The sequence below is a fragment of the Moschus berezovskii genome, chromosome 14, assembly GCF_049115385.1.
Source record: "Moschus berezovskii isolate FMDL1 chromosome 14, NW_MosBer_1.0, whole genome shotgun sequence".
NCBI lineage: Eukaryota > Metazoa > Chordata > Mammalia > Artiodactyla > Moschidae > Moschus > Moschus berezovskii.
In genome coordinates, this window is record NC_142473.1 from 51,980,151 (window position 1) to 52,052,239 (window position 72,089).

A 72,089-nucleotide genomic window follows, 5' to 3' on the forward strand; every position below is an offset into this window, starting at 1 on the left:
ATTGTTGCCTGGAGAATTCCATGGACAGAGGAGTCTGGCAGGCTACAGTCCAAGAAGTCGCAAGAGTCAGACACGACTTAGCAACTAAACCACCACCACCATACAAACACACCTTGTGACAAATATACCAGGAGCTTTTGGCCTATCTCACACGCTCCATCTTTTTTGAACATGCAAATCATAGGAAATAGGCAAAGGTGAAAGGATATGGTCTGCACTCCACTGAGTGATAGCCAACTATACTTACCTCCAACTAAACAACAGTTCAGTTCAGTTCAGTCGCTCAGTCGTGTCCGACTCTCTGCAACCCCATGAATCACAGCACGCCAGGCCTCCCTGTCCATCACCAATTCCCAGAGTTCACTCAAACTCATGTCCATAGAGTCGGCAATGCCATCCAGCCAACTCATTCTGTCATTTCCTTCTCCTCCCGCCCCCAACCTTTCCCAGCATCAGAGTCTTTACCAGTGAGTCAACTCATCGCATGAGGTGGCCAAAGTATTGGAGTTTCAGCTTTAGCATCAGTCCTTCCAATGAACACCCAGGATTGATCTCCTTTAGAATGGACTGGTTGGATCTCCTTGCAGTCCAAGGGACTCTCAAGTATCTTCTCCAGCACCACAGTTCAAAAGCATCAATTCTTCGGCGATCAGCTTTCTTCACAGTCCAACTCTCACATCCATACATGACCACGGGAAAAACCATAGCCTTGACTAGACGGACCTTGGTTGGCAAAGTAATGTCTCTGGTTTTTAATATATTATCTAGGTTGGTCATAACTTTCCTTCCAAGGAGTAAGCGTCTTTGAATTTCCTGGCTGCAATCAGCATCTGCAGTGATTTTGGAGCCCCCCAAAATAAAGTCTGACACTGTTTCCACTGTTTCCCCATCTATTTCCCATGAACTGATGGGACCAGATGCCATGATCTTCGTTTTCTGAATGTTGAGCTTCAAGCCAACCTTTTCACTCTCCTCTTTCACTTTCATCAAGAGGCTTTTGAGTTCCTCTTCACTTTCTGCCATAAGGGTGGCGTCATCTGCATATCTGAGGTTATTGATATTTCTCCCTTCTTCAGTGATCAATGCAAAGAAATAGAGAAAAACAATAGAATAGGAAAAACAAGAGATCTCTTCAAGAAAATTAGAGATTCCAAGGGAACATTTCATGCAAAGATGGGCTCAATAAAGGACAGAAATGGTATGGACCTAACAGAAGCAGAAGATATTAAGAAGAGGTGGCAAGAATACACAGAAGAACTGTACAAAAAAGATCTTCATGACCAAGATAGTCACGATAACATGATCACTGACCTAGAGCCAGACAGAATGTGAAGTCAAGTGGGCCTTAGAAAGCATCACTACGAACAAAGCTAGTGGAGGTGATGGAATTCCAGTTGAGCTATTTCAAATCTTGAAAGATGATGCTGTGAAAGTGCTGCACTCAATATGCCAGCAAATTTGGAAAACTCAGCAGTGGCCACAGGACTGGAAAAGGTCAGTCTTCATTCCAATCCTAAAGAAAGGCAATGCCAAAGAATGCTCAAACTACCGCACAATTGCACTCATCTCACACGCTAGTAAAGTCATGCTCAAAATTCTTCAAGCCAGGCTTCAGCAATATGTGAACTGTGAACTCCCAGATGTTCAAGCAGGTTTTAGAAAAGGCAGAGGCACCAGAGATCAAATTACCAACATCCGCTGGATCATGGAGAAAGCGAGAGTTCCAGAAAAACATCTATTTCTGCTTCATTGACTATGCCAAAGCCTTTGACTGTGTGGATCACAATAAACTGTGGATAATTCTGAAAGAGATGGGAATCCCAGACCACCTGACCTGCCTCTTGAGAAACCTGTATGCAGGTCAGGAAGCAACAGTCAGAACTGTACATGGAACAACTAAACAAAGAGATGCTATTATATGTATTTCGCTTTCAAAGAGAAAATTTAAGTACAGGAAAGAAATCAGTATTCATGTCTGATAAACCTGTTAAAATATTGATACTTGACCTTGAAATGATGAGCTTATCATAAATTATGAATGAGAAGTGAAACATATAATAACACAACACAAGGTAAATATATAGATCACTGCAATAAAGGAAGCTCCTGGAACACTTCCAGCACATAGTAACAGGTACTTAAGATTTTCATAGTAGGTTGTACAGGCAGATATCCATGATTGTTAAAGGCCTTGATCACAACTTACACTTAGACTCCATCTTTTATGTGGGGAGTAGCCATTAGATGTCATGAAGCAAGTAGTATACAACAATTATTCTAGTTTAGAATGATTCCCTGTGAAAGTTTATTAATACTTGACTGAAGAGTCTGGTGCTAAAAGATTATTCATATTCCAGAAGTAGAATGGATCTAAATATAATAAAGTCACAAAAAATCACTGATATTTATTAAGCATTGTTTTATACCAGGGATTGTAGTATGCAGGTTACATGTTATATATTCTTTATGTAGGGAGTAGAAATCCACTCTAGGAAGGGGATGTTATCTCTGTTTCACACCTAAGAAAAGTGAGACTGAGACTATGAATCACCTGTCAAATTTCACAAGCAACAATTGATAGAAATGAATTTAAAATCTTCTGACTTCACTACCTACAGTTTGCTTACTTGTAAGGGAGCCATGAAAGTTTTAAGGGGTTACATAGACAGGGTTTCCATGGCAGAGATGAAGCACCCCTGATGTTCCCACCTTAAAGGGCTAAAGTTAGAAATAAATGAAACTGGAAAAAGAAAGAATTTATTGCTGGAGGGCAGGAAGTTGCAGTAGTTGGATTCTTCAGTTGATAGAAATGAACATATGATTTCTTCAATCACTTCTTACTAAACACTTTTCTTCATTCGTGAGCTTAATCATTCAACAAGTACATTTTCAGCAGTGACTATATATCAGGCATCGTACCAGGTGCCTGAGTCCTATTTGGACAGATGATTTGAGAGAATGATGGATATGTAAGCAGATGAATTTTGTAAAATGTTCCAGGTGTAATGGACCCAGATGATACTTCTGAGACGACAGCCATGGCAAGCCACCTTTCACAGAATGAAGAGAAATGGAACCAAACAATGAATACCCTCTTCTTGGGGTTTCTGAGAATATTTAAGGGATATCTTAAAATATCTAGCTCAGTGGCTAAGGTATATTTTATGCTCATTATTTCTTCCACTCCAGCTCCTCCTCTTGGTGCCCCTGATTTATCATTCTAGGGAGGAAAATTGGCTCCTAGTTCTCATATCTTTCAAGATTCCCTGACTGTTTCCTCAAAGCTCCTTAAAATGTCTGGTACAGGGTAGGTGACCACAGTCTCCTGCCATTCTCAGGGCTCCTTTCATAGTTTTCCAAGAGGAGACTATAGTCTAAGTAAATATGTTTTCCGTTTTCTCACCTCTCATCTAATTATTAGGATATTTGTCATTTATTGAATTGTTTCTTATTATTTACCACACTTCAGTATCCTTCATCTAGCCCCTACGTGCTGTCAACATCCCTTTCCAGATTCCATTCCCCACATCTGCTACAACCAATCAGATCTGCACCTCTGGCCTTCACCATTCCTTGTCCACTTATATCAATAGTCTCCAAGAGTCCTGTCCCTGATGGCCTGTCTGGGACATGACACTGGCCCAGTGCTTATCTGGGTCTTCCCTGGTGGCTCAAATGGTAAAGAATCTGCTGCAATTCAGGAGACCTGTGTTTAATCCCCGTGTCAGGAAGATCTCCCGGAAGGGAATGGCAACCCACTCCAGTATTCTTGCCTGAAGAATTCCATGGACAGAGAAGCCTGGTGAGCTAGTCCATGGGCTCTCAGAGTTGGACATGATAGAGCAAGTAACACATACACACACAGTCCTTCCTTGATTCTGGAAAACAAACCACTCAACAGATGTTGAATTCACTCACCAGCCTTTGGCTGAGACTATAGAATCAGACAGACAGGAGATCTGTTATGTGACGGGTCAGGAGTAGGGCTGTTTATCTTCCTTTGTGGAGCCCTTGAGGAAAGCACATCAGGACTCCAGGGACAGAGTTGTCTCAACCAGCCTCACGCTCTTCCCAAGTGGGCTAAATCTCTATAACCATTGCCTATCTGCCACTTTTTCTTATACTTCTCTTCGTTTTTGCTTTTCTCAGGTTGTTCTGATATAAAAGCCTTTTCCACCTAATCTAGCCTTGCTACAGGCTCATTTTAATTAATATGAAATCTATTTTCAACAGGATAAATAGCTGTAATTTGAAGGCCCCAATGATTTTTAAAGTTTTGTTAATCATGAAAAGGATTCCATTGAAGTTATAAAGTATTCATCCCGAGTGTTTATAAGTTTCAAATTTGAGTCATGAATTATGTTTAACTATTACCTGAGGCAACATAAAAGTGCATGCTTAACAATTCATAGAAAAGTCATGAGTCTTTATTAACTTGGACATTTATATTTTGTTTCCCTGCCTCCTTTAATTGCATTGATTATTTTCAATTTATGTTAATTTTTAACTTGATTGTGATGTATCCAGATGTAGCATTCCTTGTTTTTTATACTCTGAAATTTTTTGAGATTTTTGAACATGTAAATTTATGATTTTTACCTAATCTGCCAGATTTCAGTAATAATTACTTCCAGAATTTTGTCTCATTCTCTCATTAAACTTTGGGATCCCAGCTACATGTGATCTCGTGACATGGTTGCATTATTATCAAAGAATCTTTTTTTCACTTTTTCTTTCTTCTTTAGTTGGGTTATTCTATTAATAAACCTTAAGGTTAATTATTAGAAACACAGTTACCTTGGTCAAACAATAACTGCATTTGTATACTAGTTTTATTAGATATTGAAAATTCCCTCATAGTGATTGCACCATTTTTGATTGTTACTAGCTAAGGGTCGGACACGACTGAGCGACTTCACTTTCACTTTTCACTTTCACACATTGGAGAAGGAAATGGCAACCCACTCCAGTGTTCTTGCCTGGAAAATCCCAGGGACGGGAGAGCCTGGTGGGCTTCCGTCTATGGGGTCACACAGAGTCGGACACGACTGAAGTGACTTAGCAGAAGCAGCAGCAGCAGCAATGTATATGGAGAAGGAAATGGCAACCTACTCCAGTGTTCTTGCCTGGAGAATCCCAGGGACAGGGGAGCCTGGTGGGCTGCCGTCTATGGGGTCGCTAAGAGTCGGACATGACTGAAGTGACTTAGCAGCAGCAGCAGCAATGTATAGGGGCTTCCTTAATGGCTCAGTGATAAAAGAATCTACTTGTAATGAGGAAGATGTGGGTTCAATCCGAGTCAGGAAGAGCCCTTGCAGAAGAAAATGGCAACCTACTCCAGTAAGAGTCTTTTTTCTCATAATCTTTCCAGCAGAGTGTATTGTCAAGCTTTTGAACATTTATCAACCTGCTACTTCACCAAATGTGGTTGACCATGTACAAAAATGGCTGTCAATCATTGTTCCATCTGCTGTACACACATGCCACTCCCCTATACATGAGCAGCAGCCTACTCTCCAACCCCCTGAATTAGAGATGGCCTTGTAAGTCGCTTTGATCAACAGAATAAGTTTGAAGTGAAGTGTGAATTCCAGGGCATATGGACCTTGCAGCTTTCATTTGCCTTCTTGGAACTCAGTAGCCATTCAGAAAGCTTAGAATAGATGAATAAAAGACCATGTGGACAGAGATCACAAGGAGGTCAATCAAGGCACAACAGCACATGTGACTGCAAAAGATAATAGAATAGTGAAAGCAAATTTGCAAAAGAACAAAAGATAGAAAACTCAATACTAACTTATTTCAAGATATATTATGAAACCACAATAACCAATACATACAATACTGATATCAAGATAGATAAGTAGATAAATGGTTCCAAATAGGAAAAGGAGTACGTCAAGGTTGTATATTGTCACCCTGCTTATTTAACTTATATGCAGAGTACATCATGAGGAACGCTGGGCTGGAGGAAGCACAAGCTGGAATCAAGATTGCCGGGAAAAATATCAATAACCTCAGATATGCAGATGACACCACCCTTATGGCAGAAAGTGAAGAGGAACTCAAAAGTCTCTTGATGAAAGTGAAAGAGGAGGGTGAAAAGGTTGGCTTGAAGCTCAACATTCAGAAAACGAAGAACATGGCATCTGGTCCCATCACTTCATGGCAAATAGATGGGGAAACAGGGGAAACAGTGTCAGACTTTATTTTTGGGGGCTCCAAAATCACTGCGGATGCTGATTGCAGCCATGAAATTAAAAGACACTTACTCCTTGGAAGGAAGGTTATGACCAACCTGGATAGTGTGTTAAAAAGCAGAGACATTACTTTGCCAACCAAGGTCCGTCTAGTCAAGGCAATGGTTTTTCCCGTGGTCATGTATGGATGTGAGAGTTGGACTGTGAAGAAAGCTGATCGCTGAAGAATTGATGCTTTGGAACTGTGGTGCTGGAGAAGACTCTTGAGAGTCCCTTGGACTGCAAGGAGATCCATCCAGTCCATTCTAAGGGAGATCAATCCTGGGTGTTCATTGGAAGGACTGATGCTAAAGCTGAAACTCCAATACTTTGGCCACCTCATGCGACGAGTTGACTCACTGGAAAAGACTCTGATGCTGGGAGGGATTGGGGGCGGGAGGAGAAGGAGATGACAAAGAATGAGATGGCTGGATGGCATCACCGACTCTATGGACAGGAGTTTGAGTGAACTCCAGGAGTTGGTGATGGACAGGGAGGCCTGGCGTGCTGTGATTCATGGGGTCGCAAAGAGTCAGACACGACTGAGCAACTTAACTGAACTGAAGTAGATAAATGGGAAAGGATAGAATCTAGAAAAATATTCACATATATATGATCAGTTGAGACATGATGAAGCTACAAAGCCAATTCAATGGAAAAGGATGTCTTTCTCACAAATAGTGCTTGGAATGATTGGATCCACATACAAACACAAGGATTTTGACACATACCTTGCACTATTTTCTTTTTTAAATCTCAAAGCTGTTCACAGACTTAGCATAAAATCTAAACTTCTAGAAAACTAAAGAAAAATTCTTTGCGACCTTTTCTTAAAGAAAGGATGGGGGAGCCTGGTGGGCTTCCGTCTATGGGGTCACAGAGAGTCGGACATGACTGAAGTGACTTAGCAGCAGCAGCAGCAGGCATTAGAGAAATTCAGATTAAAGTCACAATGAGATACTTCGCTACATACATCTATTAAAACACTTAAAGGCAAATAAAATCAAGTTATAGCAAGGATGTAGAATAACTTTTACAATGATAAAACAGATGTTAAATGGTATAATTACTTTGGAAAATAGTTTGGAAGTTAAAAAAAAAAAATTAACCATTTACTACCTACCATACAACTGAACTACTTCTCTACTGTGAATGAGCGCGTCGGTGTTAAGTTGCTGCAGACATGTCTGACTCTGCGACCCCATGGACTGTATAGCCGGCCAGGCTCCTCTGTCCACGGGATTCTCCAGGTAAGAATATTAAGAGCGGAGAGCCATTTCCTTCTCCAGGGAATCTTCCTGACCGAGGGATCAAACCCAGGTCATTTGCATGGCAGGCAGATTCTTCACCTCTTGAGCCACTTGGGAAGCCCATTATCATTGTTATCTATAATGTTAAAGATATTAAGATATTTAACAATATTTTTTGAACTGTCTTCAAAATCTTAGTGTGCAATTTATATGCATGATACATCTCAACTCAGACAAGTGTTCAAGAGTCACCAGAACCTCTTGGCTACCATAATGGACAGCCAAGCTCTTGATATTCAACTCCTTGATATTTGTTTCCATCTTCACAGCCACCTCATCATAATTTTATAGTTGGCTCAAAAAGCATACAACACCTATCTACCAAAGGTACTTATTTACAAGCTGTTTATGAACATAAAGAAAAGGAGGTGTGGAGAAACTAGAAGAGATCATTCTCTTCCTAAAAGTGCTTTATATTGACTATTTTCTCTTTACATTTTCCCCACATTCTGGCAGAAAAAAATCTGTATTGGATTGGTCATTTTCCTCCTCACCCCTGTTTTTATTTCAATGCATTTAGAATATTTTATTTTTAATTTTTCAATTAGTCCCTTCAGTTCAGTCACTCAGTCGTGTCCGACTCTTTGCAACCCCATGAATCACAGCATGCCAGGCCTCCCTGTCCATCACCAACTCCCGGAGTTCACTCAAACTCATGTCCATCAAGTCAGTGATACCATCCAGCCATCTCATTCTCTGTCGTCCTCTTCTCATCCTGCCCCCAATCCTTCCCAGCATCAGAGTTTTTTCCAGTGAGTCAACTCATCACATAGATTTTTAAAATCCACGAAGTTTGTAGTGAAAATTGAAGTTAGAACCTTTCTTTAATTGAATTTAAAACCACCAAAATTAACGTTTTAGTACTCAATCTTATATACTTACACACACAAAAAAACACTCAATGGATTTTAGCACTCAATTCTATATATACTTACACAAGAAACCCAGCAATTTATTTGCTCATATATTGTATTTTATTAAAGCTGACAACAATGTTACAGGAATATAAAGTTACAGGCCAATTTATTTCATAAACGGAATGAAAACAAAACCTAAACAACGTATGAGCAAAAACAAATCCAGTATTGCCTATGAATAATAATAGTGGTTTATTCCAGAAATTTGTGTTGGTTTTAAAAATGAAAACAAATCAATATACTCAGTAACAGAATAAAAATGATATGTAATTATCTCAATAATTATAGACACAATATATGTTGAAACTAAATTTTCCATTCAGTACATAAACTGACATCAGATAGAACAGTATTTCCTAACACTGCATCAACAAAGAAAAATCTTCCCCAAATGGTCAACAGGAAAGAAAGGATAAACTGAGACGCAGGAGAGACTTGGAGTACAGGGTATAAACTCAGAATGTTTAGGAGCTTGGGCGACGCAGAGTCATCGGGAACACACAGTTGCAAGGATTAAAATATGGACAAAGGGTTGTAGGAAAGTAATACTTAGAGAAGGTGTAGATGGGGAAGCCATGGTTGGTGACATTGTAAAAGGAGACTGTGCCGGCATCATAGTCTAAGAACACCCCAACTCGGCGAGGGGGCACTGTCATGGATAACAGCAGGGAAGTGGACGATTCCTCGTAGGCTCTGTATTCATGCTTGTGATGCAATCCAATCACCCAGTACCCACTTTGAGGCTGGTATCGGGAGTAAATGTGCCGACTGTTTGCAAACTGGTTGAAAGAGAAAGCAGGGCCCACTGAATCACTGCACACCCCTAGGATCCAGTCAGTCTTCTTGGCCACATCTACCTCCCAGTAATGCTTCCCTGAGGAGAAGTGCCGAGAGCCCAGGACACCACAGCCATAATGCTCTTCCAGATGAGACCCGGACAGCTGAGCGCCCACAAATCGCACCTGCCTCCGGTTCTTAGACAGGACAAGATTTAAATTAGCTGTGTGTGGATTCAGGGTCACGTCCACTGTGGGAGAAAAGTACAGCATCAGCAGAGGATGGGTACATGGTCTTATGACTCTGAGAAGAGGAATCACAGGTTAGGAGTGGGAAGAAATGGAGCTGGGTGGTGGGGGGAATAGCGACACCTCATATCTGAGAGTGTGCGTGGCTATGAGTGGGGAGGAAATGCACACATCAGCTTAAAGAGGCCACAGTTTCTACTTACCCCAGTAGCTCTGGACATCTGTCAGCTCTGTAACGACAAAGAGTCAATCACACCAGCAGTCTCAGGTCTGCTGTCTCTCCCTTACCTGGGTGAGGGGAGTGTCAGGGAATTCTCTATGGCTATGAACTGGCCACTCCATTCCCCTTTTAAGTATGAACCACACCTTCCTCAGCATATCATTGCTCCCTCTGCCACTGTTCCCAAATACCAACCACGCCCTCCATTCTTTTCATTTCCTACTACTACCATGATCCCCCATCCAAACTCTGTTCGCTGAAACTCCTCACCTCTAAACACTCGCAGCATCTTTTTCAGATCTGGAGCTCGAAACATACTCTTCAGCTTGGTTGGGAGAGCCTCTGGCTTCTTCAGGGTCCAGAACTCACTCCTAGAGAGAAAAGACATTACAAAACTCCAACATTGCTAAACTTGGGTGCCTCTAACTTCTGTGTCCTAGGCCCACTGATGAACTTCAACATTCTTTCCTGAAGAAAATCAGCATCATTCTGTAAAGAGCTTTGGCTAGTAGGGTATAGGAATCTTTTGTCAACCCAAGGGAACCACCTCACCTCACGTTCTACACATACCTTTTCGCAACATCACTCACATCCTAGAAAAGAAAGAGAAAGGTTAAGACAAGGAGAAACAGATCTTGTCTACTACAGCCATATCCATGTCTATCATCCCACCCTCACCACCCCATGATATGCTGGGGATAGAGATGATCCAATATGCAGGCCACAAAGTAGAGGTAAGAACTCAAAGCAGACTCTCCCTGAGGCCCTATACAGGCATATCAGGAAATGATTCGACTCATGCCGTAGTGCATTTATTTTTATAACTGTGTGTGTATGTGTGTGATATTACATATATATATATGTACATCATCTATTATTTGCCAGGCACTGTGCCTGGTCCTAGATGCTCTTACATGACTAACTCCTAATTTCTGTGATCTAGATGCTTACATTTTGGTTGCTGAGGATATAAGACCTTAAATGCTGCTGTTTCTCAAATCCCACCCCACCAACCCTCTATGTTGCTTCGCTAATTTTGTATTTTTCTTGATTTCAACACACACAGCTGTTGATGATGCTCACATTTCTTTTATATACCCCAGTACAAGAGCCACAGGCTTCCCTAGAGACTCAGTGGTAAAGAATCTACCTGCCAATGCAGGAGATGTGGGTTCAATCCCCCGGGTTAGGAAGACTCCCTGGGGAAGGATATGGCAACCCATTCCAGTATTCCAGCCTGGGAAATCCCATGGACAGAGAAGCCAGGCAGGCTATAGTCCATGGGGTCACAAAGAGTCGGACACGACTTAGTGACTGAAACAACAACATAAGCCACAGGAATCACAATTTCAAGATATCTGAAAGAAAACTTACTTTTTCTGCAACCATAAAGTCTCCTCTGTTACTTTCAGTCTTTTTCAATGACATCAGCATTCAGTCACCAAAGGCAAAGTACTATCCTAAAAACTGATATTCACCCCACCATCCCATCTTAGACCAAAGTAGTCCATTTCATACCCTTAACTTCTTTTAGCCACTGGTCTTTACTAACATCACTAACACTGCCTGATTCATTTGAGTAGAATTATCTCATGGCCTCTTAATTAATCTTCCGAACTTCTGCTCTATACACTTCAATTCAGTAGAAGAAAAGGCCAATGGTTTGATTTGTGCAATACAAGAATAACTATTATTATAGTTCAGTTTAGTTCAGTCGCTCAGTCATGTCCGACTCTCTGTGATTCCATGAATCACAGCACACCAGGCCTCCCTGTCCATCACCAACTCCCGGAGTTCATTCAAACTCATGTCCATCGAGTTGGTGATGCCATCCAGGATCTCATTCTCTGTCATCTCCTTCTCCTCCTGCCCCCAATCCCTCCCAGCATCAGAGTCTTTTCCAGTGAGTCAATTCTTCACATGAGGTGGCCAAAGTATTGGAGTTTCAGCTTTAGCATCAGTCCTTCCAATGAACACCCAGGATTGACCTCCTTTAGAACGGACTGGTTGGATCTCCTTGCAGTCCAAGGGACTCTCAAGAGTCTTCTCCAGCACCACAGTTCAAAAGCATCAGTTCTTTGGTGCTCAGCTTTCTTTATAGTCCAACTCTCACATCCATACATGACCACGGGAAAAACCATAGCCTTGACTAGACAGACCTTGGTTGGCAAAGTAATATCTCTGCTTTTTAATATACTATCTAGGTTGGTCATAACTTTCGTTCGAAGGAGCAAGTGTCTTTTAATTTCATGGCTGCAATCAGCATCTGCAGTGATTTTGGAGCCCCCAAAAATAAAGTCTGACACTGTTTCCACTGTTTCCCCATCTATTTCCCATGAAGTGATGGGACCAGATGCCATGATCTTTGTTTTCTGAATGTTGAGCTTCAAACCAACTTTTTCACTCTCCTCTTTCACTTTCATCAAGAGCCTTTTGAGTTCCTCTTCATCTGCCATAAGGGTGGTGTCGTCTGCATATCTGAGGTTATTGATATTTCTCCCGGCAATCTTGATTCCAGCTTGTACTTCTTCCAGCCCAGCGTTCCTCGTGATGTACTCTACATATAAGTTAAATAAGCAGGGTGACAATATACAGCCTTGACGTACTCCTTTTCCTATTTGGAACCAGTCTGTTGTTCCATGTCCAGTTCTAACTGTTGCTTCCTGACCTGCCTACAGATTTCTCAAGAGGCAGGTCAGGTGGTCTGGTATTCCCATCTCTTTCAGATTTTTCCACAGTTTGTTGTGGTCCACAGAGTCAAAGGCTTTGGCATAGTCAATAAAGCAGAAATAGATGTTTTTCTGGAACTCTTGCTTTTTTCATGATCCAGCAAATGCTGGCAATTTGATCTCTGGTTCCTCTGCCTTTTCTAAAACCTGCTTGAACATCTAGAAGTTCACGGTTCACGTATTGCTGAAGCCTGGCTTGGAGAATTTTGAGCATTATTTTACTAGCGTGTGAGATGAGTGCAACTGTGCGGTAGTTTGAGCATTCTTTGGCATTGTCTTTCTTTGGGATTGGAATGAATACTGACCTTTTCCAGTGCTGTGGCCACTGCTGAGTTTTCCAAATTTGCTGGTATATTGAGTGCAGCACTTTCACAGCATCATCTTTCAGGATTTGAAATAGCTCAACTGGAATTCCATCACCTCCATTAGCTTTTTTCATAGTGATACTTTCTAAGGCCCACTTGACTTCACATTCCAAGATGTCTGGCTCTAGGTGAGTGATCACACCATCGTGATTATCTTGGTTGTGAAGATCTTTTTGTGAAGACAGTTCTTCTGTGTATTCTTGCCACCTCTTCTTAATATCTTCTGCTTCTGTTAGGTCCATACCATTTCTGTCCTTTATTGAGTCCATCTTGGTTGTATCTTGGAAAAACACAACTCAAACTGGCTTGAATATTTAAAGTGGCAGATGTAGATTCAGGTTTGTAACAATTTTTTTTTTTTTGGCCATATCACACTGCATGTGGGATCTTAAGTCTCTTGACCAAGGATTGAACCTGCACCCCTTACAGTGGAAGCACAGAGTCTTAACCACTGGACTAACAGGGGAGTCCCAGGGCTGTATTAATCTTAAGGCATACTTATAATAAGACACTCAAATGATCAAGTCAGTGTGACACTTCATGCCTCTTCCTCTTAGCTTAGCTTTATTCTCAGGGTTCACATTTTGAAACTTGAAAGCTGCAGGTATGTGTCCAGCTGTCAAATCTTCATGGGCAACAATGTTAAACAGATATGGAAAAGAGAAGGAGGAAGTGTCTGTGATGGGCAAGTTCTGCGAAAACTGACTAAGATAACACTCTAGTTAAAATGACCATTGGGTGTTCTGGGTAGAAGAGTCGAGCAGTGGCCTCAACTAACTATTAAACAAACTGATTATTCATTTGTACTTATGAAGCAATGTTTCCAGTTTGAGGACACTTGTAAAGCGGTTAGAATAAGTGGGGTTACAGAGGGAGGATAAAGGGAGGAGGGAGGTGGGAGGGTGGTTCAGGAGGGGGAACTTATGTAAACCCGGGGCAAATTCATATCAATGTATGGCAAAACCAACCAATATAATATTGTAAAATAATTTGCCTCCAATAAAAAATAAATCAATTACCTAAAAAAAAAAAAGAATAAGTGGGGTTAGAAGGAAACATTAGGGGAACCCAACATCAAAGATGAAGAAAAAAGCAAGAAGAATAAGCTAAAGACATGAAACCAGAAGCAGTGAATGAGGGAAAGCTCTAAGAGGTGGAAAATAACTACCTAACGACCCCATGACCCCAATACAAAAAACCCAATGATCCCAATACAAACAGGTAGTGGAGGTGATGGAATTCCAGCTGACTTATTTCAAATCCTAAAAGATGATGCTGTGAAAGTGCTACACTCAATATGCCAGAAAATTTGGAAAACTCAGCAGTGGCCACAGGACTGGAAAAGGTCAGTTTTCATTCCAATCCCAAAGAAAGACAACGCCAAAGAATGTTCACACTACCACACATTTGTACTCATCTCACATGCTAGTAAAGTCATACTCAAACTTCTCCAAGCCAGGCTTCAACAGTATGTGACCATGAACTTCCAGATGTTCAAGCTGGATTTAGAATAGGCAGAGGAACCAGAGAGCAAACTGCCAACATTGGTTGGATCATCAAAAAGCAAGAGTGTTCCAGAAGAACATCTACTTCTGTTTTATTGACTATGCCAAAGCCTTTGACTCTGTGGACCACAACAAACTGTGGAAAAATCTGAAAGAGATGGGAATACCAGACCACCTGACCTGCCTCTTGAGAAATCTGTAGGCAGGTCAGGAAGCAACAGTTAGAACTGGACATGGAACAACAGACTGGTTCCAAATAGGAAAAGGAGTACGTCAAGGCTGTATATTGTCACCCTGCTTATTTAACTTATATGTAGAGTACATCACGAGGAACGCTGGGCTGGAAGAAGTACAAGCTGGAATCAAGATTGCCGGGAGAAATATCAATAACCTCAGATATGCAGACGACACCACCCTTATGGCAGATGAAGAGGAACTCAAAAGGCTCTTGATGAAAGTGAAAGAGGAGAGTGAAAAAGTTGGTTTGAAGCTCAACATTCAGAAAACAAAGATCATGGCATCTGGTCCCATCACTTCATGGGAAATAGATGGGGAAACAGTGGAAACAGTGTCAGACTTAATTTTGGGGGGCTCCAAAATCACTGCAGATGCTGATTGCAGCCATGAAATTAAAAGACGCTTGCTCCTTGGAAGAAAAGTTATGACCAACCTAGATAGTATATTAAAAAGCAGAGACATTACTAAGCTAACAAAGGTCCGTCTAGTCAAAGCTATGGTTTTTCCCGTGGTCATGTATGGATGTGAGAGTTGGACTATAAAGAAAGCTGAGCGCTGAAGAACTGATGCTTTTGAACTGTGGTGCTGGAGAAGACTCTTGAGAGTCCCTTGGACTGCAAGGAGATCCAACCAGTCCATCCTAAATGAAATCAGTCCTAAATATTCACTGGAAGGACTGATGCTGAAGCTGAAACTCCAATACTTTGGCCACCTGATGTGAAGGACTGATTGATTTGAAAAAAGACCCTGATCCCTGATGCTGGGAAAGATTGAAGACAGAAGGAGAAGGGGATGACAAAGGATGACATGGTTGGATGGCATCACCGACTCAGTGGACGTGAGTTTGAGTAAACTCTGGAAACCGGCAATGCACAGGGAGGCCTGGCATGCTGGGACTGCAAAGAGTTGGACACGACTGAGCAACTGAACTGAACTGAACTGACCCCAATACTAGGGCCCGAGAATAAATAAAGAAATGATTATTCCACTAGGAAAGACAGCAAGAGAAAAGCAAGAAACCAAACAGAAAATAAGGAATAGCCTGAAGGTTTCAGAATGTCTCAAGGTACATCCTGCTTCAACTTAACAGTCACACTATTCACTCTATGAAGAAATAGCCACTCAGATTTCCACCTCAGTTCAAATCTGTCAGATTTTAGGATTTGACAGCTTGTACCCTCTTAGTCTATATACACACAGAGGCCAGAGTTCTTTCTTTGTTCCTCAAAAGCTGTTTGAACTTCTATTATAACATGTTCAATGATTCTGTCCTACAGAAGACAGTCCAGCAAAGAAGGGCTGGTGATTACATAAAAAAATGTCTGAAGTACTTGAGTTTGGTTGTATATGCCTGTGACTAATCTGGGTGAAAGGAACAGGACCAATCCCAACACAGCATCAGAGGTCAATAGGACCAAGACTGAGAAACGATGCTATAAAATATCACTCACTATACAACATCTTTGACATAGTATTAAATGAACTTTTGGACTATCTTTATACATAAGAAATAAAAATGAGAAAATCCCTTAGCATTTGTACTTTTAATTATTGTGCGCTTTATCCATGGATAAATCTTGAACTGTCTAATAGCAAAGAGGCACTATATGATCAAAGGAAATTTTTTCCTTCCTCCACCAGGATAGGAGTCTCACATCAGAAGGGAAGGAGAGTTATTTTCTCTTGGCCTTGACTCTCAGATCGCAGGCCCCTTTCCCCTTCTTACCTGTAGGAGGTCTGTTACTGACCCCTGACAACGGCGCTCCAGGTCTGAGATGAGCTCTCTCAGGGACTGGCTCTGCTGGACCAGCTCAACCTCAGCTTCTGCTATGATGTTCAGCCCCTTCCTCTCCTCCTCCTCCAGCTTCTTCAGCTGTCGCTGCTGCTCTTTGTCCAGGATGCTCCTCAACTGATCAAACTGTTTCTGAATCCTGTGTCTCTCAGGTTCCATCTGATTCTTAAGGAACAAGGAAAAGAAAGAGGCTGCTAGTTTGCTGAGCTGAGGGTCTCCTGTATAAGGGGCAGAGGGGTGGGGGAAGAAGGCTCCGCACTACTTTCTTGGAAGGTCTCATTGGGTTGGAGGAGCAAATGAGGGAGTAGGCCCTGCAGAACCTGCTCTTTCCTCCTGTTCTCCCTTCAGCTCTTCTCAGACCATGGCCCCAGGCTACCTTATCTAGGCTTCTAAGAAAGAGACTTTGATTCCTGGGGGTGGTTCAGATTCTAAACACCCTCCCTGGCCTGTCAGGACTAGGCATCAGCCTCCTCTTCCAGTTTTCAATATTGATACAAGAATGACTGGCCTGTGCCTGACCTATTTTTCCAACTTTTGAAACTACAGAACAAGGTCCAGAATCCTTAATTAAGGGCTGCCAATGACTATGGTTATTTTCCCATGATTATCTTCAGAAACCTAGATTCCCTTTGATAAGTTCATTTCTATTCCCCTTTCTCTCCCCCTTACCCTGCACCAAGAACAATATGCTTGTTTGGAAGGCTTGCAGTAAAGAACTGGGCAAAGGGACGCTTATCTGGTCAAACTGGGGAACAGATAAAACTGGGTCTCCTTTGCCCTCAGCTCCCATGCCCTGGCTTGATTTCTGCTCCAGGACACCTTCAGAAGAATCTCTTACCTTCCAGGATGTCCTCTTCTCTCTGATAATAGCTGTTAATTTCTCAGCTTCCTGCTGCTCTTGCCTCAGTTTCTTCAGAGACTCCTGGAACTTCTCCTGGAAGAAACACATCAAGTTAAGTAGGGTCAAGTGTCAAACTAAGTGCCAAGACATGGAATGAATGGGGGAGAGATTATGCTGACCTCAGGAGATGCCAGCCTTGGAATGAAAAACTGAGAAGGTCAAATTTACCTTTTACAGACAAGGGATGGAAACCAGTGAGAATAGGCACATTCTCTTTTCTGCGGGGGAACCACCTGACCATGAATCACTTTAAGTTCTTTACTCTCACTGCCAATATATGCCCTGCACTCAACCTGTCTAGCCCCCTGCTGGCCTTCAGTAGCAGTCTCGACTCATGCAGAGTCAATCGTGGTAAGCAAGAAAGAGATGGAGCCGATCGTGGTAAGCAAGAAAGAGACGGTCTCTGCTTTTGGTCAGAGGGGCTTTTTCTACGTTCACCCTCTAGGTAAATGGGAGGACTACAAAAAAATTAGATCAGAGCATAAAGAAAAGTTAAAATATACAAAGCAGTCTGTTCCTGCCTGTCTTCCCTCCACCTGGGCACCCACCTGGTACTCCTGGGCTATCTCCTCCATAAGGAACGTGTGGTGACCACGGTGCTCCTGAGACCGCTCGCAAAGCCAGCAAATGAGCTTCCCATCCTCCTCACAGAAAAGCTGGAGTTTCTCTCCATGGTGCGCACAAAGAATCACCTTCAGCTGCTTCCCTGAGCCCAACACCACCTCCCTGAGCCTCTCGGCTATGTTGGCCAGGTGCCGATTGGGCCGCAGGTTCTCAAGCCAGTAGCTGGTCTGGCACACAGGACACCTGCTCTGCCCCTCTTGGCCAGGGACGGAGTCCTTGCTGTTTGCAGTGATGCAGGCTTGGCAGAAGCTGTGTCCACAGTCTATGCTCAGGGGTTCGGTCAGGAGCTCCAGGCAGATGGGGCAGGTCACTTCATCTTGGATGTCCACCAGGACTGCTGAAGTCATTGTAGCCACTTTCCTGGCCTCTGCCTGCCCAGCCCTGACTTCTAAGGTGTTTCTTGTGTTTGGAATCCTGGGTAGATGGGCAAACAAAAAAGGGTTCGGGGTAAGACATGAGGGAGACAAAGGGAGGCTGACTGTTCTGGATAAAGAGGTCAAGCACTGGGGTAATGGGAACTTCTCATTCTAACTTCAAACATGTTCTTTGCCCCTGCCTCACATTAGACATCAATTTGCACCCTCATTATAGCACTGAGGTCCTCATTATAGCAATAAAACAATTTCCTTTTACTCACTGGATAAAGGAACAATGAGACACTGGAGAGAAGTGGCTTTGGGTGAGTCACAATCTGTTTAACCTTTTCTCAGCCCAAAAACACACATCCTCAATGTTCAAAGCACCAGAACATGCTGCTCCCTCAGGATGTTTGCACTTGCTGTTCCTACTGCAAAGAAGCCCCTTCACCCTGGTATCCACAAGACTCTCTGACTTCCTTCAACTTTCTCCCTACATGTTTCCTTACCAGAAGGGTTTTCTCTGTCAAGCCTAGCTAAGGCACCTAGCTAAGGCACAGCCACCCACACCATCACTCTCCACATACTCAACTGCTTGATTTTTCGTTTTATCACCACCTAATACATTTCTTTTGGGGGGCTTCCCTGGTGGCTCAGTGGTAAAGAACCTGCCTGCCAATGCAGGAGATGCAAGTTCGATCCCTGGGTCAGGAAGATCCCTTGGAGAAGGAAATGGCAACCCCCTTCAGTGTTCTTGCCTGGAAATCCCATGGACAGAGGAGTCTGGTGGGTTACAGTTCATAGGGTCACAAAGAATCAGACATGACTAAGCAACTAAGCAACAATGCGCACCTTTAATTGTCTGAATCCTCCCACTGGAATATAAGCTCCAAGAGATCAAGACTGTTTCGCTTATTACTGAATGAGGTCAGTGCCTGACACACAGGTCCTCAACTTTTTATGAAGAAAACTAGAACCTCCTCATCTCTCCACAGATGATCAGATCTTTCTCATCAGCTTCTTCATCTCTCTTTGCCATCATGCTGGCACAGCTCTCCAGGATCTAATCTCCAAATTCAAAGGTTATCATTTATTGGGAAGACACAACCACCTTCTAACAGAGCTTTACAAAGAGCCCTTTCATCTCTCACAGTCACTTTCCCAGAAAAACCCAAAGAAATGACAATGATCACAATAAGATGATGTCATATCTTTACAACCAACACTTTTATAATCACTTTGTGATTTCAAAACCACATTCCCCTGCTTTATCCCTCATAGGAAAACTATGAATAAATTATTTTTGGCTTTTTGATAAACAGAGAAACTAAGTGACTTTATAAAAATCACACAGCTTATAAATCACAGAGCTGGCAACAGTTCTCATGTCCAGAGTCCTAGTTCAAAGCTCCATCCTCAATCTTGTAACTTTAACCCCAAATATGGTGTGTGTGTGTTAGCGCTTAGTTATGTCCAACTCTTTGCGACTCCATGGACTGTAGCCAGCCAGGCTCTTTTGTCCATGGAATTTTCCAGGCAAGAATACTGGAGTGGACTGACACTTCCTTCTCCAGGAAAGATGGTGTTCAGTTCAGTTCAGTCGCTCAGTCATGTCCAACTCTTTGTGACCCCATGGACTGAAAAGATGGTCTTAAGGGTGCTCAAAGTCCGGCGTTGACCTGGTGCTTTGTGGATAAGACTTTACCAGGCCTGTCCAAAACTTTAGCAGGAGGTTTACGGGGCCCATGTGAATGGGAGAGGAAGAGACAGTTGAGGTGGGCAGTTGAGGTGGGCAGTTGAGGTCATATATGGTCTAGGGATAGGATAATTCACTGAGAGCAGACCTAGGCAGAAGTATGCAGGAGGGGTGTTTGGGACAAAGAGGTCTTACAGCATTTGGGCAAAGTATTTCAGAATCACTAATGGGAGAAAAGGATAAAAATGGAGGAAAAAGAGGAATGAAGAGTTGATGCCTTTAATAACATGGCATGAAAACATGCTAAGTGATTAAAACCAGATATAAAAGATTACATATTATATAACTCCTTTTATAAGCAATGTCTAGGACTTCCTTGGTGGCACAATAGATAAGAATCCACCTGACAATGCAGGAGACACAGGTTCGATCCCTGGTCCAGGAAGATTATACATGCAGCAGAGCAAAGTCCATGTGCCAAAACTGCTGAGCCCATGACCTAGAGATCACATGCCACAACTGAGCTCGTATGCTGCAACTACTAAAGCCCATGCACCTAAGAACCTGTGCTCTGCAACAAGAGAAGTCACCACAATGAGAAGCCCGCACCCCAAAATGAAGAGTAACCCTCACTTGCTACAACTAGAGAAAGCCCACACAAAAGCAGTGAAGACCCAGTGCAGCATAAAAAAATAAAATTTAAAAATAATCTGGAGTAGGTAAATTCACAGACACACAAAGTAGATTAGTGGCTGCCAAGAGTTGGTGGGACGGGGAATAGAGAATGACCACTAATGCATTTGGAGTCACTTTGGGGGGTGATGACAATATTCTGGAATTAAGACAGTGGTGCTAGCGAACACCTTTGTGATTAAAAAAAAACCACCTTATTTGTATACCCTGAAAGGGTGAATTTTATGGTATATGAACTGTATCTCAATTTAAAAAAATTATATGACAGGAAAAAAAAGAGGGAGAGGCTATCTTGTGACTTCTGGTTCAGAGCTCTCCCAACTCCACAGCTTTTACACAAGGCAGCTATGGGAAAAGACCTAAGGGTCAAGCACAGTGCTGTAGTTGATATGGGGAAATAGGGATTGTTGAAATAAGTCCCGTACAAGGAAGTGTACCACTCAGACTTTGAGCAGGAAACACATCCTCTCTTGAACACATAGCAAAGACAATCATTATTAATGCAAGCAAGTATGTACGCATGAAGTTATTTGTTGCAAGAAACAGTGGAAAACAAAAAATAATCATAGAGTTCATTTTCTGATTGCTTTTTATGTGAGAGGCAATGGCTGAACTTTTTACAGGCATTATGTAATCTAATCCTGTAATAACTCAATCAGATAAATGTAATAACAATGTAATTTTTTTTACAAATGTGAAAAGTGAACTTCTTAAAAAGATATTCAATTACCAAAGGTCTTGGAATAACTGATAAAGCAAAGGTTATAATCTGGTTTTATGCAAATCCAAACCTCAGTTGTTGTCTGGTCCTTAAAAGAAGAGGATGTTTCCTTTCTGCACCCCCTACCGCCCACACTACCTGCAAAGGCACTCAGATCACAAAGTGGCTCAGCTTGTTTCTACCCACTCCTGACTGGCGCTTGTCTCATTTTTCAGCTGTACTGATTCAGCATGATAGCTCCCTTCTTCTGATGTTTGAAAGCATCCTACAGCACTTCCTATGCTATCTGCAGGCTCCTTCTCCAGCCCTGCTCTGCTTCATTCCTCCCGGCACATCCCTGGGACTCCATTCTTCCCTTTCCCTGACAGCGTGAGATGAGAAGAGAAGGCATTGCCAACTGGGGTAACACAGATGCAGATCTGAATCCTGAATTTGTCTGTCTCTGGTTCTGGAACACTGGGGTAATTCCTGATCTGAGATGTGGTTTTGTGAATTGCTTTTGACAAGTTCTCCCTTATAGCACACTTGTCATAAATTACCTGAGCCTGTGTAGAAGAGTCTCAGTAAAAACTGGATGTCACTACATTTATCCACCATTGCTTGCCAATCCTTTAGTACTCTGCCCTATTACCATGATGAAAAGAGCCTCTTTGATATTTTTACCAGGAACAGGGATACAGCAAAATCTGATGAATGGATAGCTCTATATAAATATTTGTTATAAAGATGAATGCATCACTTTCTCACCCCTTTCATATCTTCTTCCCACTTTTGGACCTAGGAGGAAAAATCCACTATTCCAAGTCATTACAAGATTTAATAAGATGGCATTTAAGGACAAGGTGAGAAAGCTGGACATGGCCCAGTCTTTTTTCCATGCCTCACATAAGGGTTAGTCAGGGAAGCCAGTAGCATCTCTGATAAGACAATTCAAGATATTGGAACTGACCCTAACTTTATTTTTTGTATGTGCTTAATTAATATAGATGTCCTCATTGAAAATATCTTCTCATTCTTGAAAGTTTTCAGTCATTAAATTATATTACTGTTGTCTTAAATCACATTTTAAAGAAATTTAAAAGCATTTATTTACAGTATTCCAGCAGTGAATCACTCATTGGAAACCACATGTTCCACTTGCCTATATAGGAATGGGCCTAGGAGTCTAGTTTGGGTCACCAAAGAAGAGACAGCTGACAAAGGCACTGCCTACTTGAAGGTACACTACCTCTGATTCCAGCTGTGACCCTCATGTACAAGGCAGACCATAGCAGGACTGAGAGCAGATATAATTCCATGTTTCTTGACTGGCTCCCAGCAAAGGTGGATGTACACTGTGTACAACATGCTCAGTGTGGGCAAAATTTAAGAAAACAAAATCTGTTAGCTAGGCAGCAGCAGGGAACTGAAGGAGTTAAACCAAGGTATGCATTGTTTTGAGGAAACTAACCATTGCAAAAAGATGCAAAAAGTTCCAAATACCAGATGTTTCACAAAGGTTACAGTGCATTCCAATCAACAAGATAACCACAGTGTGAGCAACAACCAAGCACATATTTGCTCACCATTTTTGGCAAGCTACAGAAACCCATACTACATGGAAGATCAAGCCTGCCATTTCATGAATAGCCATGCACCCCACACACAAAATTTCCCTAATCCTGCTGTTCTGAAAGACAGTTTTTGAGAGCTTCTCCCTGTCTCCTTGTCACAAGTAAGAAACACTTCTACTTTAATCAGTAGTTGATGATCCACTGGTTATACACTCCAAGTGATGGACACATTGAATCTGGTGACAGGTCCTGTAAATGACATCAATTTTCCCCTCTTGAGGGTGTAATAGGATTAAAAAAATATCAAGTTGCCTGCCAGTAACAAGCCCTTACAGAAGAGCCTGAGAAAGTGCCCCAGACCAAGGAAACAATCTGTGAAATAAGTAAGGTGAGTACAAGGCATTTCTAGGGATCTAGTGAGCTGAAACCATGACCTCAGTGCATATTACCAAACAATAAAATGGATGTACTGATATATACAACAAAATAAATCTCAAAAGAATTATGCAAAATGAAAGAAACTAGACAGCAAGGATAAGGTGCTGTATGATTTCATTTATATGAAATTCTAAAAACAACAAACTATTTGAGAACAGACTAGTGGATACCAAGGGCCGGGGCTGTCAGAAGGGGATGAATTACAAAGGGACACAAAAAAATTTGGAGGATGATGGAAATCCCCTATATATATCATGACTGTGTTGTTTGGACAACTATATATGGTCAAACCTGACAGAATTGTAGGCTTAAAATTGCTAACTTATTAAATGTAAATGAAAACTCAGTAGAGCTAACAAAAAATAGAAGAAATGCAATGAGAAAAACTGAGGCTTAATTTTCTGATCTTCTGAACACAAGTTAGAAATATGTTGTCAAGCACGGTAGCCACATGTGGCTACTAAGCACTTGAGATGTGGCTAATTGGAAATGAGATGCTTTAAGTATAAAATACACACTGAAGATTTGGTAAGAAAAAATAATCTAAAACATTTCATTAATGGATTTTTAAATATTGATTATACTGTCTAAATATATTTGGGGAGCATGAAGTTAAATATATTAAAATCAGTTTCTTCTAATGTTTTAATGAGGCCGATAGAAAAATTTAAATTATATATGTGGCCCCATAATTCTAACTTTTCCATCTAATGATCTACTTGAGATATTCAACGCAGAGTAAGATTCTTGAACAGAAAAGATTATGTAAGAGTTGATGTCTCTTGTCATGAAGTTGAACCTGGGGAAAGGAAGAAAACAGACTCAGCTAACACTCAGTTATAAAGGGTTTGAGTGAGCCCTGCCCACATCCCATTAGGACCTTCACCAATGGCTACTGCTCAGTGCAGCCCAAATAACACAAGAAAAGCCAAAAGAGTTCCCTGTCTCAAGAGCAGTGTGGGTGGCACAAAAATGAGTCCCGCTGTGTGAGAGCAGATACCAGAGCCTAAGGGGAAGAGCTCTGAAGATCAAATTAGCACATGAAAGTCCTACAGTCCGGTCAAACTCTTTAGGACCCCATGAACTGTAGCTTGCCAGCCTCCTCTGTCCCTGAGAATTCTCCAGGCAAAATAATAGAGTGGACTGCCATGCCCTCCACCAGGGGATCTTCCCGACCCAGGGATCGAACCTGCATCTCTTACGTCTCTCCAGCATTGACAGGCGAATTCTTCACCACTAGCAACACCTGGGAAGTCCAAATTAGCAAATGAAAGTAGCCAAATCCAGGACCTGGTGGGACCAGTTACATCAGAAGCAGCCTCCAGAAAATGGTCAAGTGGTCTGCTAACTTGCCTCACTGGAATCCAGAATTTCTGGGCCTCAGAGAGACCAATGCAGTATCCGTTTTTATAAGCTCTCAGGCGATTCGTATGCACATTAAGTCCTCAGAAGCTCTGCCTCTTCCCAGTAAAATGCAATTTTGGGTGCAAAATAGAAAGGGGTGAAGGTGGCTGCGGAAGAGCAGAGAATGAACTGATACTTAGATCTGAAACATCTTCTGGAACGAAAGCTCACAACTGGATATTAAAACGGCTTTCAGAGTAAAAGTCAGTAAATGGGTATTCTTTGCAAAATTTCGATTTCGTACTTTTCTAAGGTAGGCATTGAGTTTGATTAATATTTTGAGTATTTACGATTTTTTTCAGGCGCTCTCCTGTGTTCAAACTTCTGCCTCGCTTAAACCTCACCAAAACTCTAGAATGTAAATACGACGCCGTCCATTATATACATGGAGGAAGCTCAAGCAACAGGTAGGGGGCACACAGTCTGGCTAAGTGTTTGAGGCTGACGCTGAGCCCAGGCACACTGGCCGCAGCTCCTATGCTCCTAACCACACATTTCTGTCTTCATTGACAGATTAAACGTTGTCTCTAATCTCGCTGAGCTCATTCGCAGTGAGGATGAGAAAGAAATAAAGACAAATTATCTGTATCATGAGCCGCATAAGGGAAGGGACCCCATTTCTTCTACCGCCCTGTCACTTCAAGTGACAGTAAGTGGGCCAGCCACTTAGGGCAGACATCTCCGGCTGAAGGGCACGTAGAGGCTTCAGAAAGTCAAGACAAACGAAGGCTTTTAAAACAGTCTCTGAAGAACACCCAACGCTCACTAAAAGCTCTGTGCCTGAGCGCACCTGGGAGCCTGCGGCCCTCGGCGGCCGCAGGCGGCCCGCGTGCGTCCGGAAGGCTCGCCTCCCGCGCCCTCTGGGCGGAGTCAGGGCCGCAGGGCTGGGGCGCGGTGGGGCCGGATAAACGGCGCTCACTTCCTGGAGCAGGAAAGTTGGAGAAGGGGGAGGGGCTGCTGACCTCGGGATCCAAGCCAGTCCCCAGGTCGGCCGTTATTCCCTAACGTCACCCCCCAACTGGACTTTCAGAGGTGACTCCCCGACATCCTTTAGCTTCCAGAATCAGGGTTTCATCATCACCACCTTGACACCGGCCACTCCCAGCTCCAAAGGTGTCTCTTCCTCACTCCCTTCCTGAACTTGAGTCATCTCCAAACTGCAGAGGTCTCCCTCACTCGGCCTCCACCCGCGAACACCTCCAACCAACCTGTAGGACCGGTCAAACTCTGAACACTAGTGGGGACAGCGGCGGCCGGCCAGAAGTGGATTCGCTCACCAACCTGCAATCTGTGACTTGGATCAGAGCCGAGGACTTACAGCTGCCGCCGCCGCCACCGAGGCAGAAAGGCTCAGGGGGAAAGGGGCGGGGGCGGGGCCGGGGGAGGAGATGCCGCTGATTTGTCCGGCGCCGCGTTGGGTCCTGCTCTCCAGGGCCGCATCCCGCTTCAGGAAGGCGGTTCCGCTTACCGGTGAACCGCAAATGGTGAGGCCTCGGCCAACACATGAAGGCCAGGGATGGTACTTGTAGATTCCTTCCAGTTTGGCTTTCCGACCTCATGTCAGTGTTAGTAACACTGAGTATACCTGTACCCCATATTACAATATCAAGTAAAATGTCTGAATAAAAGTGTAAAGTTATACGGATAAGGAAAGATAACAATTTGGCGTTGTAATGACATCCTTTGCAAAAAGATCATTAAAGTTTATCAATTTAAAATTACGAATATAATTGGAACTTGTATTACAGATATAACTTTGCATCTAATTTTAATCGATGTAGCTGACAGACTGTCATGTTTCTACTTAGGTCCTTAGGAATACAAGCAAGCTTTATGAAGCTTCAGGAACTTCAACTGTGGGGTTTAATAGCACAGCAATTCTGAGAAGAAAAGAAAGCCTGAACTTTCTGCCCCAAGGAAACTGACTTGGTCTGGGAAGGCAGTTAGGGAAGGAGGGCCTGGACGTACAAGGGTGTCCAGATAAAAGAGCAGAGGGCTCTGTGATTCAACATAATGTTTTCTAGGTTCATCCGTGTTGTATCTTGTATGAGTATTTTGTTCCTTTGATGCCTGAGTAATACTCTATTGGATGGGTTTTTCACATTTTGTTCGTCAGTTTTTAGACATTTGGATTGTTTTTACTTTTTGTCTGTTGTGAATAATGTGTCTATGAATTTTCTTATACGATTTTTTTTTTAAATATAAAGGTAGGCTTTTTATTTCTCTTGGGTATATACCTAAGAATAGAATTGTTGGATCCTGTATTTACTTTTGTGAAGAAATTCCAGGCTGTTTCCCAAAGTGATTGCAATATTTTGCATTCCCACCAGCTTGTAAGAAGGGTTCCAGTTTCTCCACATCTTTACCTGTACTTGTTATTATGTGTTTTGTTTTCTATTATAATAACTTTGTGTGAAGTGCTATCTCAGCATTATTTTAATTTGCATTTCCCTAAGTCAGAACTGTACATGGAACAACAGACTGGTTCCAAATAGGAAAAGGAGTACGTCAAGGCTGTATATTGTCACCTTGCTTATTTAACTTATATGCAGAGTACATCATGAGGAACACTGGACTGGAAGAAGCACAAGCTGGAATCAAGATTGTCGGGAGAAATATCAATAACCTCAGATATGCAGATGACACCACCCTTATGGCAGAAGGTGAAGAGGAACTCTAGAGCCTCTTGATGAAAGAGGAGAGTGAAAAGGTTGGCTTGAAGCTCAACATTCAGAAAACAAAGATCATGGCATCTGGTCCCATCACTTCATGGGAAATAGACCATCTACTGTGGAAACAGTGTCAGACTTTGTTTTTTTGGGCTCCAAAATCACTGCAGATGATGATTGCAGCCATGAAATTAAAAGACGCTTACTCCTTGGAAGGAAAGTTATGACCAACCTAGATAGTATATTAAAAAGAAGAGACATTACTTTGCCAACCAAGGCCCGTCTAGTCAAGGCTATGGTTTTTCCCGTGGTCATGTATGGATGTGAGAGTTGGACTGTGAAGAAAGCTGATCGCCGAAGAATTGATGCTTTTGAACTGTGGTGGAGAAGACTCTTGAGAGTCCCTTGGACTGCAAGGAGATCCAACCAGTCCATTCTAAAGGAGATCAATCCTGGGTGTTCATTGGAAGGACTGATGCTAAAGCTCAAACTGCAATACTCTGGCCACCTCATGCGACGAGTTGACTCACTGGAAAAGACTCTGATGCTAGGAAAGGTTGGGGGCGGGAGGAGACGGGGACGACAGAGAATGAGATGGCTGGATGGCATCACCGACTCTGTGGACATGAGTTTGAGTGTACTCCGGGAGTTGGTGATGGACAGGGAGGCGTGGCGTGCTGTGATTCATGGGGTCGCAGAGAGTCGGACACGACTGAGCAACTGAACTGAACTGAACTGAAGGACTAATAGTATTTATCATCGTTTCATACACTTTACTATCTGTGTACGTTTTTTTAGAAATGTCTGTTCATGTCCTTTATCCTTTTTTTATTTGGGTTATTTGTCTTTTTCTGAGATTTCATATATTCTAAATATAAGTCCTTTATGAGTTCTGAGATTTGCAAATATCTTCTACCATTCTAAGGGTAGTCTTTTCATTTTCTTGATTGCATCCTTTGAAGATTAGATTTTTAATTTTGATGAAATCCATTTTTTTTGTCACTTCTATTTTTGATGTCATGTCTATGAAGCTTTTGCCTAACCCAAAGTTGTGAAGACTTTCTCCTATATTTTTTTTATAATTTAATTCTCACACTTAGAGCTGTGATCTATTTTAAGTTCATTTTTACTGTGTGAGATAGAGGTTCTGTTTTATTCGTTTGAATGTGGATAGCCTGTTGTCTCAGGAACACATTCTTTCCACACTGAATTGTCTTGACATTGTTGGGAAGTCATTAAGGAGTTTTGTGTGTGTGTGAAAGAGAGAGAGATGGTAGGGTGTAGTTGGGAATGAAATATTCTGAATGTCTAAATGTTATGTAAGAAAAGATCACCTGGCAGCACTGATCAGGTTGAAGAGGTCTGGAGGTGACAGACAATGCCTAAATCCAGGGAAAATAAATGTCTAATTATTGCTTTAATTTGGAGGAAAATTGCTTAACTAGCTTCTATTGAGTATAGATAGAAGACAATTAATTTGTTAATAATTGATTTTCTCTTCCTGAAATTGATGACAAAGTGTAGGTGGAAATTAAGGATATGTAAATCACGATGTATAGCCAGATCTTTTACTCTCACATCTTAATGAAGTCTATTAGGAAGAAAAGGTAAAATTAAGAGATGAAAAATACAAGTAAGAAGAGAAATGTGAGCTGATATTCAAAGGAGCCCACTGAAGAAACCTATTTTCTGGGAACTACCTTGAAGGAACAGAGCAAAAAGCCAAAAAGATAGTTCAAGAGAGCCTTGATATTAAAGAAGACCAGTATCTAGCAAGGAATAGATTCAAAGATGATATCTAGCTCAGGAATTAGCTCAAAATTCATTTCATCAAAAGCTCTTTTTAAAAGTAAGGATTAATAAACCAAAGAGTTTATAACATTCCATTCAATACAACTTGCGTTTTCTTTTTCTGAATTTTTTTCCTTTTGAGAATGGCTACCCAGATTTTCAAGGTGGAAGTTAGACACTGCTGCTTTTAGAATGTCTTATCTTTCAAGTTCTCCTAACAAGTTTTCCTTGATCTTTCTTATTTCCTTCACCCTATTCCACATTTTTGAACCCCTACTTTATTCAAGCCCAATCCACTCACCCCTACCCCTTAAAAAGATATCTTCATGTGACTTTATAGATTTGATTTTTGCACTGAAACTCAATTTATCACGGAGAAGTTAGTGAAAGCTGAAATATCTGCTTTACAAAGAAACTCTGAGACCCTCAATTTACATTTGTTTGCCTAAAATCAACTGGCAGATCAGGTAATGAATAGCTGTTTCCTGTAATGTGTCTGCTCATATATTTCCGTCTGTGTGTGTGTGTGTGTGTGTGTGTGCCCGCGCGCTAAGTCCCTTCAGTTGTGTCCGACATTTTGCAACCCTATGTAGGGACTGTAGCCTATGAGGCTCCTCTGTCCATGGGATTCTCCAGGCAAGAATACTGGAGTGGGTTGCCATGCTCTCCTCCAGGGGATCTTCCCAACCCAGGGATCAAACCCTCCTCTCTTATGTCTCCTGAATTGGCAGGCAGATTCTTTACCACTAGCGCCACCTGGGAAGCCCAATTAATCTGTTCCATGGGGTTTGATTTTATTCTCTCAAAGGCAATGGAAAATGCAGTTATTTGTATTTTGGATAGGTCCGAGGGTGGCTGGATAGCTGGGGACTTGGAAATGCCCAATGCTGAAATCAAGGGGATCAATGACTATTGAAACAGTCCAGATGAAACTAAACTAAAGCAGTAGAGTGAAAAAATGAAGGAACTGATGAAACAAGTTGCTAAGATGGAATGATTAGGCCCAGTGACAGCTGCAGCATATTGGAAAAAGGAGGAATATGAAATTGATTTTTTCTATTTAAAATTTTTGTTGAAATATAGTTGATTTCCAATGTTGTGTTTCAGATGTACAGCAAAGTGTTTCAGCCATATATATATATTATATATAATATATATATGCTGTGCTTAGTTTTCGATCATGTCCAACTCTTTGCAACCCCATAGACTGTAGCCCACTAGGCTCCTATGTCCATGAGGATTCTCCAGGAAAGAATACTGGAGAGGGTTGCCATGCCCTTCTCCAGGGGATCTTCCCAACCCAGGGATCGAACCCAGCTCTCCTGCATTGAAGGCGGATTCTTTACCGTCTGAGCCACCAGGGAAGCCCATATATATAAATACACACACACACACACACATATATATGTTTTATATAAATATTCTTTTTTTACATGCCCTTCCATTATAGGTTATTACAAGATATTTAATGTGGTTCCCTGTCGGTCCTTGTTGGTTACCTATTCTATATAGAGTAGTGTGTATATTTTAATCCCAAATTTCTAAGATTGATTTTTGTATTAAGCTATTGGATAGACAGTGAAGCTGTTCACAAAGTGAGGAATTACAAAGATGAAGCAATTTTCTGGGGAAAAAGTGCACATTTCTTGTTGCTGTTTTTAAACCAAACTAGCATATCTTGAATATCATTCAGATCATATTAAAAAACTGAGTTCCAAGTAAAGTGTAGCCACTAGATTTTACTATAGATTTGTGAGTCAACACACTGTACAAGTGTTCAAGCCACAGACTGCAATTATGTCCCTAAACAGTTATGTATGGAATGATAGGAAAAAAGAGGCTGAAGAATAACATACTGAACTCTGCAAGGCCAGGGATCATTTCTGTATTCATATGTGTATATCTACAGTGTGGAATAATGTACTAATTATTCAGAATTAGCTTGTGGAAGGAAGTACATGACTTCCTTTTCAAGGATCAGATCACGGAAAGAAAATAATATAGACTCCTCTTTGTCTCCTACAAGTCTGTCAGGCTCTGCAACCTGGAGTTATTATTTTTTTATCTTCTCATGACCCCTGTTGGTTCACTAGAATAATCTGCCTGGAGCCTGATCTTGCTTTTATGACTGCAATACTAAACCTATCTGAAAGGGGGCAATGTTCTGTGATTTCTGGATTGAACCTGTTTTTCTTTTCACCCACAGGACGGAAAAGTGTCCCAGAAAGGAATATATGGATAGGGTTGGGGGGAAATAGTCAGCCACTTTCAGTTCAGTTCAATTGAGTTCAGTCGCTCAGTCGTGTCCAACTCAGTTTGGCATGTTCTCAAAGCAGTGGGGAAGGTGGAGTAAAAAAAGTCTTAGGATTGGTGATTCTTTTTCTGTGTCCTCATGTTTTATTACTGAAAACTTGGTTATTGGGCTACAGAAATTGCAGTCTGAGCCGTTAAATTCTGCCTGTTGATTTCATCGTTGGGACGCTTTGACTCACATGCCTTTTCAAATTCTGAACCAGTCTGTGGTGGTGGTTTAGTAGCTAAGTTATGTCAGACTCTTGTGATCCCATGGCCTGTAGCCTGCTAGGCTCCTCTGTCCATGTGATTCTCCAGGCAACAATACTGAAATGAGTTGCCATTTCCTTCTCCAGGGGATCTTCACGAGCCAGGAATCAAACCCAGGTGCCCTGCATTGCAGGCAGATTCTTTACCGACTGAGCTATGAGGGAAGCCCTATTCTGAGGGAAACATTCTGGGAGTTGTAGTATTATATTATGACCCAAGCTTTCCATCAACTGTCGAAAGAAGTCAAGTCTTGCCCTCAGGCCATATGAGATCCATACCCTAGATCATGGAATTTCTAGAGTTTTTCCATACTTAGTCAATCCAGAGACTTCAAGAAGTTAAACCAGGACAGATTGATATCTGAGACAATGGTGTGGTATATCAGTTATCTCCTGAGTCAGACCTAGGAGACAGTAGGAAAAAAGGTATCTCTTTTTAGGTAGTGTATGGTATATAAATTATATTTCAATAAAGTGCTAATTTAAATTTTAAAAAAAGAAAAGAAACTGGACTCGTGCAGTAGAAAGAGAAAGAAATGTGAGCTGCTGGCCTCTCAGTCTCCTCTTATCTCATGACTAAATTCCTTTATTCAAGGAATTAATGCCTTAATCCAGGAAGCTGCCTCTCCCATCCCATTTAGCTTCCTGGGCCAGGGTCTGGTGGACAATGGCCTTTACACAACCACTTCAAGGCCAGAGATCAGCTTTTCTATGCTTTCTCTGAAAACCTGGGTTACATTTTAAACCTGCAAAATTCTCTGCACAGCTCTGTCCAACTACTGAAGTCTGGTGGAGGCGGCAAAACCCTTTGAAGGGAGGATGAAGGCCTCCTGGCTTCACTCGCTTATACCTGCATGTGCAGAAGAGAACAGAAAGGAAGAAAAGCTTCTGGGGCTGGGGAAGTGGCTGGAGAAGCCAGAAAAACCTCCTATAACATCAATTCAAATACATTCAGTCATTCCAAGTCTAGAATGCTGCTCCACGAATCAGAAAGTGGGAAGCAAGAAAGAACTGTATCAGGATTTTAAAGAACAGTGCATGCATGCGTGCTAAGTTGCTTCAGTCATGTCTGACTCTTTGCCATCCTGTGGACTGTAGCCTGCCAGGCTCCTCTGTCCATGGGATTCTCTAGGAAAGAATACTGGAGTGGGTTGCCATGCCATCCTCCAGGGGATCTTCCCCACCCAGGGATCAAACCCACATTTCTTATGTCTCCTGTACAGACAGGCAAGTTCTTTACCACTAGCACTACCTGGTAAGCCCCATTAAGCTATACATTCATCGTTTATTATTTGTATGATATTGATCATGTTATTTAACTTTGTTATTAAGTTGAGATTCACAAAATATAAGATTCACCACTTTACAGTGGGCAATTTAGTGGGTTTTAGTATACGTGGGAAGCCCTTAAAGATTAGTAAGTTTCAATAATTCAAAAGGGGTATTTTATTATATAAAATATATTAATAAAGTAAAAAAAAAACAGGCCAATAGATAGTGATATTGAGGTCTCAGCCTCAGTGATCTTTACTTTTCCATCACAATTTAAAGCAAAAACATGCTTACTCACCAATTAAAAATAATTAGTACAATTGAACTGAAACATAACTGAGGTGTATTTAATAATAAGTTGAGCTTCCCTGTTGGTTCAGTGGTAAAGAATCCACCTGCCAGTGCAGGAGCCACAGAAGACATGGGTTCAGTCCCTGAAGCAGGAAATAGCAACCCACTTAAGTATTCTTGCTGCGATAATCCCATGGACAGAGGAGTCTTACAGTTCATGGAGTCACAAAGAGTCAGACACAACTGAACACTCATGCTTTTGCTGTGGAGCATGGCCTCTAGAGCAGGTGGGCTTCAGTAATTGTGGCACATGGGCTTAGTTGCCTACAGCATGTCCCGATCTTCCCAGACTAGGGATTGAACCAGAGCCTGAAGCATTGCAAAGCAGATTGTTAACCACTGAAGCACCAGGAAAGCCCTCAGAGATATTTTAATGTGTTTAATTTTGATATTTCAAAATTATATTTGTTTGAAATAAACTATTATAAACATTAGGTTAAAACATTAAACTAAAATTTTTTGCTTCTTGTTTTCTTCTTTTTTCTCATTAGAAAAATGAAATTGGAGTTTATTGCATAAAATATATATATATAATCAGTTCAGTTCAGTCGCTCAGTCCTGTCTGACTCTTTGTAACCCCATGGACTGCAGCACCACAGGCTTCCCTGTCCATCAACCAGTTCCCAGAGCTTACTCAAACTCGTGTCTAATAACTCGGTGATGACATCCAACCATCTCATCCTCTGTCGTCCCCTTCTCCTCCTGCCTTCAATCTTTCCCAGCATCAGGATCTTTTCAAATGAGTCAGTTCTTCACGTCAGGTGGCCAAAGTATTGGAGTTTCAGCTTCAGCATCAGTCTTACCAGTCAGGACTGGTTTCCTTTAGGATGGACTGGTTGGATCTCCTTGCAGTCCAAGGGACTCTCAAGAGTCTTCTCCAACACCACAGTTCAAAAGCATCAATTCTAATCAATACAACCTTATATTAATTATGAGATGATGAGCTATTGAATTGGATGAATTATTAAAGCAACAATACAAGTAAAGCTATTTTGTAAAACATTTATTATATGCCAAGTACTATTAAATGATATATATGTGAATATATACATATATGTATATCTCATATACATACTATATAATATATATTTCTAATCAAATAATTAGGAGAAAAGTACTATTAGTATTTTCTTTTAAATATGAGAAAGTTGAGATATAGAGAGGTGAAGTAACTTGCCCAAAGTCAAAAAAATAATATACAGAAGATTCAGAATTCTAACGAAGATCCAGAACCCAAAACTACTCCTGTTTTCTTCTCCACATGATAAATGCTAATAATTTCTTTCTATAACTCTCATCATATTGTCTTCAGGATACAGGAAGCATTGTGGAAAGAATGAACTGAACATTCATTGAATGCTTACTATAATATATTTTCTAGTAGTCATGTATGGTTGTGAGAGTTGGACTGTGAAGAAAGCTGAGTGCCAAAGAATTGATGCTTTTGGACTGTGGTGCTGGAGAAGACTCTTGAGAATCCCTTGGACTGCACAGAGATCAAACCAGTCAATTCTAAAGGAAATCAGTCCTGAACATTCATTGGAAGGACTGATGCAGAAGCTGAAACTTCAATACTTTGGCCACCTGATGCAAAGAACTGACCCCTTAGAAAAGACCCTGATGCTGGGAAAGATTGAAGGAAGGAGGAAAAGGGGATGACAGGATGAAATGGTTGAATGGCATCACCAGCTCGATGGCCATGAGTTTGAGCTAGCTCTGGGATTTGGTGATGGACAGGGAAGCCTGGCATGCTGCAGTCCATGGGGTCACAAAGTCAGACATGACTGAGCAATTGAACTGAACTGTTTATGTCATCTTCATCTTCTTTACAGATGAATAGAAAATGAAGTTCACTGGGACTATGCAACATCTAGAATTCATTGAATAAGTAGTAGATCCTGGCTTTAACTCACTTTCCTGGCACCTAGCACAGTTCTTTCTTCTACTTGACACTGAATCCCAGAGCTGAGAAGAGCTCACTCAAAGAAGAATAAATGTTGAGCATAAATGTGATGTTAAAAAGTCTTTAAAATACAAATTTTATGCACATACATACATAATACATAATTGCTATGTATAGGTGCTTATGTTTGGATCACTAGTGATAGAACCCTTCAAAATAACCTCTTTACTCAAGGAATGCATTCTAGGCAGGGTATAAAGTCACCAACATTAAAAAGAAAAACTCTAATAAACAAGAAATATTCTCAGGACCCAACAAAATAGATGAAGAATAAAGAGTCGGCCTGCCAAAACAGGAGACGCAAAAAATCCAAGTTTGATGCTTGGGTCGGGAAGATCCCCTGGAGGAGGAAATGGCAACCCACTCCAGTGTTCTGGCCGGGAAAATCCCATGGACAGAGGAGCCTGGTGGGCTACAGTACATGGGGTTGCAAAGAGTAGGATACCGCTGAGCACAAGACATATAACGAGTTATTAAAGAATATGTAAGTGCCTGTCTATTATATGAGTAGGTATTTGACTTATTTTTAATTGTGAGTTTAATTTTCAAATATAAAACATATTCAGATGGAAAAGTCTACTCTGTTCCTATACAATTATCTACATTTTGAGGAAGGCTTTGTCTGGAACAGGTAAAAGTGGCCCAGGCTTATTTGATAAAAGTTTTTGAAATGGTATTTTTGTATTTGAAGTGAAGTGAAGTGAAAGTCACTCAGTCATGTCCAACCCTTTGCGACCCCATGGACTATACAGTCCATGGAATTCTCTAGGCCAGAATACTGGTGTGGGAACCTTTCCCTTCTCCAGGGCATCTTTCCAACCCAGAAATCGAAGCCAGGTCTCCTGCATTGCAGGCGGATTCTTTACCAGCTGAGCCACACTTAGTTGGTGGTAAATGGATGTGTTTACTTCACCTACTGTGATGCTGTGTTAACATCTCTGAACTTGGATATTTAAACATGTGTAATTATGAACATGTATAGCTGATAATAAAAATAAATATCTGAAGGGACTGTGAATTTATAAGCATGACAGTTCTCAGGGGTTCCCGTTGTGAGAAAGATGTTGAACTGGAAAATCTAAATGAAAAAATTATGTGTGTAATTAATTATCACATCAAGGAGAAAATGAAAGTAGATACAAAGAAAAGTCCTATTTATGTGGTAGATTTCAGGTAAGTTAGAGCATTTCCCCTAATTAGATTTTCCTTGAGTTAGAGGGCAATCAGGAGGTATTTGAATAATAGATGGAAGAAAGGGGGTTGGGTATTACTATAGATTTCCAAGTCAAATGTGGATTTGAGTAGAACACGTATTTACATTATTGGAATATGGATGATAATAACACAGGGATAAATGGAAGATGTAGAGATGAGGAGACGGTGAATATAGAATAATTAATATGTATAGAAAGGAATTAAGTTGAGGTCAAGTCAGGAGCATTTATTTAGATTCTTTGACAAGATTTGAAAACATCTGTTTAGCTCCTTCCAAAATCTGCTTGGTCCTCACTCCATAAATAATGGGGTTGAGCATAGGTGGGATGACCACATAGAGGTTGGCCAGGAGGATATGGACATAGCGTGGGATGTGTCTCCCACCAAACCTATAGGCAAAGACAGAAAAGAGGGCAGGGATGTAGAAGAGTAGGATGACACAGATGTGGGAGCCACAAGTGCTCAGGGCTTTGGACCGGGCATCTTGAGAAGAGAGGTGGAAGACAGCTCGGAGGATGTGACTGTAGGAAACAGAAATAAGGATGATGCCCAGGCCAGTGGAGAGTAGAGCAGCTGCCAACCCATACCAGACGTTGATGGAGATATCAGAACAGGACAGACGGGCAATGCCCATGTGCTCACAAAATGTGTGCGCAATGATATTGACCCGGCAGTAGTGCAGGCGCTTGAGGAGAAAGATAGATGGAAACATGATGATGAAGCTGCGGGCCAGTGTGGCAGCCACGATCTTCCCAATGGCTGTGCTGGTGAGGATTGTAGCATATCTCAAAGGGGAGCAGATGGCCACATAGCGGTCAAAGGCCATGGCCAGGAGGACTGCAGACTCAGCCACAAAAAGGAAGTGGATGAAGAACATCTGGGTTAGGCAGCCATCAAAGGAAATGTGTGTAGAACTTAGCCAGAAGTTGGCCAGGGCTTTGGGCATGGTGGATGTGGAGAGTAAGACATCAGTACTCGCCAACATGGACAGGAATATGTACATGGGCTCATGCAGGCTTCGCTGGGAGAGGATGACACAAATTAAAATGCCATTGCCTGCCAGGGCAGCTACATACATGGTGCAGAAGGGGATGGAGAGCCAGATGTGTAGATGCTCCAGCCCAGGGATGCCAAGAAGGAAGCAGCCTGCCAGGCGAGTATCAGAGTTGTTCACAGCAGCTGTGTTGTTAGCAGACAAAAAGACCATAATTTTCTGCAGAGATCTCACCTGTGCCATAGGGGAAAAATAGCTTCAGACTTTGTATTTATTAGCAGAGTGCACATAAAGGTTTGCAATCAGCCACAAGGTCTGCAAACACTCACAGATCCTACAACCATGATGGCTTCTGCACACATGTATATTCTCTATAGAAAATCACACCCAATGTCTGTGAAAAGCACATAGTTCTAGACCCTGTCCACAGACAGTCTCAGTATCATCTAGGTGCCATCTATCATCATCTAGGTGCCAGACCCTCTACCCCATTTGGCTGTAAGACTTTCAGGCATCTTCAGAGTCTGAAAACATTGTGGCTCTGAAGTGTGGTGCTATCATCTAGAATATGAAGGAAGGTATGGAGCTGTGGAGCAATGCTTCTCAAAGTGCCATTCCCAGGCCAGCATCGTCAGCATCACCAGGGAACTTGCAGGTTCTTGGACCCTACCACACACCTAATGAATCAGAAACTGGAGCAGCAGTCTCTATTTTAGCAAGATCACAAGCTAACGTTTATGAACCAATGTTATAAGAATGTCTTTACTTTCTTCCCTCTCTAGTCTAGATGTCTATCTCACAGGACTGATAACTTCTCAATCCCAATTAGTTTCTGCTGCATTCTCTGCGAAAATACTCAAACTTCAACTAAATCTAACTGGTGCTTCCCTCAACTCACATAGTCAGTTCAGTTGTTTAGGCGTGTCTGACTCTTTGCAACATCATAGACTGCACTACACCAGGCCTCCCTGTCCAACATCAGCTCCCGGAGCTTACTCAAACTCATGTCCATTGAGTCGGTGATACCATCCAACCATCTTATCCTGTCATCCCCTTCTCCTCCCACCTTCAATTATTCCCAGCATCAGAGTCTTTCCAAATGAGTCAGTTCTTCATATCAGATGGCCAAAGTATTGGAGTTTCAGCTTCAGCATCAGTCCTTCAAATGAACATTCAGGACTGATCTCCTTTAGGATGGACTGGTTGGATCTCCTTGCTGTCCAAGGGTCTCTCAAGAGTCTTCTCCAGCAACACAGTTCAAAAGCATCAGCTCTTTGGTGCTCAGCTTTCTTTATAGTCTAACTCTCACATCCATACATGACTACTGGAAAAACCAAAGCTTTAACTAGTCAGGATGTGAAGAAAATGACACAATCATATCAGTGGTCTTTAACATATTAGATCATTTGCCCCCCTCAGTCCTATTAAATTATTCTCATGACTATAAAGCTTTTAACTGCTGCCCAAATTCCTCCCTCTCAGCTGAATGTCCTTCCTACCTAACTGAAACTGAAAGACTGTCAGGAGCCAACTCCTCATCTTATTATTCCACTCCTGTAAATTTGTCTTATTTCTGTAAGCGTCCATGTCTCCTTTCCTCCACTCTCAGAGGAAGCAGTGATGATGTCTCTTTTGCATTTCAATGTCTCCTCTCTTAGTGCTATATTTTACTTTACCTAGGCATGAGAAAGTTCCCTTATCTATATATTTATTTATTTAGAGAGTACAAAGACAATATAAATCTATTATATTGTTATACTAGCAGCAAACAACTATAAGACTCAATTGAAAATTTCCTTTTTATATTTGACTCAAATTTTCAAAGCCTCTGCACTAAGAATTGCAAAATATTACTAGAAGAATTTTGTTTTTTTAATGTAAATAAACGGAGAAGTATAGGGTTGCCCTGGTTGCTCAGCTGGTAAAGAATCTGCCTGTAACGCAGGAGACCCTGGTTTGATTCCTGGGTCAGAAAGATCCCCTGGCAGAGGAATAGGCTATCCACTCCAATATTCTTGGGCTTTCCTGGTGGCTCAGACAGTAAAGAATCTGCCGAAATGCGTGAGACCTGCGTTCAATCCCCGGGTTGGGAAGATCTCCTGGAGGAGGGTATGGAAACCCACTCCAGTATTCTTGCCTGGAGAATCCCCGTGGATAGAGGAGCCTGGCAGGCTGCAGCTCATGAGATCACAAAGAGTCAGACATGACTGAGAAGTGTACCATGTAAACAGAATGGAAAATCCAATTGATTGTTAAAACATCAATTTTCTCAAAATAAATATATAGCTTTAAAATGTAATTTTCCAGTTTTATTGAGGTATAATCAACAAATAAAAATGGTGTATGTTTAAAGTACACGACATGATAACATACGTATACAATATGAAATGATTGCTACAACCAAGTCAGTTAACATACCCATTACCTCACACAGTTGCCATTTTAATTTTGTGCCTTATCTCAAGTGATTTTTGAAACAAGCTGGATACACATACATACCAAAAAACCCACAAAACCCCCATAAATATATGCATATGTGGGGCCTCCCTGGTGGCTCAGATGGTAAAGAACCTGCCTTCAAGGCAAGAAACACATGTTTGATTCCTGGGTAGGGAAAATCCCCTGGAGGAGGAAATGACTGCCCAGTCCAGCATTCTTGCTTGGAGAATTCTATGGACAGAGGAACCTGGCGGGTTGCAGTCCAATCGGTCACAAAGAGTCAGACATGACTGAAGTGACTTAGTGTGTGGATATGCATATGCACACTTGCATGCATGCTAAGTCACTTCAATCATGTCTGACTCTTTGTGACTCTATGGACTGTAACCCGCGAGGCTCCTCTGTTCATGGGATTCTCCAGGCAAGAATACTGGAGTGGGTTGCCATGCTCTCTTCCAGGGGATCTTACTGACCCAGGGATCGAACCTGAGTCTCTTATATTTCCAGCATTGGCAGGCAAGCAGGCAGGTTCTTTACCACTAGTGCCACCTGGGAGGCCCATATAAATATGTGTGTGTATGTATGTATATATATAAATATATATATATATGTAAAGTATGTATGAGTATTTTCAAGAATAATTTCCCTACCTAATCTCTGAATCAACCTTCTTTCCTACCTTCTGAGGGATTTTGTTCCATCAGTTATCCCTTCTCTTATTTATCAGTTCAGTTCAGTTCAGTCGCTCAGTCGTGTCCGACTCTCCGCGACCCCATGAATCACAGCACGCCAGGCCTCCCTGTCCATCACCAACTCCTGGAGTACACTCAAACTCATGTCCAAAGAGTCGGTGATGCCATCCAACCATCTCATTCTCTGTTGTCCCCTTCTCCTCCCACCCCCAACCTTTCCCAGCATCAGAGTCTTTTCCAGTGAGTCAACTCATCGCACAAGGTGGCCAAAGTATTGCAGTTTCAGCTTTAGCTTCAGTCCTTCCAGTGAACACCCAGGATTGATCTCCCTTAGAATGGACTGGTTGGATCTCCTTGCAGTCCAAGGGACTCTCAAGAGTCTTCTCCAACACCACAGTTCAAAAGCATCAATTCTTCGGCGATCAGCTTTCTTCACAGTCCAACTCTCACATCCATACATGACCACGGGAAAAACCATAGCCTTGACTAGACGGACCTTTGTTGGCAAAGTAATGTCTCTGCTTTTTAATATACTATCAAGGTTGGTCATAACTTTCCTTCCAAGGAGTAAACGTCTTTTAATTTCATGGCTGCAATCAGCATCCACAGTGATTTTGGGGCCCAAAAATATAAAGTCAGTAGTTACTCCTAATTTCCTGAATCAGTATTATTTATGAACATTCATATATTTTTAGTCTTAAAATCAAACAAGAAACAACAGCTACAGTAAAATTTCTATTCACCTAGCCTGTCTCACTACTTTCTGTTCTGTCTCTCTTCTTTTCTTCAAAATCACGCTTTTCATTAGATGCTTCTTTTGGCTTTGATGTCTTTACCCTCCACCAGTTCTTCTCTTGCCCTTGACCTTTCTTTCTAGTCCTTATGAAGGGCTCCTCTGTCCCTGAAGGAGGGTTTGGTGTTGGTACTTTCTATGGTTGTCTCTATGTTCCCCTTACTCTTCAATCTACCTGGCCAATTTTGTCACCTGCCTTAGGTTCATTTTCTCTGCTTGTGATAAGACATCCCAAATCTATAGCTGCCATTTATATTGCTTTCCAAGCTCCAGATCTAATTATTCGAAGACCTCCCAACTGGTATCCTAGCCTTTAGTCCTTCTAGTCGCTAAACCAGTCTCCATAAATAAATTATATTTCCTAAAGATAATTTTGAGTACTCTGCTTACTTGATCACTGATAATAATTTCCCATTGCCTAACAGAATCATGGTCTATGCTTTCCCCACTGATACTGGTCAAGATGCATGTCTCCGGAGTGCCTCTTCTTTCTTGGTGATCTTTTATACATTCCACTCCCTCTATCTCCATCCTCCCCTTTAATCTATCCAGTTTAAATATCTCATTCAAGAAGACTTTTCTCATTTCCCAAGACTGTGTTATGTACTTCCTCTGTACTCCTGTATTCCCCGGTAGTTATGTATTTCATTCTCTAGGATTTATCACACTGAAACATTTTCAGCCTCAATATATTATCAGGTCCCTAACGGTCAGGGCTGTATCTTATTCACTGATGTCTGGGACAGACTTGACATGTAGCGAATGTTAAAGGAAAACAAGAGAATATGTGAGTTTCCACCCACTCAGCCATGGAAATTCACACTGTGAAGGACACACGCAAATATTGTAAACATCACGGATTTATAATCATAGATCTTGTGTGCTCATGTCCTGTCCTTGCCTATAGTGTGCATTACTCATTGTGCTCGTTGTTTCTGCAGCATCATTCCACATGCTCACCCTCCAATACATGTACCCACCTTTGTCAGTCACATCAGCGCCTGCACAACATTTTCTTCTCTCATTTCAGTTCCCCTTCTAACAGGCAGACTCTGTTCACATTATCTCTCTATCACTCATTTATGTGATTTCTGTTTCCTTCCAATTCAGGTACCTATTGCTGTTGCCACATCCACAAACCGAGCAACCAAGCAAACCAGAGCAACTCCAAGCATTCTGCTTGAAGTTGTCTCTCTCGCAACCTCCGTTTTCAGAACTTTCACTTTTAAAACAGCTGATTTCCATTTCCTTGCCCACTGATTCCTGCTTCTGTCATCTTTGTCAAAATTACAAGAAAAAGTATCCCTTATATATCAATGAATTTTTCCCCACCTGTTTTTGAATCCTTTATCTGACTGCTCTGTCCAGGAAATTTGTCCTTTTTAGGTGATCCCCCAAATGCAGCAAAATAAATTTTTGTTTTTCCTTAATGTCTGAGGATAGAACCTCTATATCATTTATGATTCTTACATCATCCTCAGGAACCAAGGATCACGTAGTCATCTACCTCTCTATCCTTACCTAGAAAGTGACCTTCCAAACTGCCCTTCTCTCTTCTGTCTTCCCAGGAAAACACAATTCACTCCCGCTACTCTAGACATCTTTTTCCCATCAGCCCTCTACTCCTCCTTGAACACTGCCACAGAACTTTCCACTTACCTGGTTCCTATTGTGCATCCATTCCTTCATATTAATAGCCTTCTCTCCATCCTGAAATATCTAATCCAAACTTACCTTCCCAATGCCACCTTCTCAGACTCACAGTTGCTTCAATATTTCATATACAAGTTGGGCTTCTTTAATACATAGAATTGAAGCTCACACTTTATTCCCTCGTCTCCTTTGGGAGCACAGATTCTCCTCCCTCTGTGTCATTCCTTTCCCCAGCTCCAATTTCCTCCTGTAAACCATTTGGGCCAATATGCCTCTGTTCAACGTGAGGATATGAGGCATATAGGAATATGGTATAGAGCCAGATGGAAGAGAGCCGTTGACAGATAATCTGGGCATCTAAGAGGAGGTGGTCAGCACCAGCTCTGAGGCTCTTAGCCTGAATGTTTCATTGAACTTGTTTTTGTATTACCCATTCCAATACTAGATCTCTTTCACACTTTTAATCCTACCCCTCCTCTCTCTCTTTCCATTGTGCTTCCTAAAGCATTTTCTCTTAGGCTTCTTTTATTCATCACCTTTTTGTTTTCAAATCCATGTTTGTACTTCACCTTAGTGCTTTCTCATCACTCCTTCACTGTCTCTAAAAATCTGGTATATTCATATGTCGTCCTAAATGAAAGGGTATGTAGTGATTGCTCGCTCAAAAATCTGACAAAGGGGAATTACCTGGCAATCCAGTGGTTGAGACGCTGTGCTTCCACTTCAGGGGACCTGGTGTGTTTGCTCCCTGGTCAGGGAACTAGAATGTGGCCAAAGTTAAAATTTTTTTTAGATGTATATTGTGCGATTTTTAAAAAAAAATCTGACAAGGCTTGACCCTTTCTTTGAGTTAGCATTTTAAGTCAAGAGAGGAAGGAATCGTGCCCTCTTACCATGAGAAGCTATCAGTAATTACAATAAAACAGTGGGTACACCATGCTGTGGGAGTCAGAGGCTAAAAGAATAATCCTGCCTGGTATTTCTAAGAGAGGCTTCACAGAGTGTCAGATTGCAGTTTGAACTGTAAAGGATGAGTATGTGTATACACTTGTGTGTGGGGGGCATGTGTATGAGGTTATTGTGGGTGCTGCTTGAGACAATGAAGGTGAAAAGACTTTCCAAATGAAATAGTGACTGGTGAATTCGGACAGAATGGTAAGAGTGGAATTAGAATACTAGAAATAAAACAGAGATAGCAGAGACTATCATTCAGGAGATAGGAAACAGTATTAATCTGTGTTAGGATCTTCCAAATTTACAATGACTCCTCTTTTGGAGCCAAGATTTACTTAATTTTATTTGTCAATTGAGATAAAATTCACCTTTTTAAAATATACAATTCAGTGGCTTTTAGTATATTCACTAGGTTTCTTGAATCATGGCCCCTATCCCCAGAACATTTCCTATACTGAGAGTAGTCACAGCTCAGACCTTATTCCTGTCAGTTCCTGGAAATGCTAATTTGTTTTGATAAGTTTACCTATTCCGGACATTTTATAGAACAAAGAGTCCTGTAATTTAAGATAAAGATATTATTAATATCTTAGGTTAGTATGACGTATTTGTTATAATCAAACAGCCAATATTGATTCATTAGTATTAATTAAGGTAAATATATGGTGAGAGTGAAAGTTGCTCAGCCATGTCCAACTCTTTGCGGCCCCATGGAGTATACAGTCCATGGAATTTTCCAGACCAGAATACTGGAGTCAGTAGCCTTTCCCTTCTCCAGGGGATCTTCTCAACTAAGGGGTTGAATTCAGGTCTTCCGCATTACAGACCGGAGAAGGCAATGGCAAGCCACTCTAGTACTATTGCCTAGAAAATCCCATGGATGGAGGAGCCTGGTAGGCTGCAGTCCGTGGGGTCGCTAAGGGTCAGACACGACTGAGCGACTTCACTTTCACTTTTCACTTTCACACATTGGAGAAGGAAATAGCAACCCACTCCAGTGTTCTTGCCTGGAGAATCCCAGGGATGGGTGAGCCTGGTGGACTTCCGTCTATGGGGTCACACAGAGTCGGACACGACTGAAGTGACTTAGCAGCAGCAGCAGCAGCATGACAGGCTGATTCTTTACCAGTTAGGCCACCAGGGAAGCCCTTAAAAGTATGTTCCGTTCCGTTCCGTCGCTCAGTCGTGTCCGACTCTTTGCGACCCCGTGGACTATAGCCTACCAGGCTTCTCCGTCCATGGGATTCTCCAGGCAAGAATACTGGAGTGGGTTACCGTTTCCTCCTCCAAAAAGTATGTTAACCAAAGTCAATTTCTGATACACTTTGTATCAGAAGTATATATTCTGTTTATAGTATATTTGCAGTAGAAATATTGGTATGTAATTCTTTAAGATTATTTATATAGATAAATTTATAGATAATTTCAATAACTAGACTATATAATATATGCATTCATATATATCTTTGTTTATATACAACAGCTAACAGTAATTGACATCTTTTGAGCATTTAATATATGTTTTGTAAGTTCAGGAAATAACTCATGTTTTTTGGGAAGAGCTGCATCTTAATATTACTTATTTTGATATAGCATTCTAGAATGGTATATATCTGCTGCATTTACAACAATCACTTTATAATTAAGAATATTTGTTCCAAAGAATTATAATCTTGTTGGTTTAATAGAGAAGACAGTCAATAGTAAATATAGTTTCTATTTTTGTGACTCACTGTTTCTTAGGGACATCTTGTCAAATAGTCTCTGTCAAGATCTGTAAGTGTTTGAAATTGTACTCTACTTACAAGACAGCAAGTTAGTCTGTCACAGTTTCATGAGGCTGGTAAAAAACACAAAACTTCTGGGTCAGAGACAGGACACTTTAGCCCATACAGAAATGACACATTTCTTTAGTTTTTACCTAATGTTCTTTTTTTGTTGTTGCTCCAGAATTTCACCCAGGAAACCTCATTACATTTAATTCCATGTCTCCTCAGACTCTTTTGGATGCAACAGGTTAGTTCATAAATGTTTTCGGTCTTTTACTATTTTAATTTCATTTTAAAAAATAGCTCTTTTGTGTATACGTTATATGCTTTTATTTTAAAATGTTATATTTTTTACATTGTTAAAATGGATGAATTTGTTGTTACTGTGTACTCAGTTTGACTTTTTGCCATGAGATATGAACTGTGACATGCTGAAATGAGAGAAAGACAGTTTCATGAAAGGAACTGAGAGATCTTCATGAACTCACACAGCCACAGTCAAAAGAACAGGTATTTTTTAGGGAAGCAGAATTTTATTTTAGCCTTTTAAAAAAAAATCTATCTTAATTGATCCACCAAGCTAACAAGCATATAGCCACTCTCTTCTGTTTCTCCTTGTAATATTCTGGACTTGATATTTATACCTTTGCATTTACAGTAAAATGCAAAGAATAGTTAGCAATACAAAACTACAATGTATTTCAGCCCTTTCTGCAATATGTAAAGTGTGGTCTGCCTTATATATCCATTACACTGTTATAAAATACAATTCAAGTATGAAAGATCTCTGTATGACACTGGGATCTATGATAGTTCTTTCTCTCTTTTTTTTTTTTTGGAAAACATTAACGTAATCAATAAAATGAAAGTATGGTAAGTGAGAAAGTAGGATGTCAAGAGTGTTTAGGTTTCTACCATAAGTAGCTGGATGTTAATAATACATCTCCAGCTATGAGGAAGGCATATAATGAACAGACAATGATCTAAGGGAGTGGTTTGTGTAATAAAAGTTTACCTCATCTTGCTCAGAAATATCTCATTACAGTAACATGTAGAGACCAGAAAGTCTTATTCAGTGAAATAGAAGATGATGCAATGATCCAGAAAGACCCTCACTGGATGGAGGAGTTGGGGCTGAGAAACCAAATGAATCAGAATTTGGAGGACTTTGAAAGACTGATAGTCACATCTGCCCTGCAACCATATCTTCTGGAACTAACTAGCATCCCTAACCAATCAACTGTCTTTTCTCCAACAGTTCCTAAAAGCATCTTCTGGGACCTAGAATTTGCAATGTCATCATCACATTGTTCTTCTGATTCAGATCCAGGTGCCTACCTACTTTAACTCTGTTCTTTCCAAAAGTGTTTTTTGATTGTCTATAAATGGCTAGTCTACACAAGCCGTACCCTGAAGAATCCTAGCACTTTTTGGTTTCTCGCTTCTGTCTAAAACTCAGAGGGTGGGACAAATTGAGAGAGTAGTACTGAACATATGCATTACTATAGGTATTTCAGACAGCTAGTGGGAAGTTGCTGTATAACATAGGGAGCTCAATCCAGTGCTCTGTGGCAACCTATCGGGTAGGATGAGGGGTAAGGGGGAGAGGGATTCAAGAGGGAGGGGATATATGTATACTTATGGCTGATTAGGCTTCCCTTGTAGCTCAGTCGGTAAAGAATCTGCCTGCAGTGCAGGAGACCTGGGTTCAATCTCTGGGTTGGGAAGATCCCCTGGAGAGGGAAATGGCAACCCTCTTCAGTATCCTTGCCTGGAAAATCTCATGGACACAGGAGCCTGGTGGGCTACAGTTCATGGGGTTTCAAAGAGTCAGGCATGACTGAGCGACTAACACTTCACACTTATGGCTGATTCACATTGTTGTATAGCAGAAATCAACATAACATTGTGAAGCAATTATCTTCCAATTAAAAATAAACTTAAAACCTAGAATCATATCCTATGAGTGTATGCTATCATTTATAGACTACGAAAATGATAGACAATTAGATACTAATAGTACTGACTTGGAACTGAAGTCCCAGGAATCCCCCTAGTTTTAGAGCCCTCATTTTTCAGAGTCCCCCCATGCCCTGAGAAAACCACCATGAGGTAAAAGTTATGCCAACCACATGTATTTGTCTTTCCTGGCTGGAATTAAATTTGTTTCTCCCCATGCTTCATCTTCTGACCTGGGTACCCTTCCTTTCTTTCTTTTTATATGTCCTCCTCAATTGTTCTATGTTCCTTCCTGCATCTTGTGGTTCTTATCCTTGGAGCTCTCCGTGACAACCTCTCTCCTGACTTTCTAACCCAGCACTAACCTCAAAATTAGGGGCCTGTGAGTGTTATCTGAGTGTGGTAATGGTGGTACAAGTCTTGGGGAGGTAGATTGGGAAAGATCCAGATGGTATAAAAAGTCCTGTGGTAGACAGAGTAGTGGATGGCCCCTCTAAGATATGCACATTCTAACTCCTGGAAACTGTGCATATATTATTTACAAGTCAAAGAAGTTTTATGCTTGATAATCAAGTGACTTTAAAATGGGGGGATTATTCTGGATTATCTAATGCAATGCAATTTCAATGGTTTTTATAAATGGAGAGGGAGATAGAAAAGTCTATAATCAGAGAGAAATATGTGACTACAAAGGTCAGAAGTCAGAATAGTGACTTCTATGTAAAAGACTAAATCCTCTCTGTGTGTATATACACACACCCCTTTTGGTCCAAGTGAAATGTTTCATGTAAAAAAGTCAGACAAAAATAAGTAAACAATGGCAGACTTAAAATATCAATTTTACTACTGAGACTGTATGAATGGTTATTCTATGTGAAACCTTACCTCCTCCCAGTCTGAATAGGCACATGCAGACAGAAAATGTGTCCTTAAGAAAAGTTTTCCATCATTAATGAAGGATGGCTACATATCTAGGAAAGATGATCTAGGAAAATAAATAAGAAAATAATGCATAGATTTAACTACCTTATTGTTTGGTAAAATGATTAATAGCTGTGATTATACAAGAAGGGAAGTAGACTGTATGGTTCAGCTATATTAGAGAAGGTTTCTTGGAATCATCGGCACTTCTAAGGATCAGGAGCAATAAACAGACAAGATTGCATTTCTGGAAAACATAGAAATATATGTGATTAAATGTAGGGAAAATATGGAGGGGCCTATATGAATACCTTTTAAGGAGTAGTGTCTTGAAATTTTCATATTTTCAGACGAGAAATTTGACAGCATAAGGGGATGAAGGGACTTGCAAGACATTGGGAGAATTGGAATTCTTATTCTATGGTTCTAATTAGTGATGAAGATGACTTGAGAGGGAGGAACAGAAATGGAATAGTCAGACCAAACATGAATTTCAAAAAAGGATCGTATGAGCCAGCAAATGAGATATAGAGACTGAAGGAGAATGAAGAGTCAGAGCCAATCCTCAGATTACTGTGTTCCAGCAGTTGGGGAATGATATGATTTTAAAGTGCAGTAGCTGGTCAGGAATTGGCAGAAAATAATGAGTCTTGGAGAACTGATGAGTTGACAGGATATTTAAATGAATATTTTCTTCTAGCTATTGAAGCGGTTGGAGTAACTAGGAAGTAAAAGATTGGCTCATCAAAAACCTAATGATACATTGGCACTACAAAAGTAGATTTGCTAATTCATACATAGTTCCTGTTATTTCTTTGGATGCAAACTTCAGAGAAGATATTACTTAGACTCATGGAGGTAAGACATTTGATATTTACATCCTTGAGATATCTCAGACTGGTTTACTTTGTGAGAGCAAGCTAATCTTGAAATTTTAGTTATCATCCAAGGGCCAATATGCTCCTATGTCATAGGTCTATTGGGGCATTTTTCCACTACAGCAACAATGCAATTGTGGTAATGTCCATAGATGGGGGATCATTGGTTTAATTGGGATCTCATGACATTTTAGTAAATGCTCTAGTGGTTGTAACAAGAAGTAGGTTACATTTTCCCTAGTGCTTGTTAGATGATAGGAAAGGAGGGAGCCTAGTTGTAGAAAAGACTTGAAAGGAATTCATTTTATTGACAGTTGGTCCCAGGAATCCAATGTGATATTTTGTTCTCAGAAAATGACAATCCACATGATGGCCACTATGAATTTGATCAGTTTTAATCCAGACTCCTTCATTTTGATGGGGATCCCAGGACTGGAGCAGTTTCACGTCTCGATTGGGATTCCTTTCTTCTCCATCTACCTCGTGGCCCTTGTAGGCAATGGCATTCTTCTCTACCTCATCACTATAGACCATAGTCTCCATGAACCCATGTTCTTCTTCCTCTCAATGATGGCCTCTGGAGACCTCATATTATTTACTATAAGTATCCCCAAAACACTTGGCATATTCTGCTTAAAAGCTCAGGAAATCACATTTTCTGGCTTCCTCACTCAGTTGTCCTTTCTTCACTTTAGCTTTTTTCTGAACTCAGTCATCTTGTTTGGCATGGCTTTTGATTATTCCATGGCCATTTGATAGCCTTTTTGATACGCTAGTGTCTTGACACCCAAGACGATTGTTAAGATCATGGTGGGAATTATGAGTTGAAGCTTTACTGTTATTTTGCCTGTTGTTTTTCTGGTGATGTGTTTGCCATTCTGCAGGACACATATCAACCCTCACACATACTGTGAGCATATAGGGGTGGCCAACTTGCCTGTGCTGACATTTCCATCAATATCTGGTATGGCTTTGCTGTGCCTATAATGACTGTCATCTCAGACATGATCCTCATTGGCATCTCCTACACTCTCATTCTTCATGCTGTTTTCCACCTTCCATCCAGAGATGCCCTCCAGAAAGCCCTCTGTACTTGTGGTTCTCATGTCGGCGTCATCCTAATGTTCTACACAACAGCCATGTTCTCTGGCCTCACTCATCTCTTTGGCCACAGCATCTCTCACACATTTCACATCATGTTTGCCAGTCTCTATGTAGTAATTCCACATGCACTCAAACCCATATTCAAAACAAAGCAGATCAGGGACAAGGTCATCCTTCTATTCTACCCTAAAGGGATGCAGTGACCTGGGGATAAGAACATGGAAAGAAAAATTGTGAGAAATCAAGTAATCATATTGATTTAAGAGAACTTTCTTTTGTAAATAAATACCTGGAAGCCTTCAATAATGGATCCAATTCCTATGAATTTCAGGGCCTCAATTCTGCTAGAAAAAAATTATTGGTAGAGTTAGAGAGGGAGAGGGGATTTTTCAAACCCCAAGAAAATGAGAGACATCAGATTAAACTATCCTAATTTTTTACAATGAAAAACATCAAAACACAAAATCTTGCTCTTGCTTAGGTCCTTTGATCCTGTTTCAATTTCCTCTTTCTAAAATAACAGAAAAATAGTACTTAAGTTGTAGGCTTTTTGTAAGGTTAAATTTGTTTAGCATGAAATAAGCTTATGAATTCAATAACCATCTATTTGCTGATAATTCTCAAGTTCAAAGTTCAAATTCTTTCTGTCCCATGTAGTCAGCTCTCTGTCTGATAACTCCTCTTGGCTATTTCACTGAACCTTCAAAATCAAAATGAACCAGAATAATTTCCATCTTCTCTTCCTTTCCTTACGATCAACACAATCTCCTGAATTCTCTGTCTTATTAAGTTATATAGAATTCAGTTTCTGATGTCAAAGTCTTTTCTCTTTTCGTCATTCACTTAAAAGATTGTTTGAAGTGAAAGTTGTTCAGTCGTGTCCACCGCTTTGTGACCCCATGGACTATACAGTCCGTGGAATTCTCTAGGCCAGAACACTGGAGTGGGTAACTGTTCCCTTCTTCAGGGGATCTTCCGAACCAAAAGATCAAACCCAGGTCTCCCGAATTGCAGGTGGATTCTTTATCAGCTGAGCCACCAGGAAAGTCTAGGAATACTGGAGTGGGGTAGGGGAATTCTTGGACGTCCAAGAATACTGGATAGGGGTGGCCTATCCCTTTTCCAGCAGATCTTCTCGACCCAGGAATCAAACCAGAGTCTCCTATACTGCAGGAGGATTCTTTACCAGCTGAGCTACCACGGGAAAAATTATTTTAAAAAATATTTACTATTTATTATGTCTTCTGAATATCTTCAGTTTATTCATGTTTCACATTAAAAATAGTCATAATGTTCTCTTTGCCCTGGATTTTTCAGCAGATTTTTTTAGAAGTTTGCTACCTTTATTTATTTATTTTTCTCTCCCATTTATGTTTTATTCAGAAACAATATTGGTCTTACTAAACTTCCACTAGATCATGTCAGTCCTGTAGTTAATAATCATTTATCGGTTATTCATTTTCATTGGAAGAAAACCTCAAAGCATATGAAGCATAACTTGAAAGCATTTTATGGCATCATTGGTACTAACCAGTTATTGCTTGGTGTCCAGTTCTCCCCTTTCCTGTCACTCCTTCTCTCACATGCCCTTTTTTACTTCTTTTGGTGTTTCAGACTCTCTTCTCTTGTCCTTCTGGAACTTCACACATGCTATTCCCTCTCGAATCCAAATCTTAGCTTGAACTTGGGAATGAGAATGAAGGGAAATGACTTTTCAATTCCTTTTTGTTGTTCTATTTCATGCCCACTAGGATAGCCATATGGAAAAGGCAATGGCACCCCACTCCAGTACTCTTGCCTGGAAAATCCCATGGACAGAGAAGCCTGGTAGGCTGCAGTCCATGGGGTCGCTAAGAGTCTGCCACGACTGAGCGACTTCACTTTCACTTTTCACTTTCATGCACTGGGGAAGGAAATGGCAACCCACTCCAGTATTCTTGCCTGGAGAATCCCAGGGATGGGGGAGCCTGGTGGGCTGCCTTCTATGGGGTCGCATAGAGTCGGTCACGACTGAAGCAACTTAGCAGCAGCAGCAGGATAGCCACATATATATATATATAATATAAGATATAACATACAGTATACATACTTTTTTAAATTGGGAGGTAACAAGTGTTGGTGAGGATGTGAAGAAACTGGAACCTTGATATATTACTAGCTGAAATTTAAAATGATGCAGCCTCTATGTCAAAAACTTTGGTGATTCCTCAAAGAGTTAAATATAGACTTATCAAATGACCCAGAAATCTTACTCCTAGGAATATATGAAAAAGATTGAAAACAGGCACTCAAACCAAAACTGGTAAATGAATATTTATCATAGCATTATTTATAACAGCTGAAAAAGTGAAAACAGCTTACTTGTATCAACTGGTAAATGGACAAAACAAATGTGTTAAATCTAAACAATGAAATACTTTTCTGCCATAACAATGTGTTAGGTTCTGATACGTAATGCAACATGGATGAACTTTGAAAACACTGTACTAAGTGAAAGAAGTCAGAAACAAAAGACTGACAAATTATATAAGTTAATTTATGTCAAAAGTCCAGAATAGGCATGTCAAAAAAGACAGAAAGTCAATTAGTAGATGCCAGGTATTTGTGGAAAGGTGAAATAGAGAGTGACAGTTTAGTTCATAGGGGGTTTCTTGAGGGGATGAAAATGTCCTGGAATTAGATTACATTGCACAGCACTGTAAATGTACTAAAAACCACTAAGTTGCACACTATAAAGTGGTGAATCTTATGTTTTTTGAATCTCAACTTCATAAAGTTAAATATCATATAACTAATAAATGATGAGTGTATAGCTTAATGGGGCTTCCCAGGTGGTGCTAGTGGTAAACCTGGATGCCAATGCAGGAGACGTGGGTTTAACTCCTGGGTAAGGAAGCTCCCCTGGAGAAGGGCATGGAAACCCACTGCAGTATTCTTGCCTGGAGAATCCCATGGACAGGGGAGCCTGGAGGGCTATGGTCCATAGGGTCTCAAAGAGTTGGACACAACTGAAGCAGCTTAGCATGCTGGCACACACACATGTATAGCCTGATATGTCTATCTGATTCCCAGTGTTTATTCTTACTCATGCACTATCCTACTTCTCAGTGAGACAGGATTTCTCTAGCACAAAGAAATCCTCACATCTTTTCTGAATTAAACCAAAACTACATTTGTCATTCTAATCTCGGTGTGTCAGATCTAATAAGAACTACAATTAGTTGTGTGCTGGATACTATTTATACTGGCTTATGAGATGGCTGGATGGCATCACCGACTCTGTGGACATGAGTTTGAGTGATGGACAGGGAGGCCTGGCGTGCTGTGATTCATGGGGTCGCGGAGAGTCGGACACGACTGAGCAACTGAACTGAACTGAGCTGAACTGATGGGAGTCAAGTGTTAACTTTTTCAGGAATTCAGCCAGCAGGTCAATATCATATTGGCAGCTTGAAATCAGTCCTAGTAGGAGTATCTGTAACTCCTGAATCATCAAATCTACAGATCAAAATCCCCAAAATCAGGTGTTGACTATTCACCAGGACACCACTGGCTACCATCCTCCTGAGTGTGGTTCAGGCCATGACTTCAGACCTTCCATGGCTGCACTTGACTTTCATCCTCTCTGCTGGGCTCTTTTAGGTAAATGGACTTGTGTGGCTACAGGGAATAGAGGGGGAAGGAGGCTCAGGGATAGCAGCTACTGAAGACTTATATGTTTGAGTATCATGGAAGTAGAAGCCCATTTGCACTGGAAGTTTGTAACCAGCATGTGTTGGGTTTTACATGTTTATGTTACTAACGCACACACAAAGTTTTCTGCATCAGAAACAGATTATTATTCACTTAAAATAAAAATTATAACTCAGTGGTTCCCCACACTTTATTCTTACCCCTAGGGCTATACAGTGAAGGTCAGGCCAAGTAACATATGCATATGAAGTCGGGGAATGAAGAAATACATATTTTCTCTGATTATAACAGCCAGAGACTATATCTCCTCCCCTTATATTCGCTCCATCTGAGAACGTTTCCTTACAGATGGGTGGGAAATATAAATTTCTCCAGGGGGAAAGTAAGACCATTGATTTCAGCTCTAGAACCCAGCCCTGTCTTCATATTTCTGGAGTTAGGTAAATCTCTAAATGTTAAGTAAATCTCTCTGGGGTTCTCTCACTATCTGTAGTTACTTTACTAACTTCAATTGTACATTCATTTCCCAAGAATTCCTCTTAGCCCAGTATTTCAAGACTTTGGCAAAATTTATTCAGAAAACCCAGCTTAGGAAAAATACAAAAATATTTTCTCTATACCTCACAATATGCCAGGGATCTGAGCAGACAGCTGAAAAGAAGGAAGGAATAATTTCCTTGAAATTTCCATTAGGGTTTCTGAAGGATGGGCTGCACAAGACTGGCCCACACTGCCTGGAATATGGACAGTGAGGACAGAGCACTGGAGTAATGTCTGCGGTCACATCCTCCATCCAAAGTGGATGGTACATGTGCATCTGTTGGGGAAAAGCTGTAGGGAGGGTACTTCACTGCAGCTAGATGAACCCAGACGGGAAAAGAAGGGAAGAGGATGAGAAGATTTAGCTATAGACAAAATACTGGGTTTTTGCTTTGTTTTGTTTTTAACCTTTGACCAAGGAAGGTGAAACCTCATACCAGGGAACATAATGACATTAATGACAGTGATGTAACATATTTGCATAGAACGGGCTCAGATGATAAAGCATCTGCCTACAATGCAGGAGACCTGGGTTCAATCCCTGGGTTGGAAAGATCTCCTGGAGAAGGAAATGACAACCCACTCCAGTATTCCTGCCTGGAAAATCCCATGGACGGAGGGGCCTGGTAGGCTACCGTCCATGTGATAGCAAAGAGTCGCATGACTGAGCGACTTCACTTTCACTTTACCATTTCTAAAGTGCTTTAGTATCTGCTTTCTCATTGCATCCTCATGCAACGATGCTGTAAGATAGATGGTGAGAAGCCTCAAAAGAGGGTTGCTTGACTGCAAACTGGGGGGACATCTAGCATCCAAAGCAGTTTATATCTCCAAACACTTTACTTAATAATTTTGTCCTTTTTTCTTTTCAGAATTTCCAAAATCATGTACATAAAGGTCATTTCATTTGTGTGGATCATACTACTAAAATTTAGTGTCAGCAGCTATTTTCATCTGTACTACAAGATTGTTAAGATCTTGGGGCTTCCCTGGTGGCTCAGTGGTAAAAGTCTGCCCTGCAGTCCTGGAGATGTGGGTTCAATCCTGATCTGGGAAGATCCCATACGCTGTGGAACACCTAAGCCCGTGTGCCACAACTGCTGAGCCTGTGCTCTAGAGCTCCAGAGTCACAACTACTGAACCCACGTGCTGCAACTATTGAAGCCTGCTGGCCATAGATCCCGTGCTCCACAAGAGAAGCCACCACAACGGGAAGCCTGCCCACCCCAGTTAGAGAGTAGCCCCCGATCGCTGCAACTACAGAAAAGCCCATAAAGCAATGAAGATCCAGCATAGCCAAAAATAGAGAACTAATTTTTTTTTAAAGAGTTAAGATTTGTGTGTGTGTGTGAATACAGTGAGGTAGAAGAGTGAGTCTCCACCTTTCCCCTATTTGTGTATAATTTTGGTGTTCACTTTTTCTAATTTGTATTGATTATAGCTCTTGGCAGTGTCCCAGATGGCACTCATGGTAAAAAATTCACCTGCTAATGTAGGAGATGCAAGAGAAGGGGTTTGATCCCTGGGTCAGGAAAATCCCCTGGAGGAGGAAATGGCAATCCACTCCAGTATCCTTGCCAGTAAAAATTACATGGACAGAGGAGCCTGGCATGTTACAGACCTTGGGATCCCATAGGGTTGAACATGACTGAACAGACATGATAGTGGTGGTATTGGTGTAGCTCTTGGGGAAGACATGTAGAGACCTAAATTATACCTATGGCTGATTCATGTTGATGTTTGGCAGAAACTAACACAATTCTGTAAAGCTATTGTCCATCAACTGAAAGAATAAATTTAAAATTAAAAAAAAAATAGATGAAGGAAGACTGGTCCAGAGGTTAAGAATCTACCTGCCAATGCAGGGGACATGGGTTCGATTTCTGGTCTGGGAAGATTCCACATGCCGCAGGGCAACCAAGCCCTTGCACCACAACTACTGGGCCAGCTCTCTAGAGCCTGGGAGTCACAACTACTGAGTCTGTGTGCCACACACAACTGCTGAAGCCCATGCACCTAGAGCCCATGCTCCACAATGAGAAGCCCACACACCACAACTCGAAGCCCACGCACCACAACTAGAGAGTACCCTGCACTTGACGCCACTGCCGCCACACAGATCAGGATGCCATTCCCTGACACAGCTGCCAGGCACATCAGGCAGAAGGTAGTGGAGATCCATGCGTGTAGCTCCTTCAGGCCAGGGACACCAATGAGGATAAACATATATCATAATTGACAGTGGAAGAGCTGGGAGCTGCCATGCCTGAATTATGGTATGGAACTTTCATCACTTATCTAGAAGGAGAAAAAGAGTTAACTTGTCACAACCAACTAACATATATTTAGTAACCCTCAACAAGCTTAAATATCTGTCGTGTAAAATGTCAGTTAATGAGTTCCCACATACTCAGAGTATTAATTATGGATTTACAAGGGTGCAGTATTCTGCTTTGAAGAGAAAGATGCTGAAGATACAAAGTAGGATCACATAATTTTTAAAAGATGCTTTCAAAGGAAATACTGAGGCTCATACTATTTTCTTATATACGTGTATGCTTGTGCATGCTAAGTCAATTCATTCCTGTCTGACTCTTTGCAACCCCATGAACTGTAACCCACCAGGTTCCTCTGTCCATGGGATTCCCTTAGCAAGAATACTGGAGTGGGTTGTCATACCCTCCTCCAGGGGATCTTCCTGACCCAAGGATTGAACCTGAGGTTTCTGATGTCTCTTGCATTGGCAGGCGGGGTTTTTTGTTTTTATCACTATTGCCACCTGGGAAGCCCCATTTTCTTATATAATTGACATAAATTTAAAATAATGGTCATATAAAATGTCTAAATAACAATCAATTTCATTCTTTAATTTAAGACAGGAAAGAAAATTGAATTTTTATAAAGAATAAAATAAAGAAATAGACCTTGTTAATCACAACTGCGACCCTATGGACTGTAGCTCACCAGGCTCCTCTGTCCATGGAATTCTCCAGGCAAGAATACTGGAGGGGGTTGCCATGCCCTCCTCCAAGGGATCTTCCTGACCCAGGAATTGAACCTGTGTCTCCTGCGACTCCTGCATTGCAGGAGAATTCTTTACAGCTGAGCCACCATGGGAGCCCTTATACCCCAACACAAAATAGTTTAAAATAAAAAAGAATATAATAAAAGAATAGAAACTATTTTTAAAATTGCATTAAATAACAATTCTGTTTTCCAGCACACATATTTACCTAATAAACTTTGCTCTATAGAACACATAAGCATCTATTTATCACCATCAGTGTGGAGATGGAAATGGCAACAGACTCCAGTATTTTTGCCTGGGAGATCCTGCGGACAGAGGAGCCTGGCAGGCTATAGTCCACGGTGTCCCAAGGGTCAGACAGGACTTAATGGCTAAACCATCACCACAACCATCACCTCCAGTGTATACAGACATATCAAATGGAAAAAGGAGTCTAAAATCTATAAAATGAAATTCTCTCCATAGGGTTATAATCCACGTGATTCTTTGTTTACAAGGACTGAATTTGAATAAAACTAGTAAACAAGGAAATGCTGTCCTTTAGGCACATTCCTCAAATCTCCCCTCTCAGGAACTTTTGTGAACCCCTCAACATGCTAAATGAGTTTCAACAATGAAAAGGGAATATATAATGAAATATACTATACTCTTTAAAGATCAAAATAAAAATTCCAATTCTGCAATCATTTTAAATATGCTAAAAATTAATGAATAATCATTATTAAAAATGACATTAATTTTCTTAACACAGAGAATCTTTGTTATTCTGTATCAAGAAAAATTGACTTATACACAAAAGTAGTTTAATTATTTTTATCTTAAAAATGTCATTTAATACTTACCGCCTGTTAAATTTTTAAAAAGTGTTTATAAAAATGCTTATGGTATCATTGTTGAACAGTAGCATACTACATAAACATATATTTAGGATATTTGATAGATAAAACATGGAAATATTAACTATCATATCTAGGTAGTGAACTAATAGATGATTTTATTTTATTTTTGGTTTTATCTGTTTTTATCTGATAGTTTCTATGTTTCTATTATGATATTATTTACCATTGTTAAGTATATGACTACAATTTGTGGAAGTTGATTTGAGGTTATAATAGAAGTTATTTAATTCATATAATGAGGTCTTAGAAAAGTTTTCCCAATATCTCCTCTAATCCAGAGTAATACAACTTTCTGTTAGACTAGCTCCAAGGTCATTGAGAATCTAGAGTTGTCCTTTGCCTTTTTAAAACAAACTGGGAAGCCTAGTATTGATTACTATCACTTGAAATATTCATTGGTGCCATAAGTTGATATGGAATCTACCAAATAGGCGTTACATTTACCAAAAATAGGAAGAGTGTATGGAACAACATATTATTATTCTTTATTTCATATTAAATATCTCCATAATATTGCTTAAAATGAAAAGCCAAGGCGTTTTCCTTATTTACAAAGATCAACTTGTTTGGCAAATGACATCTTTGACACAATATCTCAAGCTTCTAAAGTGGAGAAGCTGTGTGTGTGTGAGCCCAGCTTTCATAGAAAAGCAACCAGGAAACCAAAATCAGGATCCAGCCATCCACAGAGGATAACATTTGAGAAGCACTTATACCTTACCTAGCAAGAATCCCCTTTCCCCAGCCACATACCCAAGCACATTTCAGATCTGGAGTTCTACCTTGGGTTAAATGATTAGAGCACTCTATTGAAATAGACCCTGTTAAGAGCCTATTTCATTCAGGGGCTTGGTTTCTGGCATTCTCATCTTGCATCCTCCTCTGCGTAGAAAACTGGAATGTGATCATCACAACTGTAAAATATCACTGGGGGAGGCTCAGAGAACAAGGCACTGTGTTGGTCACTGTTTGGGGGAAAGGGCACAAATTCCTCCCTAGAGACAGGGAGAGATTTCTGTAGGGAGAACAGGGGGGAAATGCAGAGTCAGAGAATGAAAATATAGGGACGAGCTGTCAAAAAAGTTCACTCTAAAAATTTACTTTACCTGCTGTCCGTGTGGGCAGTCCCCAGACACAGAAATGACTTCTTGAAATCTAGGTGGTTACAATCACTGCTCTGTGTCTGTGTGGCCAAGATCCCTGGAAATGTCCCACCTATCTCACTCAACCCCATCCATTCCCTTGGCCTCAGAAGGGAGACTCCTACTCCACAGAAGGCAGAGTGAGACTGGGATTATTTATTGCTCCTGGAGAGTCCCAAGGGAATGACCTCTGGGACGTGGTGTCTGCTCTGGCCTTCAGCTAAATAGCAGACAGATAAATGAATAAAGAAAATACTTAACTCTTTTCTGCTTAACTGGCAATAATGCTTTGATTGTCCCTATACTGAGCAGGCAAGCCCTGGAGAGGTGTGCTTGGCAAAAAATCTCTAACCAACGCTTAAGACATTGAGAATGAGCAGTTCCTTAAATTTTGCATTCTAGAGACCTCCCAGCCCTGGAGGGAGCATTATTTAATTCATTCCTGCATCCTCTCAGCAAGTATAACTCCTCATCATCTCTGCCTAGACTGCACTGAAAGTTCTCAAATTTTACTGCCTCTATAGCTTTAATCTAAGTGCATCTTACTTGATTCCAGTAGCAAGTCCACACAACAGCAAAAATGAACTTTCTAATATGTTAGTTTCATTTTGTCATACTCCCAAGTTAAACTTCCCATCAGGTCCTTTATCCCTTAGCCTTTATAATAAGATTCAAGTTCCAAAGCACAAGGAATAGGTTTTTGCTCACCTCCCTAAACTCTCATTCGGACCTCCGCCTTCGTGCTTCTCAGTCTCAGCCACAATCAGGATGTGCCAATATCAAGGTTCAGACAGTTCCCCACATCTCATCATGTTCTCATTTGCTTCTTTGCTTTTGAAATAATGTTTTCTCTGCCTCAGTTCAGTTCAGTTCAGTCACTCACTCATGTCCGACTCTCCGCGACCCCATGAATCATAGCACGCCAGGCCTCCCTGTCCATCACCAACTCCTGGAGTTCACTCAAACTCATGTCCACAGAGTCGGTGATGCCATCCAGCCATCTCATTCTTGGTCGTCCCCTTCTCCTCCCACCCCCAACCTTTCCCAGCATCAGAGTCTTTTTCCAGTGAGTCAACTCGTCGCATGAGGTGGCCAAAGTATTGCAGTTTCAGCTTTAGCATCAATGTTTTTATTCCCATGATTTCCCTTGAAAACTCCTATTTTTCCTTTAAATCACAGCTGTGATAAAAAAATTCTTGACTATCCTGTCCTTTCCCCAAATTGTATCAGCACCCTCCTCTGTGTTCTCACAGCTCCCTGTGTTTTTTAAGGTCATATCTCTTGTCATTTTGTGTTGGAATTGCCCGCTTCCATGTGTGTTTTCCCCACTAATCTATGACATCCATGAGGAGAGTAAAACATGTCTTAGTCATATCAGCATCCACAGCACCTGTTACACAGTAAAGTAAAATCAAGTTTAAAAATGACTGTCAAACAATGTGCAAAGTGCCTTTCAAATAATATCACTATCAATTCTCAAAACTTGTGAGATTACTAAGAGCTCCATGTACTCACAATGAAACTGAAGCTTGGATAATTAAAAGAACTTTCCAGTTTCATCCAAAGGGAACTGGTAGAATTGATAAATTGCAGTCAGCAGTCAGTGTTCACCCATACATCTTTTCACCTTAGTCCCACTCTATTCATCTTGTAGATGCCTCAATAAATCGTGATTGGATGAATGTATGAGTGAGTGAGCCGTAAACTGGGGCAGGGAATATGCTATTAAGTTGAATGTTGTCTTTCAAGATAGTTTCTTGGGAAGGTCAGTTCCTTACCAAAAAAAGTCTTCTGAGGCTCATAATTTTTTAAGTATATAAAGAGTTTATGTCAACATCTTCCTCCTTCTCGCCTAAAGGACTTTGCACATACTTTTGTGTCTAGAATATTCTCCAACTTTTCTTTAGCCTGCTGGAGAGAACACAGTATAATGTGAAGTAGAACCTGGGTTCAGGAGTCAGACTACCTAAGTTAGAAAATTCTCCACTAAACAGCTGAACAATCTGGATCAACTTTCATTTGTCTCATCTGTAATGTGGAAACAACAAGGATACCTACCTCATTGGAAGAGAGTAATAACTAAATCTGATAATGTTTCCTAAGTGTTTGACTCTGTGACACATTGCAAGACCCCAATAAACACTATTTTACTAGCTTTTAGTTAGAATTCTTTCAAATATTTTCCTCAGAAAATCTTTTTCTATCTTTCCCAGGCCTGATCAGATATCTTTATTATACTCAATATTCATATCAATTATCAAAGGTAGTGATTGTTTTTACATATAATTTGTTGGTGATTTGAATAATGTGTGCCTTCTTCACTAGAGTGAACAGTCCGTGAGGTTAGGCGTTGCGTCTGTTTCCCTTTTCACTGTGTTCTTGATGTCTAGCTTGGTGTCTTGCTGGTACTCAATGTTCAATGTATCTGTATGAAATGATTGATGACCTGCATGCACGAATGGAGAAGACTCTTGAGAGTCCCTTGGACTGCCAGAAAATCAAACCAGTCAATCCTAAAGGAAATCAACCCTGAATATTCATTGGAAGGACTGATGCTAAAACTGAAGCTCCAATACTTTGGCCACCTGACGCGAAGAGTCGGCTTACAGGAAAAGACCCTCATGCTAGGAAGTGAAGTGAAGTGAAGTGAAGTCACTCAGTCGTGTCCGACTCTTTGCGACCCTGTGGACTGTAGCCTACCAGGCTTCTCCATCCATGGGATTCTCCAGGCAAGAATACTGGAGTGGGTTGCCATTTCCTTCTCCAGGGGATCTTCCCGACCCAGGGATCAAACCCGGGTCTCCTGCATTGGAGGCAGACCCTTTAACGTCTGAGCCACCAGGGATGCTAGGAGAGATAGAAGGCGAAAGAAGATGGAAGTGGCAGAGAATGAGATAGTTATATAGCATTGCTGATTCAAGGAACATGAATGTGAGCACACTCTGGGAGGTAGTGGAGGACAGAGGAGCCTGGCATGCTGTAGTCCATGGACCCACAAAAATTCAGACAGAGCCTAGTGACTGAACAACAACAAAATGCATGAATGAATGATTGGTCGCCTGCCTACCTCATCAGTTTCATTTCTCAGCACTTCACTAAATATACCTGGGTCTCCTAAATGACAAATATTCGCAGAACACATCACAACCTCTGACACTGCTGAACCTTTGCACATGTTATTCTCTTGGCACCAAATATCTTTTCTGTGTCCTATTCTAATCCTTATTCATCCTCAAGATTTATATTAAGTTAACTTATTTCTCAAGATCCTCTCTGATCCCTAGCCTGTGGTACTACCCCTGCACTCAGTTTCCAAGGACTTCTTTGAATTTTCTATAATACTCTCTGCATATTAAGATTTAATTTTACAATATTGACCTTAGTAGTTTGTGTCTGCAGTAAATAGACTGATATTTATCTCTGAATAGCCAGGGGTAATATGATGTGCAGGGATGTGATGAAACTGATGTGGTGCCTGAGTTTCCTGGACCTGACAGATTATTCCTAGTTTTAGTCAATGGTTTTGGTGGGAAAGAAGTGATTTCAAAATCCTTTTACAGATATTCATGATTACTACATTTCACACATACCGGGTAGGTGACCTCTTCTGTTGAAGTCAGTTTTATGAAATTATAGTGGAATATCTTTAAGCAGCCCAAGTGGCCAAGAACTATATACTCTGCCTTGATCTTCATTTCCTCATCCTTAGGTGGAGCTATAGAATGATAACCTGTATTCCTTTTCATATTAGTCATCTATGCTGTATAACAAATTACCTCAAAATGTCATACAGAATGAAGTAAGTCAGAAAGAGAAAAACAAATATCATATATTAACACATATATGTGGAATCTGGAAAAATGGTATAGATGATCTTATTTGCAAAGCAGAAACATAGACACATATGTAGAGAACAAACAAATGGATACCAAGGGGGAAAGGGAGAGGTGGGAAGAACTGAGAGATTGGGATTGACATATAAACACTGCTATGTATAAAACAGATAACTAATGAGAACCTATTGAACAACACAGGGAACTCTACTTGGTCCTCTCTGGTGACCTATATGGGAAAGATATCCAAAAAAAAGATATAAGTATATATGTGACTAATTCATTTTGATGCACAGCAGAATCTGACACAGCACTGTAAAGCAGCTATACTCTAATTAAAAAAAATAGTTAGCAATTTCAAACAAGCAACATTTATGATCACAAACTGTCTGCCTGACAAGAATTCAGGAGTGGTCTACCTAGGCAGTTCTGTCTTGGGTCCCTTATTAGGTTGCAGTTAAGATGTTACTGGGGTTGTAAGCATCAAATGGATTGGCTCGAGCTGGGGGATCTGCTTTCAAGGTGGCCACTTTTGTTGTGCTGTTTGTTAGTAAGAGGCTTCAGTTTCTCCCTACACAAGATGCTTGTTGTAGGTTGGCTCCTCCCAGATTGTACAATTCAAGAGTGACAGCCAGAAAGAAGCTTCAGTGTCTTTTGTGGCCTAGTTTCAGAAGGTACACACTGTTTACATGCACAAGTACTATTTATTAGAGGTGAGTCACTAAATCCAGATCATCTTCAAGGGAGGGGAATTAACTCCACCTGTTGAGATAGGACTATCACAAAACATGTGAACACATTTTAAAGCCATCTTACCCAGTTGGCTTCCCTGGTAGCTCAGACAATAAAGGGTCTAACTACAATGCAGGAGACCTGGATTTGATCCCTGGGTTGGGAAGATCCCCTGGAGAAGGAAATGGTAACCCACTCCAGTATTCTTGACTGGAAAATCCCATGGACTTAGGAGCCTGGTAAGCTACAGTCCACGGGGTCACAAAGAGTCAGACACGACTGAGTGACTTCAATTTCACTTTACCCAGTTGTTTATATATGTATAAATATTATCCGAACTCTTATCTTTCGGATGTTTTGTCATTCGACCTTATCAATATGCATACTTCTCCAGTATTCTTCTCTGGAAAATTTCATGGACAAAGGAGCCTGGTGGACTACAGTCCATGGGTTGCAAAGAGTGGGACGTGACTGAGCACATAGCAGGCATATATACAACACAGGACTGGAAGAGGTCAGTCTTCATTCCAATCCCAAAGAAAGGCAATGCCAAAGAATGCTCAAACTACCGGACAATTGCCCTCATCTCACACGCTAGCAAAGTCATGCTCAAAATTCTCCAAGCCAGGCTTCAGCAATATGTAAACCGTGAACTCCCAGATGTTCAAGCAGGTTTTAGAAAAGGCAGAGGCACCAGAGATCAAATTGCCAACATCCGCCGGATCATGGAGAAAGCAAGAGTTTCAGAAAAACATCTATTTCTGCTTCATTGACTATGCCAAAGCCTTTGACTGTGTGGATCATAATAAACTGTGGAACATTCTGAAAGAGATGGGAATCCCAGACCACCTGACCTGCCTCTTGAGAAACCTGTATGCAGGTCAGGAAGCAACAGTTAGAACTGGACATGGAACAACAGACTGGTTCCAAATAGGAAAAGGTGTACGTCAAGGTTGTATATTGTCACCTTGCTTATTTAACTTATATGCAGAGTACATCATGAGGAACGCTGGGCTGGAAGAAGCACAAGCTGGAATCAAGATTGCTGGGAGAAATATCAATAACCTCAGATATGCAGATGACACTACCCTTATGGCAGAAAGTGAAGAGGAACTCAAAAGCCTCTTGATGAAAGTGAAAGAGGAGAGTGAAAAGGTTGGTTTGAAGCTCAACATTCAGAAAACAAAGATCATGGCATCTGGTCCCATCATTTCATGGGAAATAGATGGAAAAACAGTGGAAACAGTGTCAGACTTTGTTTTTTTGGGCTCCAAAATCACTGCAGATGCTGATTGCAGCCATGAAATTAAAAGACGCTTGCTCCTTGGAAGGAAAGTTATGACCAACCTTGATAGTATATTAAAAAGCAGAGACATTACTTTGCCAACCAAGGTCCGTCTAGTCAAGGCAATGGTTTTTCCCGTGGTCATGTATGGATGTGAGAGTTGGACTGTGAAGAAGGCTGATCGCCGAAGAATCGATGCTTTTGAACTGTGGTGTTGGAGAAGACTCTTGAGAGTCCCTTATACTGCAAGGAGATCCAACCAGTCCATTCTAGAGGAGATCAATCCTGGATGTTCATTGGAGGGACTGATGCTAAAGCTGAAACTCCAATACTTTGGCCACCTCATGCGACGAGTTGACTCACTGGAAAAGACTCTGATGCTGGGAAAGGTTGGGGGCGGGAGGAGAAGGGGACGACGGAGAATGAGATGGCTGGATGGCATCACCGACTCTGTGGACATGAGTTTGAGTGTACTCCGGGAGTTGGTGATGGACAGGGAGGCCTGGCGTGCTGTGATTCATGGGGTCGCGGAGAGTCGGACACGACTGAGTGACTGAACTGAACTGAACTGAACTGATACTATCAGCATCAAAATGCCCTGAAATCTATATATGAACCACAGAGCTCATATTATCTTTGTCACTGTTGATTCTAAACAGAATGACAATTGTTTCCCCCAACATTCTATTTGAATAAATAAATAATTTACAGAAAACATGGATAAACCCCTCCCTAAAGAAAAAGGTAAATTGAGGACAGGTGTTAGGGTCCTCAGTTCTTTGTTTTCTTCTTTACTAACCATGCTTTTCATGAAATATGAATTTTTTCTAAAAATTAGGGTAGAAGTAGAGTTTGAACTGAGAGAAGACTACAAAAATGTTACAATAAAAATGGAATTTTAATCTAAGATACACTTTCGTCAAATTATCCTAGTTAGATCTGAGTTTTTGATATCATAAGCTAATAAAGTATTTCTTAAGATTTAGGATTAAAAATCCCCATGGACAGAGGAGCCTGGCAGGCTGCAGTCTATAGGGTCACAAAGAGTTGTACACAACTGAGTAACTAAGCACAGCACAGCACGTTATGCTCTAACTTCAGAAAGTTTTAGGTATTTTTATATCAAGTAATATAAACTTATTTTCTAATTGGAATTTTACTAGTAATTTCAACTTATAAAATATTGTATAAACAAATATGATAGAAACAGGTGATGCTCTTTCTACTACTCCTGATAGTTGAGAACACAAATTGAATGCATAGTTTGTGAACAACAATGGAAAGCCAGTGATGAGCATAAAGAGTGAAGCCCTCCATTAGGGAATTTGTGTTTTGAAAGTAGAGGCAGAGAACTACACAGATAATTGCAGCATGGTGTGATTAGTGCTACAGTGGGAGTAAACACAGGGGTGAGTGAGGGATGACTTTCCAAATGAAGTGATGCTAGAGTTCAAGCTGAGTCAGAAAAGAATAGGAAAGATAGTCTCAAAACACAAACAGCATTTGCAGAAGGAAGATTCTTACATTTTGTGTATGTGGAAATACAAAGAGAGCAGTTGGAATTTAGGGTGTTTTGCAGATGAGTACAAGAAGATGCAACTAAAGGGAATTAACTTCTTTTGGGCCTGAAATTGCTAGATTTTCTGTGCTATTTACTTTATCCTAAAAATTTTCTGCAGAAATGACAATCCCATTTCTATTTTAGAAAGATTATTATGGCTTCTTGGTTTTCCTAGGTGGTGCTAGTGATAAAGAACCCACCCGCTGATGTAGGAGAAATAAGAAATGTGGGTTCTATCCCTGGGTCAGGAAGATTCCCCGGAGGAGAGCATGGCAACCCACTCCAGTATTTTTGCCTGGAGAATCCCATGGGCAAAGGAGCCTGATGGGTACAATCCATAGGGTCACACAGAGTCAGACATGACTGAATTGAATTAGCGCAACATGTTATGGCTTCAGAGGAGAGGATGGAATTTGTGGGGTGGAATTGAATATTAGATCAATGAGGACTGAATAACAGAAGCAACAAGAGACAGAAGAGTGGTTATTGAAGGAGGAACATGATTCTAAAAATATTCTTTTTTTTTGGTAATTAATTTATTTTTTATTGGAGGCAAATTATTTTACAATATTATATTGGTTGGTTTTGCCATACATTGACATGAATTCGCCCCAGGTTTACATAAGTTCCCCCTCCTGAACCCCCCTCCCACCTCCCTCCTCCCTTTATCCTCCCTCTGGGTCATCCCCCCATGCCAGCCCCGAGCATCCTATAACATGCATCGACCCTGAACTAGTGATTCGTTTCACATATGACAACATACGTGTTTCAATGCCATTCTCCCAACTCATCCCACCCTCACCCTCTCCCACAGAGTCCCAAAGACTGTTCTATACATCTGTGTCTCTTTTGCTGTCTCGTATACAGGGTTATCATTTGCATCTTTCTAAATTCCATATATATGTGTTAGTATACTGTATTGGTGTTTTTCTTTCTGGCTTACTTCACTCTGTATAATAGGTTCCAGTTTCATCCACCTCATTAGAACTGATTCAAATGTATTCTTTTTAATGGCTGAATAATATTTTGAAGTAGACTTCAAAATCAGCAGGGCTGGCAAGTGTATGTATAAGGAGTTTTACATGAAAGCTCAAGTGTTTGATCAAGATGAATGATTTGTGATAACTTGGCCATTCTCTTTTTAGGTATCAGAAAGAAGAGTCCATGTATATTCTATAAATCTATTTACATTTTATGAAAATAAGCATTGAAAATTTGTAACATAAACAAAATATCACTCAAAGACATGCACGTTCTCTGAAACACACACAAAAGACACACATTCACACACAAGAAATACAGACAGTATCTCTATAAATGGCTTTCCCAGCCATTTTGAAAGCCCCAGGAGATTCTGCTCCCTGAAACACTGCTTGTCCAGGAAGATCTGAGCCTGCAGGGACTCTGTCCACCCCAACCTTTGGGACCTCAGAACTTCATGAGCTAGACCTTCTGGGAAGAGCCTCACTGTGCCTCCCACAAGTCAACAATTGGATTACTGTCGGCTGTACCTCAGGGGCCCACCAGCCTCTATGTCCCCTCTGAAATCCCAGGAAGAGAAAGAAGAAGATTGGCCCCTTAAGGGTGCTGTTTCTGTCCATTCTTATGAAGGAACTGGGGATTGGTGAGTGTTGGTTTGGGGACAGGTCAGGTATGATTGGAAAGCCAGTCATGACTCAGGCCAGATTCTGGGGCAGGCTGACTGAAGGACACACAGAGGATGTGAAAGGAGGAACAAGAAAATATAAGGTGGGCTTAGTCCAGATTTCCCCATGAGATAGTCCACAGGCTAGGGAGCCAGATTATAAAGTCTAAGGATTGAAATGAGGATGGAGAAATAAAACAAGGGGAGCAAGCAGGAATGGAGCTGTCATGCGGACAATTCAATAGCCTAAACAAAATTGTCTAAGAACTTGGATCCAGAACACTGGACTAGCACCCTGGATTTTGTGTGATTTGACACTTTCTGCCATATCTGTGCATTTTCCTCTATTTGTTGTCATAATGTTATTACATACTAGTCGCTATTTATTGAGAGCCTACTATTTTCCAGTCATTGAGGTGAGGACATTTCTCCTGTAGAAAATCTCAGAAAAATGCTGTGAGGAAACAGGCATTTTAAAGAAACCAAATAACATGTAAAGTATAGTGAAAAAAGAGGCACAGGTTAAGTGCAAATTCAGGACACTTGACTCTAAAATCAGAGTTCTTAAGCAGTGTCTGTACTGTGACTTTATGTAGATTTTCCCTATGATTCCATGTGCTTCTAGGTGTATGTGCAAAAATATGATGTGTGTTTGCCAACTAATTAATCCATTATTTTAGCCATTTATTCATTAACCTGCACTTTAATGAATACAGGGTGACTAGAATAAAGGTAGGATGGAGAATGATGTGGCTGCACACGCACAAAAGACCCATGTCAAACAACAGCTTGTGTGTGTGCAGTAACTTAAACATTACTCACTTATTCAGTAAAACTTAAGTGTTTAATAAAAATTAAGCTAGAATAAAGAGATAAAGCTATGAATATGAAAATCTTTACCCTCAAGAAAGATAGATGATAGGCAAGTAAATGCAATAAATTGTGATACATCCTTTCAAAAGGCTTACATACATGGTTCTCTGGGTGTGAATAAAAGGACTCAGTTTTTTTTTTTTCTCTTAATTTTAAAAATTTATTTATTTAGGGCTGTGCTGGGTCTCCCTTGCTGCATGGATTTTCCACTATACACGATTTTCAGTTATCAGTTCAGTTCAATCGCTCAGTCGTGTCTGACTCTTTGCAACCCCATGGACTGCAGCACACCAGGCTTCTCTGTCCATCACCAACTCCCGGGGCTTACTCAAACTCATGTCCATAGAGTTGGTGATGCCATCCAACCATCTCATCCTCTGTTTTCTCCTTCTCCTGCCTTCAATTTTTCCCAGCATCAGGGTCTTTTCCAGTGAGTCAGTTCTTTGAATCAGGTGGCCAAAGTATTGGAGTTTCAGCTTCAGCATCAGTCCTTCCAATGAACACCCAGGACTGATCTCCTTTAGGATGGACTGGTTGGATCTCCTTGCAGTCCAAGGGACTCTCAAGAGTCTTCTCCAACACCACAGTTCAAAAGTGTCAATTCTTTAGCGCTCAGCTTTCTTTATGGTCCAACTTTCACATCCATACATGACCACTGGAAAAACCATAGCCTTGACTAGACGGACCTTTGTTGGCAAAGTAATGTCTCTGCTTTTTAATGTGCTGTTTATTGTGTCTATACCTGATTTACATGTGAAAGTGAAAGTGTTAGTTGCTCAGTCGTGTCCGACCCTTTGCGACCCCATGGACTATAGACTGCCAGGCTCCCCTGTCCGTGGAATTCTCTAGGCAAGAATACTGGCGTGGATTGCCATTCCCTTCTCCAGCGGATCTTTTCGATTCAGGGATTGAACCTGTGTCTCCCACATTGCACACAGATTCTTTACGATCTGAGCCAAAAGGGACTATCTAATGGTTTTACTTTCTCTATGAAGTAAAATAAAACATTATCTGTTGAGAAAGGGGAATTTGGGGATGGTGAATGTGCTAAAAGAGAGTAGGGAAAAAAGCCAGAGAATTCCCTGGTGGTCCAGTGGTTAGGACTCTGTGCTTTCACTACTAACAGCCTGGGTTCAATCCCTAGTCAGGGGTTAAGATTCCACATGGTGCAGCCAAAAATTGTCATACAGGGAGATTGAGTTATACAAGATCATGTTGTTGGACCATTGGACAGTGTTGAGGATTAAGTTTAAGGCTGATGATTATGAAATTTGGGGAACACAAATATACTTAACTAAGAAGTACTTTTTCATCATGACCTAGGGTACTTACTATGTTTTTTAATCTAAGAATTGTATTTTGCCATTTATATATCATGGAAGCTCAGTGGAGGGAGGGCAGCAAAATATTTTAAAAGAGTAGTTGAAATGATGACTCGTATGTGAAAGTACATAAAGAGGGATGCAAAGACACATGGATACTGAAGGAATGATAGTGACAAAGTTAATGCTGTAGAGGCACTGAGGTTCGATTGGTAATAGGTGACTCACATCATAGGACAGATATAAAACCATATTTGTGATTTATGAGGTAAATCAATCTGGGGTTATAGTACTTCAGAGATATGGCCCTGGATTTGGGTGGGCTGATCATCAGTAACAAAATAAAACCATCCAGCATGATACCGTACTACTTTGAGGGGAAAATTTTGGGTAGGTAAAGGGCAAGGATGTTAAACTTGTTGCAGATAATAGCCAGATATATATATATCTTCAAATAATCAAGGGAATTACAAGGAAGTCTGTGACAGATAATAATAAGAAAATAAAAAGGTTGGGTAGATGAATAAGTTGTTTCTAATAAACATTATTTATGTTAAATGAGTACTAAGAATGGATATCTATAGGCAGTATGACTTACACCTTCACTTAGGAGTGTTCCTCTTAATAGTGCAAAATGCTTGTTGTTTCATTTAATAACGTTGAAAGGTAAACTTTACTTTTTCTTATTTTCATTTTGTAAGGTTTGTGTTCTTTGTCTACAAAGTTGTCTGATATTCCCTGGTATATCCTTTTGCTTTACCCTTTCTGGGTGCTTTGCTTTAAATCTTTTTCATGTGAGCAACATATAATCAGATTTTATTTTAAAAGACTTC

The 72,089-nt window shown here is 40.9% G+C and overlaps 3 protein-coding genes and 1 pseudogene across 4 annotated transcripts in view; 1 reads left to right on the forward strand and 3 right to left on the reverse strand.

The window, feature by feature from the left end:
* Positions 1–3,570, reverse strand: part of LOC129554597 (olfactory receptor 52B4-like) — a 4,619-nt gene extending 1,049 nt beyond the window's left edge. The window contains exons 1-2 of the mRNA XM_055423515.2: positions 3,491–3,570; positions 2,920–3,050 (exon numbers count right to left, since the gene is read on the reverse strand). Coding sequence (XP_055279490.2) covers positions 2,920–3,050; positions 3,491–3,570 — 211 coding nt within the window. The remainder of the gene's footprint in view (positions 1–2,919; positions 3,051–3,490) is intronic.
* Positions 3,571–8,517: 4,947 nt separating this feature from the next.
* Positions 8,518–26,128, reverse strand: LOC129553601 (tripartite motif-containing protein 6-like). The gene is made up of 8 exons (XM_088843133.1): positions 26,007–26,128; positions 17,789–18,278; positions 17,178–17,273; positions 16,274–16,504; positions 10,282–10,304; positions 9,982–10,082; positions 9,695–9,721; positions 8,518–9,493 (listed from the first exon to the last, which is right to left on the reverse strand). Exons 2-8 carry the CDS (start codon positions 18,209–18,211, stop codon positions 8,931–8,933), a joined length of 1,464 nt encoding a protein of 487 aa, XP_088699259.1. The 5' UTR covers positions 18,212–18,278; positions 26,007–26,128; the 3' UTR covers positions 8,518–8,930.
* A 10,645-nt stretch (positions 26,129–36,773) lies between these two features.
* OR52B6 (olfactory receptor family 52 subfamily B member 6) lies at positions 36,774–41,174 on the reverse strand. Of its 2 annotated transcripts, XM_088843466.1 has the most exons (2): positions 41,165–41,174; positions 36,774–37,726 (listed from the first exon to the last, which is right to left on the reverse strand). In XM_088843466.1, the coding sequence occupies exon 2, from the start codon at positions 37,623–37,625 to the stop codon at positions 36,774–36,776; it is 852 nt and encodes a 283-aa protein (XP_088699592.1). In that variant the 5' UTR covers positions 37,626–37,726; positions 41,165–41,174. The 2 variants fall into 2 exon arrangements, with proteins under 2 accessions (XP_088699592.1, XP_055278549.2); XM_055422574.2 differs by lacking the exon at positions 41,165–41,174 and having other exon boundaries at positions 36,774–37,784.
* Positions 41,175–49,968: 8,794 nt separating this feature from the next.
* On the forward strand, positions 49,969–50,906 carry LOC129553879 (olfactory receptor 52H1-like; annotated as a pseudogene).
* Positions 50,907–72,089: the final 21,183 nt, after the last annotated feature.

What these genes read in the sequence shown, in the direction of transcription:
- OR52B6 (XM_055422574.2), bottom strand. Translation starts at nt 37,784, where the DNA reads ATGGCACAGGTGAGATCTCTGCAGAAAATTATGGTCTTTTTGTCTGCT.
- LOC129553601 (XM_088843133.1), bottom strand. Translation starts at nt 18,211, where the DNA reads ATGACTTCAGCAGTCCTGGTGGACATCCAAGATGAAGTGACCTGCCCC. An exon ending in AGAAGAGGACATCCTGGAAG is followed by an intron (nt 16,505 to 17,177) that starts GTAAGAGATTCT and finishes TTGTTCCTTAAG; the next exon opens with AATCAGATGGAACCTGAGAG. An exon ending in GTGAGTGATGTTGCGAAAAG is followed by an intron (nt 10,083 to 10,281) that starts GTATGTGTAGAA and finishes TTTTCTCTCTAG; the next exon opens with GAGTGAGTTCTGGACCCTGA.